Source organism: Melozone crissalis, unplaced genomic scaffold, assembly GCF_028551555.1.
Source record: "Melozone crissalis strain CALT ecotype California unplaced genomic scaffold, PUWL_Pcris_2 ptg000013l_1, whole genome shotgun sequence".
Lineage (NCBI taxonomy): Eukaryota > Metazoa > Chordata > Aves > Passeriformes > Passerellidae > Melozone > Melozone crissalis.
In genome coordinates, this window is record NW_026535791.1 from 14153186 (window position 1) to 14225274 (window position 72089).

Genomic DNA, 72089 nt, shown 5'->3' on the forward strand with positions numbered 1-72089 from the left:
CTCCTGGTAAGAAATGTCAAAAAGCAGCTGAAACCCTGAGCCCCCAAAGAAAGGAAATCAGGCTTTGAAATACTGCCTGAGTGCGGTGTGCCATGAGGATCAACACACAGAGTGTTAGTCCCGGTGCACCTGCACACAAATCACACCGGGAAGGCTCCCTCAGCTATTCCTGCCAGCAGAGGGACGCTTCCACACCAAGACGTTTCACTCGAGGTAGTCGCTTTGCTGGGAAAGCCTTGGAGAGCAGGCTCTGGGAATTTTCCCCCCATAGTAAAGCAGAAAGCAGCAGGGTTATATCCCAGGCTAGGAGCTTTCAGCCTTGGTCTCTGCTGGCTGCCCAAGGTCAGGCCCTGCTCGCCCCTCGGGAGCTGGCTGTGTCACAGCCAGGAACGCGTGGTGTCAGCTGGGTTTTGTGCTGACAATATTGCTCTTGGTTTCAGGCAGCGTCCTCCAGCATGAAAAAGCATTCCAGGAAGGAGGTGGCTGTATCCTCAGGGATGAAAACTGATCTCGTTGTGAAAAACATTAGTTGTTGTCTGGAAAACAGAGCCCCCATAAAGACATTATGCAATTAAGGCCATTGCTCCTTAAAATTATTATTTTCCACTAAAAGATGTTATTATTGGTGGAGAAGTGGCTGCAGGAGCAGTCCACTTGACAATTGTGTCTGAGAGCATGGGGCAAAAGCACCTGTTTATTGACTATATAAATCAAATTAATTTAGTTACATTTACAAACACGGGAAGAAAAGCAATAAGGTCTGTCATGTGGCTGTGCCCCAAAACAGGCAACTCTGTCAGCATTGAAACTACTCTCCCCAGGGAAACCAGAAATGTGATGTGGCTGCAAGTATTCATTTGGTTGTTGTCATTTCCAGTGCTACATATTTTAAATTTACTTCAAGCTCTGTTGAAAGCCTATAATGGTGAGGAATTACCTGTCCAGAGGGACTCTGGGTGACATGCCCACCAGCACAAGGGGAGTTGTGCTGTCTTGCTCCATGGAAATAGTGAATTAAGGGTTTATAACCAAGGTTAATAACTTCAGATATATCTCCTTCTACCACACAAGGAAGGTGAATTATTTATAGGCAGAAGTCCTGCCCCCCCTAGTTGTCACCTTCTGCCCCTCTCCACTCCTTTACCAACATCCTTCGCCCTGTCCATGACTCCAGCCACACCTAAAACATGGCACAGCATTGCTCTTCCACCTGGGATGCAAATAAGAGGTAAAAAGAGGTCATATTTGGAAAATCCTCCCCAGCATTTCTTACTGTGGTATTTGCCACGTTATCCAAGGCCACATGGGCTGTGTGATGCAGAACCTGGACACCTCAGCCTGTGTCTGACTTGTGAGATGCTAATCCAGGGTCACAGGGAGACCCGATCCCTGCAGAATGTAGCCCAGAGGGAGCTGGGGGGCTTTCACTGCCCTGGGCATCTGGCAATTGCAATCATTGCTCTGCTTCATCTCCACTTCATTCAGCATAATCACAAGCGTATATTGAGCTGAAGGACAGCCCCAGAATTTGTTTCAGGGAGGACTGAAACAGAGGGGAGCCACCTCATTTTTTTCCTCCTGAGATTATCCTGAGCGTGAAATAAATAGTCTAAGAGTGAAGATACCTGCCATCAGATACCTGCCTACAAATGCCACTGGCATCATGGGACCACCACATGTGAACACAGGAAGAGGATCTGGCCCTCCTTCTTCTTTAACATCTATTTTTGTGCCCAGTTTCTGGGCAGATGGGTCCCGGTGCTATCTCTGACTTCGATAGCTCAACCTAAGCTATGTGTAGGCTGGAAAAATGCCACCAGCTGCCAGGATGCCTTTGGTACTTGTGCAGATGTGAAAGGACAATTCCAAGCAAGCTGTTCCTGGGTGTAGCTCATGCAGGACGGGCGCCTCTGGTGACACGCTGGGACACGGTAATCATCTTAACAGCACTTGGCACTGGACGCTGCCTCTCATCTTCATCGCTCCAGTCTCTGTGCCATTAGCTAATTGAGCTTTGCAGCAGTGCCTCAGAAACACTGGCTTTGGCAGGCACATTTTTCAAATGACTAAATACAGATTTGGAAAGGCTACGTGTGCATCTTGGCAAGTGGTCATCTGTGGGATCTGCGAGCCTTTAGCTGACAGGAGCTGGTGACACCCTCAGATAGTGAAGGTGGCCCCTGGTCTCACCAGGACTACAAGGGAAGATACTGCTGTAATCTGTCCCAGAAACTCTTATGAAAAGTGACTCAAAATTTAGAAAGGGGGTCAGAAATTCAGTCACTTGTCCAACCATTCCCAACTTGAATAATTTATCATTCTTGTGACCCAGAAGAGCAAGGACTTCATTTTGTGTTGTTGAGTCATTTGGATAAAAGCCCTCCACCTCTTCCTCCATGCCCTGCTCTTTGGTGGGGGAATCAGATTATACAGGAGCAGCAGTACCTGGTTTATCAGGGCTCCTCTGCAGTCCCAAAAGTCTTCTCACCATTTGACTTGAGCGCAGCGAGTCTGTCTCCTTCCTGCTACCTATCCGTTTTTTTGCACGTCCCCATGCGTGTGCCTCTGTGTCTGTTCTAAAGCAGCTGGACTGAAAAAAGCCCACTGGGACTCTGGCAGGCTCCTAGGGAGGCCCCCAGCATCCTGATTGCACACCAGCACTGGAGCTGAGAGCACCCTGAGGAGATTAAAGGGCGGCAGCACAGCTGCCACCAGCCTGCATTGCTGATTGCCACTTCCCCTGGTTCGGCACTGCTCTGGGAGCAAAGAGAGGGCAGAGACAGCCTCTCAGGCAGGCCTCCCAGTCACAGGAAAGCTTCTCATCCCTTAAAACCTCCTCAGAGTCAGAGGCTGTCTCTGAAGAAGCCATTGCTCGCGCTGTCAGCAGGAAAAGGAGTCTCCTCCGTGCGTCATTTCTGGCTCCAGGAGCTTCTTCACTCCATTGCCAGGCAGACACGGTCCCTCCAGCCAGCCGCTGTGGCCTGGGGCAGCAGAAGGCTCCGGTGGGCACTGTTAGGCTGGCAATTGAAAGCAATAGGTCTTTATGGTAATTTGGGCACCAGGCAACCACTATGAATAGGAAATGATGGCAGTTACTTTACCGAGTAACAGCATGAAAATGTGACGTGCCTTTATTGAGCTGCTGGCTTGCTGGTGAGAGTTAAAGGAGATGCTCTCTCGGGTATAACATTTGCAGAGAAGTGGCATGAGATACTGCCATAAACTCCTCCTTTAATAAGCAAGCAGGGGAAGGCAGAGAATACCTAATGCAGCTGTGTGAAAGGACAAAATTAAGACGGTAGAAGCAGCAACATTTTTCCCTCAGCAGCAGATGTACCCCAAGGAGAAATGAAGAATTTCCCTCTTGACCCAAGAACTAGAAAACTCATGTAGTGCTAATATTAATGTAGGAAGGATGGCTTTGAAAGGAATAAAAGAAAAACACATCTTGCCACATCAGTGCCCTCCAATACCAGGGAGAAATTTAAGTCTCTGCTGAAGGGAAGATTAGCAGGGAAGAGACCAGTTCAGCAACTGTGCAGTGACAATGCTCTGCAGGTGGACAGGGGGTACAGAAACGACTTTTGCTCTGTTACAGATGGGGGAGACCTGGCCCACGTGTGTAAAAAAATGGCAATGTGCATCCCCAGTTATTCCAATGATGGTGTTGGATTGCAGCCTTGCAAGGCAGCTCTGAGGGCAATGACCATGCACGGTTGAAGGTGAGCTGCCCAGAGGGAGCAGAAAGGCAGCACTCAGGAAACACTGGGGAAAATGTCAGAATTGCAAAATTGGTTACAGTTCAGCAAATTCTGTTTTCTCACAAGTTTTGAAAGATCGTCTGTGGCATTTATCACTGATCTCTTAATTGGCGTGTTATTTAACTAATTTTGATAGTTCTTGCCCAATGAAAGCTGTTCTTCTGAGAAAATAAAAACTGTTGAGACATTTAGCTTAAAGCATGTGTTCAGTTCCAGTGCAGCTATTGCCTGTATCAATGAATGTAGTCAAAATGGATTTCTGAAAACTTATTTGGCAAAATAATTCACCCCAGATAAAGAATTTTGGTAGAGCAAACAACTTCTGACAACACTTTGCTTTTGAAAAAAGACAGATGATTATTAAACAAGAGAAAAAAATCTGCTTATATTCTCACTTCCCATCACTGTAGTTGCCCCATAAGATGAGAGGAGGGAGTACCTCCCTGCATTTTTGGGGGAGGTCTGTGATTCTCCTCCATGCCCTCAGGCAGCTCTGGCTTCCTTGTAGCTGCACTGGTGTTAAACCTGCCCTGCAAGCAAAGTGGAGGTGTGGAATGGAGACCCCGAGGAGTGGACAGCTCATGCTTGTAACCAGAGCACCATGATGTCTCTTTGCTTCTGTACTCATTGGGGGTGAGAAGCAGATCAGGTTCGAGAAGAGAGAAGAAGGGGGAGGAAGAGGAGGAGGAGGTAGAGAAAATATACAGAGAAGCTGCAAGAGTGACCTGACCTTGGGCAAGAAAGGTGCTTTGCAAAGGAAACACTACCTCTCTATTGGGTTTGGTGGAGGAGGTTTTGGGCAAAAACTGGGTCTTCACATGCAGAAAGTCTGTGATGGCAGAGACTGCCCCAGCTCAGTGAGGGAAAGCACAATGACTTTCTGGAGTCAGAAGATCATGTAGAAAAATAATTCAGACTGAAAATTTGATTTAAAAATGCCAGTGGTGAAGATACATAATCTTTGGAAGAACTTAGCAAGAGATGCCACTGGTCTCCTTCACAGGAATCTTCAAAGCCAGACATTTTGGAAAGAATGGGCTCCAATCAAAGCACAAAGCAGTCAGTGTGAAGTGGCACATGCTTTACAGGGGCCAGGCTGGAGGGCTGCAACTCTTGTTCCAGTTGTAAAAGTTGCTGCTGCTTCTAAAAGGCTCTGATTCCTTATGTATGTGCCTTTCAATGCCCCAGGATGACAGCTGTAGGGGCTTAGGGAATGCTAGAAGAATGGACAGCAGGTGGTGATCCTTGTCCACAAGTCAACTCAACATGCCATCTCCTGTAGTCACTGCAGGGGACAGGGTGCTGGAGGAGTCATTGCACTGACCTAGTGAGACTTTTCGTATGTTCTTGCCTAAAAGACAACAAAGGAAAATTATAACAGTGCAAAAGCCTCTCCTCAAAACCTGCTGTGTGAGACAGGAGAGCAATGAAGCTTTGTACATTGCTTGGATCCAAAGGATGCAGAAAACTGCCTGATGTCCCGGCCAGGTGACAGGTCAGATTGGCCTGGTTCCTTTCTCAGGGAAATACAAAGTGTGGAGCAAGAGGATGTCCTGCATCAGCCAGCCTTGCCGGAAATCCTACCAGCACTCAGAAACATGGGCAGGCTGCTGAGGAGCCTGAATGGACGCTCCTGATACCCCCAAGCAGCATTTGCTCTCCTGTTTTTGGGACAAAGACTAGTGCTGGGAATGTGGCAGGTTAGGTTTCCCCTATGGCTGTTGAAGAGAGAGGGCAGCATGCAGGAAGGTGACTCCCAAAAGTGCCCTGTCAGAAAAACAAACAAATCTGGTTGAAACCCAAAATCTTCTGTTGGGTTTGTATGGAGCAGCCCATCTCCCAGGTTATCATCCTGCCAAGTCACACAGTGCCTGGACACCTGAGGTTTCCTTGGAGGATTCTGCTCTCACCTTGGCAGCTCAGACTGAAAAACTGGACAGCTATTACTGCTGTGATTGGTTTTGGTTCCTGGCTGATCCTATTACCCTGCAAACCGGAGGCAGCTGCAGCAGCAGCTCAGTGCTTAGAGCATTATAATCCCGTGCATGTTACAGTGATGCCACTTGAACTGCTAATTTGGCAAAATCTAGATCCTAATGGAGGTTTAGCTCATGGACTTCTGCCACCTCCCACTTGTCTGCTACAGAATTAACTGTCTTCGAAATAACAGCTGCAGTCACCAGTAATTTGCAGCCAGCAGTGAAATGGGGTTCACCAAGAACCCCTTGCAGGTGAACACATTTCCCTCTCTCTGGCTGCATCCATACAGCTAAATAATGGCATTAAGCACTGTCACACTGCTCCATGGTGTGAGGCCAGGTGGGGCAGCAGACCTTGGACTCCTAAGCCTGGGTGAGGCCACCATGAGCTCAAGTTAATGGAGTTATGCTGGTCCGGAGCCTCTGTATGTGAAAGCAGAAGAAAGAGCTGGATCCACACCCACATGCCAGATGATGCTGCTGATTTTTGTTTGCAAGAGAAGTTGCTTGCACAGCCAGCTGCTGTGTCTTAGTGGATGCTGGGCCCCTCATCAAACAGGTGCTAAAAGTGTTAAAATACAGTAGGCAGGTGCTGTGTGACAATCTTTGGACAAAATATGGGCAGTAAAATATTTTCCAGATGTGCCATCACGAATGTAAGCTCATGCACTGAACACAAGTTACCTTCAGATGCACTGAATGCTTATTTTCATCCTTCCCCACAAATATGGGTGGCAGACAGATGCTCCTCAGAAAGCCACGTGTAGCAAGTATGATGGACACAGATGCACACAAGGATTTGGGCACTGCAAAGGTCCCTCACCCATCCTTGGACGTGGTCTTTTTTTGGAGAACAACAATCCTTTTTGTATACCAGCCCAGAGGCACTAACACATTTTCAGGTTGAAGATGATTCTATGGGCCGGTGGGATTAGGGATACTTCTTCTTGGAGGGCAGCTGGGTCTCAAGGGGGGCGGATCACGGAATTCCCAGAGCTCTGAGATCAGCAGGACTGCAGGGATGGGGGGATCCATCTCTGTTGCCCATGGATATGGCGGTGCTCCCCAAGTCTTAGCATTTAGTCAGTAGTCAAACAGAAATTATCTCCACTGGAATAAGCAGTGTAAATAGCAAGGACCTTTAGCTCATTTATGGCTTTGATGGCAGAATACTTGCACTGGTAACTTGCAGACTGAAATTTCCTGGTATCAAGATTTGTGCAGCTACTCACTACAAATCAGGAAAAAACAAATAATAACTTACTGGAGGCTCACTCACAGTTACTTTGGGAACAGAGAGAGAAAGAATACGTTTTTAGGCAAATCGATTCACTCACTTGTCCTCAAGTCTGTCTGAAAATATTCTCAAAGTGTCACTCAGCACTGCAAAAATTATCTCTTGTTCTCATTTACAACCAAATGCTAGGAACTGAGAGATACATATTCCTCCCATCCTTAGCGGTTTTTGGGGGTTGTGTAGTCAGCTGTTCCAGCATTCACAATTTGCACTTATTTATCCACTGATGTCTTTTTCTTTTTCTTTTTTTTTTTTTTTTCATGCACAGCCTCTGCAGTCTGGCAGAGGCAGGATTGCAGTATTGATTTAGGAAGAGGCAGTTGTGACAATACAGTCCCAGGCTAATCCCCATGCTGTATGGGGGTTCCTCTGTCCGCAGCAGCAGCCTCACCCCCAGCATGGGGCTCACTTTTAAAAAGAAGGAGAAAAAATGAAAGAAAAGAAAAGCTACTTTTCTCTGTTCTGCTTTGAAGGGAAAAAGGATTACCAAGGCTAAATAAGCCATCTGAGTACTTAGCTAGTAAGCCTAAATAGTACCCTGATAGGAAGTTCTGGCAGAGAGCTAATTAAATTAACTCTCTTTGATTTATTAACAAGCAGAGCAACACATCACACAGGATTGTCCCATGAAATTAATGTGCTTTCTGATTCCCTCAGCTGCTTCAACTCAGTCACCTCCCAGAAAACCCAGTTACAGGGACTCAAGTTCAATGAGACTCAATGGCTCAAGAAGGATCCCTGCCCACCAGCAGAGATACGCACTGGCAATAATACCTAAAAGCATGTTTATTTTCGTTGCACTTCCCTAATTCCTTTTTAATGCCTAGGACTATCTAATGGCTAATTCGTAATTTCCTGCTCACTGATATGCAGATGAACGACAAGGAAAAGCCTTCTGCATGTTTAATTATTCTGTTGATTTAAAAGCCACTTTTCCCTCAGTGCAAGTTTCTCTGTGTGTGCGATGCTCTCATGCATCACATATTTCATTATTTTTAGAAGCGTGCTCTGTGCCTTTTTATGCTCCCATAGTTCCAGCATCCAGTAATTACCATGTTTTGTGTCCAACAGACCTGATCCACCAGCAAGTGTAAATCAGGGAAACACTGCTGTCTCTAAATGGAGTTATTCCAAGTTACTCCAGACCTGAGACCTGACCTCTCCTCTTTTCAATGATGTAGAAAATGTTATTTGTGTGCTGGGACTCTTGTGAAGTAGCAGGATATAAAATTTAGAAAACTTCAGAGCAGTGAAAATCCAAATTGAAGCCTGCGAATGCACAGACAGTAAGAATCTATTTATGTAGCAAGCTCTACTTCTGCTTAACCCCTGCAAGGAGCTGTAACTCTCTTTGCATATTTGATTTTTCTCCCTCAGTAAAACATAGTCTGCTTAACCTATTTTTGCTACTTTGCAACAGTTTCACTGGAGGGGTTCTTCCCTGCGCCTTACATTTAGCTTTGCTATCTGAGCCCTTCTTTGTTAAATTAAAGCAATTAATAAATGGAGATGTTAAGCAATCAATTTTGCCTGCATATCTCCACAGCCTTACGTATGACTGGCTGTAATCGCAAGATAAATGCAATGTGCTGATGTATGGTAATGTTCAATAATACATTCTCCACCAGGCTCAATTCATCAGGGAGTTTCTGGAGGGGAGGCATTTGTTATTGGCTGTCTCCGGACCTCAAGGATAACATTCCTGTCCTTTCCATTGGCCGCCCCGCTGCTGCAAGCCTCTTCCCGTCTTATTTTGATGATGAATATGAAGGCATGCTAAGCTGTGCCGGAGAGCAGCTCTCGCCGACTACACTCCCACCCCGGGCTCAAGGGCTCCAGAGCTCCCCGGCTGCTTCCCCTGCCCACTGCCAGCAGCAGCAGCAGCAGCAGCCGCAGAGCAGGAGCAGAAGCAGCAACGCCAAAAGTTGTGATGCTTTTCTTCACCCAGTGCTTTGGGGCTGTGTTAGATCTCATTCACCTGCGGTTTCAGCACTACAAGGCAAAGAGGGTTTTCTCAGCTGCCGGGCAACTTGTCTGCGTCGTCAATCCAACACACACCCTCAAGGTGAGTTAAAAATTTATTTTCTCTTCTAACATCTCCTCGTCGTCCCCACCGCCGTCGCCCGTGATTCTCCACAGGGAATGAAATTGTGCTCTGGCAGCAAGGGGAGAGTGCTGTTAACACATTGCAGCCGTGGCAGGGAGGATGTTTGCATTGTCTGCATGCATGATTCCCTTAGGAGCAAAGGAGAAGGAACCCACTGCTCCGAGCGACCGTGGGAAGCCGCGGCTCCCCCTCCCCAAAGTTTCCTCCTGCATTTCGCCCACACCATGAGCGTGCATGTTGCAAGCGTTTAGTAAAAATGATTGGAAAAGTTAGTTGGATGAATTAACATCCCTTTGTAGTGGAAGGAGGCTGTGTGGTCTCGCAGGCTGACACCCGAGCACAGAGGGATGCTGCCAGGCTGTGGGGAGCAGGAAGAGGGGGATGGCAGGAGAGGGATCTCCTCTGCTGCCGCTTGCAGAGGAAAACCGGCTGTTTCTGTCTCCTGGGGGGAGCTGGAGACATTCCTCTGGCGCTGAAACTGTCCTTAAGCTGTTTGCAAGGTGAATCTATTTTAGGAAGGAGGATACATTTGCTTTAACGCAAAACTATTTATAGTACCCATAAAAGCATTTCTTTTACTTGCACGGTTCTGAATTTTCACTGACAAAAGTGTCAACAGCTCCATCTATACCGGAGCCTTCATGTTTGTAGTAGAGAAGGAGCAGCAGGGGGAGAAAGCAATCAGGAGGCTTTAATTACTTTATCACACTGGTGAATGACTAACTTTAATGAAGTGGCTTCTATTTTGTGAGAAGTCCTTCCTGACCTGACTCTTGAGGTTGCTCCGCTATCCTGGTGCAAGCTTAGAAATTAATTTAATTCAGGACAACTTATTTTTGGCACTGCAAGGGTCCCTGTGAGGTACTTGGAGGGGTTGTAGGAAGAATGTTTCCAGAGTTCCTGGTCACTGGGACGTCCACTGATGGGGTAAATCCCTCTTCAGAGTAGCATCACCTCACAAAAAAAAAAAAAAAAAAAAAAGGGCATGTTTCCCACAGTCATCTTTCCCGTCTCAGGCTGTGCTGAGGCAGAAGGAGATTGTTTCTAGCAGGGTGCCGGCTCCGGGAGGGTTTTCCCGCAAGGCTGCGCTCTGAGCGCTGCCGGCTGGGGCAGGCACTGCCCGGGGCTGAACCGCCGGGTGCGGGCTCGGCTCTGCCGGCACCGCGCTCCTCGCAAGATAAGCTAAAAACACACAGCCTGTCATTATCTGAAAGCGTCTGGTTGTCTGAATGGGTCAAAGAAATAGCTGCGTTCCTAAGTGCACGGGGAGATCTTGTCAGTGAATTCTTTTGTGCTCAACCCTTTTATGTGACTGTCTCCTGCTACCTTCATCTATCATTTTAATTTTTTTTTTTTTTAAAGTGAGCAGGAAAAAAAAGGCTCTCAACACACAACAGGTCCCAACACAATTTCAGTGCCAGTGGAACTGTCTGATAAGGTCCCATAAGCACACAGAGGGGTGACTATTGCTTCACTGCTACCCAAGACTAGACCCAAGTTTATCATTTCAGGTCCTGCTGAATTGCAGGTTTGCTATGGTAGGAGCTGCAGCTGTGTTAAACATATATGGCACTTCATTTTACTAAAATCCCCCATGCCCAAGCTCCTCACTGCTCAGACTGAAAGCCCCACGGAAAGATGAACAGTCTCAGTCCTGCTGTGGCAGCCTTTGAGTGCGGGCATTGGAAGCAAATTCTCTTGGAAACAAACAGGACACTCTAGGAAAAGGTCTGGTGTGTCAGTGAAGCCCCAATAAGAATTGTCATAACTGGGGTGGGAATTGCTCCCCTGATAGGGCTGCATTGGGAACCCAAAGGCACAGGAGCCTGCTGAGACACCACTCAGATGAACAAGCTGACGAGAAACCCTCTGCTGTGAAAAACCCCTCTGACTGCAGAGTGAAACGTGCTGTGCAAGTGCTCCAGGTTACCCAGGCCACAACCACCCACATAAATACGGTGGGCTTTAGCCCTGATGTGCTCCCCAGGCATTCAGCTTCCCTCCAGCTGTGTAAGGAATGCATCACCCCTTTGTAGCAGCATCCAGAGGAGATGCGGGGATCAGGTCCCTCTGTGCCCAGCGTGACACAAACAGCTGCTCACCCACAGCAGCCTGAGGGCCAACTGGAGCCTGCTGCTGGCTCCAGGCAAGCAAGGCACCTTGCCCAAAGCCTGGTGTCAGACTGAAGCCAGGTGAACCTGCTTCTCAGGGTGCCCATTTCTCCCCCAGGGATACACAGGGAGCTGTTGTTCCTCTTAAAAGGCATCTAAGGGACCATGAAATGTGAAAGGGCCAAAGTTATTTTTCTGTGGTGATTTACAGTATTATGACTACTTTGATGTTTCTCAGTCTATTATTTCTAGCTGGGTCTTTTCAACTGTAACATTTTGTTGACAGCCCCCAAATCTATCTTAGCAATTGACAAGTGGAGTGAAAACTGTATTAAGGTTCGCGGTCGATGAATACAAACCTGCTAGGAAACAAGGGCTGGGAGCAATGTCATTTCTCTCCTTTTTCTTCAAGACTTAAATGTTTGTGCTTACTCCAAAATCATAAGCCCTTTGCAAAGGGATTACTTTATTCTGTATCTCCACAGTGCTGGTGCACGGGGACTCCTGGCTGATTGGTGCAAATGATGAATGACAGGCATCACACTCTGGTGTGATTATGCACATTGACATCCTTCACACAGGCCAGGTCTTCAATCAGTGCCACTACACATAACTTCATTAAAGTCAATTGCTGCAGGACCTCCATTTTCACTCCTTCCACCCAAGGGAGTGCTCAGGGATGTAGTGGGACTCAGCCCACACAGGAGGATCTGTAGCTGGTGATCACATATGTGTGTCAGAGATGTGGCATCACAGAAAGCACTCAGTGAGCAGCAGAGGAGCCCTGGTGCCCTGCAGGGAAGGATGCACCAGCTTCTGCTTTCACAGACCCACAGCCATGCCAAAGGGGCACTCCTGTAAAGTTCTTCCAGAATGCTGTCATCATCATCACAGCCTGGACCTCTGACAATAACCAGAACCTGTCACTTGCCTCTTCTTTTCGGAGAGATCCAGAGGTTGGTAGAGAAGCACACACTTAGAGAGAAACCCATGTATTTCTTCCCACTGAAAGTCTCATTAATTGGGAAGGCTTAAGAACATTTCTGTGTTTCCTAAAGGGCAAGATGGTAAAAGTGTCAGTACAGACACTTCTATTGATCTGCTGCTATTTTTCCTGCACTCAACAGGCAGACATGAGTGACTCTAAGAAAGAAAGACAATTTTGCAACTGTTTCCCTCTGTTTTGTTGGTTTGGCAGGAGTATGAGTCGGAGGGGGTGTTTATTTTGGAACCTTTGTCCTTCTTGCCACTTTCTGCTCTTTGTCCTCCTACAAAGCTTTCGCAGACATAGCGGCATCTCACAGCACAGTGCTATGCTGGGATCAAAATTCACTTGCCAAGCAGAGAAAACCACTTACTTACCACACTTATATAGGTCACCTTCCTCCTCAATCATATTATATCCATTACTTTGTAACCTGCCTTCTTTCAAGCATGTGGTCAACCTGACATCTTCCCTTGGAGAGGCAGAGCTGGGCAACAGAGCTCTCTAGCCAAGTGGCTGCTCCCTCCAAAGCCATACCAAATGAAGGAGCAACACTGATGCAGGGAAAGTTTAAAGGTCCTCCTTTAAATGTGCGTCTTTGATCTGCTGGGAAGATTGCATGGAAGAAATGGGCAGGGTTTTCTGATCCTGCAGAGGTGAGGCCCAGTGAATTCTTGTCCATTTGCCCCCTGTCAATAACAATTCTCCCCAGAACTGCAGACTGGAAAGAAGGTGAAGTTGGGGGGGTATCCTCACTCCTTAGCATCAGTCCCTGTCCCAATAGCCAGGCAGGGGACAGCAGTGCAATCACATTCCAGACAGGTGCTGGTGCTTCATTACATGCTGCATATGGCTGAGTAAAACAGATCTTCTTTGTTCAAGGAGTTACTAGCTTTTTACACACAATTTTCAACTCTTTGGGGAGGTGAAAACTGTTTTTTTAAATTAAAAAGTGTATTTGCATTATTCTTGTAAAAAACACCAATCTCCACCTCTCTAGCACTTCAAGGAACTTGTTGAATTACAAAAGAAAAAATTATTCAAAAAATGTCATAAAATAGTTCAATCTTAATATTTTAAAAGGGCTGTAACATGGTTTATGGGTCTGGGCTGTCTTTCACTAGTTTTTAAAGCAACAAGCAAATCTGCTCTGACTTAGGGAAGGGATTTGAATCCTGTTATAACAGTTTGGCTCTGCACCCAGTGGCCAGCCAAATAGCGTTGTAATCCACTTTATCCCCAGGAGGATTAAAGTGCTAGGGTGCATTACACCCCCATGAGATCTGTTTACTGGTGCAAGGGAGGAGAGCAACTATGAAACCTGCTGCTAACAACGCCCAGATGCCACTGTCTCAGCCCAGACAACCTCAAATCTCCCATGCAGGGCTGTGATTTGGGGACAATGTGGCATTTGGCCCCAGTGTCCAACAGAATTTTGACAGCTGCAGTGAGAGGATCTGCAAAGTGCTCTGCTGCCTGCAAACCTGGGCTGGTGGCATGGTGCCTGTTTCCCACCCCAGCTGTGGGCTAGGGCTGTGTGAGCACTGGGCACCTCAGGTTTGAAATCCTTCTGTAGGGATGTGGATAGCAGCAGGCAGGGCTTTGTCAGGAATTTTGTTTGAAGGAATTCCACCTGACCTGGTGGCCCCAGGAGGCTCGGTCTGTCCTGAGATGTGACTTTAAGGGTGCCCTGCAGACAGGAGGCACAGCAAGCCCAGGCAGCTCTCCCTGGGGGCTCTCCATTCTCTGCTGCCTCCTGGCCCCAGAGCCCCTCTCTCCAGCAGCCATGAACCTTTATACTGCAGATCCATCCACCTGCAGCGCCGTGGGTACGGCAAAGGGCAGCACGGGATTCGCTGCGAGCGCGCTGCAAAGCGGGACAGCTCTGCAGAGTAACAACCACGGTGTCTCTGGGGACAGGGAGGGAAAGAGCCCCCACCTCAGAAGTTTCTGTGCTCATAGGCTCCTTCTGTGCTCAGGCTTCCCTCTCCTCACCTCCCAGCCCAAGCAGAAAGTCAATTACCATTGCTAACCGGCCCTGCGTGTTCTGCTACAGCTCTGGAGGGGGATTGAGTGGGCAAGCACTGAGTCCTTTCCTACCCACATTTGATTTTGAGAGTGAATTTGAGGCAGTAGCACAAGGGTAATGGTTTTAAACTGAAGGAGGATCAATTTGGATTAGATATAATGAAGAAGTTTTTTATGATAAGGATGGTGAAACACTGGCAGCTTTCCCAGAGTGGTGGTTTATGCCCTGTACCTGGAAACATTCAAGGTCAGGCTGGACAGGGCTCTGAGCAGCCTGATCTCATTGGAGATGTCCCAACTCATTGCAGAACTAGAACTGAACTAGATGGCCTTTAAAGGTCCCTTCCAACTCAAAATATTCCAGTATTCTCTGATTCTATATTAAACCTGACCTGGTTGCAGGACATTTGAAGTCAAATGTTATGAATGGAAGACAGTGCTGTTATTTTAATATTAGAGAAATGTCTCTCCCCTTGACAGGGTGTTTGACAGCAGGGTGAGGAGTAGCCATCAGACACAGCCACATATTACTTTGTAATCCACCCACTCTGATATGGCTCAGGAATATCAGGAATTTCTCAGTGCAGCCCTTTGGGTTAGACACAATAGCCCAGGTAACTCTCTTAGGAGAAATACTGTCCCAAAGGAATTGCTGTGACTAACACAGAGGGTGCAGAGGAAAAAGGAGTGCTTTAATACAAGGCTTGATTACACGAAATCAGTGGCAAGGTCTCAGTCTGCTTCCCAGCAGATCAAAGACACACTGAATATGGTCCTGCAAGTCTCTGCAGGTGCTAAAATGTCCTCAGTCAGGTTCCCAGACATCATGAATTTTGCCTCAAAGTCAGAATTTACAGACTATAATTTTTGTTTAACCATTAAGATTCTCACCTTGTAGCAAAGAACTCCCAGCATATGTAGCTGGGTGACATTTAAAACCTTCATTTTTTTCTCAGTAAGAACCAGAGGTTCTTAAGTAATACAAGAAATTGAGTTTAAAGGTGGCACATTGGATCCCAAGAGCTCTGGTAAAATGAGGGAGAGGAGCTGCTGTGTCTGTGCCCTGCTTTCCTGGGACTTTGGTGCTTCCTATGCTGTTTAAAAGCCCATAATTCTTGTTCTGCCTGGCTCGGAGCAAAAGGGACTTGGTGTCTCTTTTGGCACCCCCAAAATCTTCCCCCTACAACAGGAAATTGGCATTCCTCCACTGAGTGCTCAAGAGAGAAAAACTGAATCCTGCAATAATTTCACAGGGTGGCAGTGGGGGAAGGGCAGTCTTTGTGCAGCTTTACTGGGAGCTGAGTGGGGGAGTGAGGAGCACAGGAGGGCACAGCCATGCTCTCCTGGCTGCATGGGGCTGGGGTGTCAAAGCCTGCTGCTCCCCTGGCATGGAGACCATGGGAGCAATGACCCTGATGGGCTGCCCTTGGCACCTCTTGTGGCATTGGCACTGGCACACATGGCATGGCACAGGATGGCACAGAGCCATGGTTCTCTTTGGACCCCCTAGAGATGGGTGTCAGGCAGCACAGGAGCCATCAAAAAGGAGGGAATTCCTTTGGAGAGCTCCACAAGGTTTGGGCAATACACTGGGCCTGACTTGGCTGTGAGTTTTGCAGCAGAACTGAGCAGAGCTGAGTCACTTCAACTTCTCATGGAGCTAGGGGAAGCTGCTTGTGTCTAGCTGAACGCAACAGCAACTTCCCAGCCCACCTCTGTATGCATGTGGTGTGTTTGGATATAAAAGCCTTGGATGTTCAGTCATTAAACACCTTATCAGACTGCATTCTTTTTCTTTCTTTCCATATCTTGCCTCTTTTTGTCAAGTATCTTTTATTCTCTGCTCTTGTTCTTTTTCATGCTTCCCATTCCCTGCTGTACCAAAGCCTTCTAGCAAAAGATTCTCCTCAGATTCTCTGTCATTCAAAAACCTAATTTGGGGCTTTTTTTGCTCCTGCTGAAAGGAAAGCATCACTAACTTCACTGCAACTTTGGATGTCTTACTTTCCTCCAAGCTGTTTCAGAAGAAATCACAATCATTCAACTCTTGATGTCACCAATTTCGCTACTGACAGCTGAAGTTTCACTTTAACATGATCACAGGCAAGACCAGGAGAGCTGCAAAAAGCAATGAGACATTGTGTCACCAGCTGTGGATGCAGCTGGCAAGGAAGCCAAGGGCTTTGCATGCCTGCAAAACTTAATTGCCATCCTGAGCTGGCCTGGAGCTTGAGCAAGCAGGTCCAAGGGAAGGAGCCACAGCCCTTGCTGTCTACCCAGCACAGTGAGACATGGAAATTATCCCACCAGCTCCCCAAAGAGAATATCTGCCCTCTGCTTTGGTGTGGCAAAGCAAATCCCCTTCCAGCAGGGATTTCAGCTGGCGGTTTTGTGTGCACGCCGCCAAAGTAGACACTCGTCCCTTCTGCTTCCACGCTGCAAGGACGAGCAGCTGGGCAGGGAAGTGGCTCAGCTGTTTTTCAGAACCTCACACAAAGCTCTTACCCCTTGGGATTATTTATGGCTGTGCTGAATGGAAAAATTTCTCTTGTGCATGGAGACTTCCTGAAAATTGCTCTGGGTGACCTGCTGCTAATAACCACCTGCAATGTTTCTGCTCAGCTCTCCCACAGCATTCTCCAAAGAGGGAAGAGGGGAAGAGCATCTTGGCACTGCCAATAAATTTCCTGACACGTATGCAGTGTTCAATCTGAAGTACTTTTATTTATTTAGAGGCATTTCTGAGCATCTTATATAACATTAATGGATTTATCTTTAGCTCTCCCCTTTCGTCTCAGCAATACTATGAAAGCATCACTGGAGGAGAAGAGCAGAGACTTCTGAGTATTTTGTGTGTTTATTTTGGTGTTCTTTTTTTAAAAGACAGAAATGTTTGAAACAACTTTGGGAAGAAATTAACCACCTATTTCCATACCAGATGCAGCACTTTCAGTTCTAATCTTCTCTTCCAGAGCAATTTCATTCTGAACTGCTCCAAACTGAAACCCTTTTCCACTTCCAGATTAGCCTCCTCAGTAAAAAATAAATCATTCAAACAGCCTTAGTAATTTACACATGGAAATATTAGGGTTCAGAGTAGCTGATGAAGTGCCCATCAGCTCCTCGTAAATGCATAGCTGAGAAGAGACACGAGTCCTTGTGAATATTTTAAACACAAGATCACACACTCTTTCACATCAAATGCCAGCTGAAATGTAAAGAGAAACAGAGAAATGGAGCATAAATAAGACAGAAAATATTAAATCGGTAACATCTCCTTGTGCAGAGCACAAATGCTATAGATGAGCAAGGAGGCAGATGCTACGGAGCAGAAAACCACATCAGCAGAGGATGAAAATGTTCTTCCACTCCTGGAAACCACCATGTGGAAAATAGGCAAAGCAATAAGCCTAAAAATGGAGTAAATAACCACCACACAGGGATTACACAGGGCAGCTGGGGTGAGGGGGTGGTTACAGTCACCTTCAGGCTTTGTGAAAATGAGAGGCTGAAATGGGAACAGCAGGATGGTGGCAGGCGGGGTGATTGTGGCAGTACCCCAGCCTCGGCAGGAGTGCTCAGGGGCTCAGTGTCAAGCACATGCATAGATGGAAAAATATGGATGTTTTGCAGGATCAGACACTCAGACACGCTTGTTCTGAAAATTATCAAACGCAATCCAGCAAAGTACCATATGAAAAACCTGCTGGAGTTCAGCAGACTTACCCACCTCTTTTCAAGGGTTCAGGGCGTACTGAATGCACCCTGCTCCTCAGCAGGGATGTCTGAGTGCTGCAGGGCAATGTCTGCTCAGCTGAGGACACCTGGCTGCACACAGGGAGGTGCTCTCTATGCTGGTTGGACTCCCTGTATGGAAAGGCACACCACAGGCCAGGGGAGTCCAGACTTTGCTTGTAAAAGGAGGGCAGTACTGTGAGTTCCCTGCTTTTTCTGCCTGAGAGCTGAGGTTCTCTCTGTGGTGCAACATCCTTAGGAGTCCAGGATCAGACACATTCTTGGTTCTCAAAGAAAGACTGCTTTTCTTGCCACCAACAATCAAGGAAGCTCAAAGAGTAGCTTGGCATGGATATGTCATTTTTGTCTAGCTGAAGTTAAATTAAATGGACCCCTCTGGTACCCTACAGTTCCTTTAACTCATGCAAAAGGAAAACCAAGCAGGATAGTTGTTTCCTTAAGACAAATCCAAAAGTTTGGGCACAGTAACACCAAATATTATGTTCGCTGTTTAACATAGGTTCAGGTAAGATAACTTTCTTTCCACTCCAGAAAAGAAAGCTTTTAGGGAGATTTCAGATACAGCAAAAAAAGGTCTGGCAACATAACTGCTGGAGCTTTCAATTTATTTCTACTACAAGAAACCCATCACCAGGAAAAAAGTAGGGGATTACTTCTTGAACTAGTTGATGACAGAGAATTTCAGGCAGAGTGAGTGAATAAAACACGGATTTTAGTACCTTTTCCAAGTAAGGCAGAGGGACAAAAGACACCTACATGGTAAATAAGCTGAACATGAGCCAGCAGTGTACCCTCGGGGCACAGACCAGTCTCATCCTGAGCTGTGTAAGCAGGACTGTAAACCAGCTGCAGAGCAATTTCTGAGATCCATTCCCAACTGCCCAGAACTCCTTTCCTATCCAAAGTGTTCTGACCCTGGAATACTCTATAAAAACAGAACTTGGTGTTAACAATGCTAACAAAGTTAGTAAAATATGAGCTAGAGTTAATACAGGATAAAAACTAAATTGGGAGTTTTTTCAAAGAGCTCTGATTTAAAGCATGATTGAGTACAACATTAAATAATTTAGAAGTTTTCTTCAAGAAAGTATCCATTAATCTGAATAAAAAGACTTGAACTTGAGGCAGGTGCAGCAGTGTAAGGGTTGAGAGCAATCTTTGAACTTTTGCCTCAACAGTGACCAAACCAAGTCACATCAGAAAACTGTATCTGAAAAGAACAAAGAAGGCAGACAGAAAGTCTTGTGGGTTGCACTTGGGAATCCAAGGTGAGCACAGGAGACTGACACCAGTGAAAAAGCATGGAGCTACAAGTATCTGTAACTCATCCAAAATGCGAATCCTCATGGTGGTCCAAAGCCCAGAGACATCACCAGCTAATTAAATCAGTCTGGACTGGAAAGGAGGTCACTGTGGCAGATGAGAGATGGCAAAAGACAGTAAGACATACTCCAAAATATGCTTTGGGACAAGCACCCTCATTTGCAATCACAAGCAATGCTAAATAAATTCTGACAATGAGAAGACAGATTGTTCAATATCTACCAGAAAAGACTTTGTACCATGGCAGAAGTGTAAACATGCTCCTAAAGAGTGCTGAGTGGAGAAAATAATATGGAGCAAGTCACACGGAGAAAATAATCCACTTCGACAAATCTTCCTCTCACTCTCCTTGTGGGATGGCTTCCAGCAGAAAGAAAATTCCTGGACTTATTCAATTAACTGCTTCATGATTACTTTCCCCCTACGGTAGAATCCCTGATGCTTCAGACCTGCTTTTGGATGTGCAAGCTGTGTTAATTTGCTGTGCAAAGAGGCACAAAGCAGAGAGGTTACTTAGGTAGTGCAATTTCTGTTCCCTGCCTGGATTCTGGATCTGCTCACAGGCTCAAAGGAGTCTGTTTCTGTTTGTCTTTGATCACCAAAAGCCAGAGGTGCTGCACAGATTTTGATGAGATAGCATCACTAGAGGTGAGGAAATGCTGATTTTCCCAGTCTTTTTAGGCCAGCTCATGTTTTGCAGTATGCAAGTCTGTGGGTGACCTGTGTTTTGTTGGGAGGCTTTATTGGAGGGAAATATTGCCATTCCCCATGACTTTGTTGGTTCCTTAAAGGTGTCGTAGCGCTGCTGCAGCGGCAGCAGAGGGGGAAACAAAGCTAGGTCCTCAGGCCAGCTCCAACCCATTTCACAGGCTTTTGTGGGATTATTAAAATAGTTTGCATTTATATGTAGACTAGACAGACAGCTGAAATGCTGCCTTGGCAGTGGCTGTGTTGGTCCTGGAATCAGGAATGTCCTAGCCCAGCATAGCAAGGTTCACCATAAGGTATCTGACGGGAGCCCAAGACACAGGTCCTTCAAAAATGTTTTGTTTCAGGTTTGTTGGCTTGGGAGATATGTTCACATCTTATTTTCTCTCCTCACACTCCTAGGAAATAGTTGTGTCATCAGGGTGTTGTCTGGCTCATTCAGTTTCCTCTCTGTCATCATTCTGGCAAACACTTTTTGTGGAAGTCTTTACCCCTGTTGAGCCAAGCAGTGTCCCATATAAATATTTCCCTCAACACATTAACTCAAGAAGGCTAAACTTCTCACTATTTGTGCTTCAGGGAGTGGCTGAAAATAGAAGTTTTTCATAGCCACATGCCAACCTCAGCAGAGTGCAAACTCAAAGAAGGCAGCAATGCAGCAGGAGCACATTCTTTACAAATAGGTACGTGTCTGCCTGCAGATAATTCATAGCTGTGCCCAGGTCAAGATTTAAACTGTGTCAGGAAAACAGATGCAAATGCTTGCAGTAATTCACCATTCAGTAATTCACCCCATACCACCAAACTGGAACCCTTTGTCCAATTACTGTTCCTGCCTGGAATCTCAAGGGTCTAAATCACATGGGAAATGATGCAGCTTTAAAAGAAAATTAAACTTATACTGAGTTTCTTTTGCCATAGAAAATGTTTTGAAAAAGAAACTTTCGAAAAAGAAACTTTCGAAAAAGAAACTTTTGAAAAAGAAACTCAAAAATATTAAGGTCGTGAATGGTTGCACAAACACAACCACTGGATTGTAAATAACTGATTATAAAGATTGCATTTTGTTTCAGGCTATTGGTAAAAGATGAAGCCACTATCAGAAAACAGATCTGAAAGCAGCTTAATCTCCAGAAGCTTCACAAGGCAACTGGAGATAATTTATACTTGCAGCTAAACATGAGCTTACTGGTATCTCTTCATAATTCTTAAGCTTTTAATGATTTTTTTAATAATAAACTAGTGATTAGAAAAGAACATCCCAGTTCACAGATAATTCCAGGCTGTGTCTGGATATTTTGTTTATTTGCTGCTTTAACTAAAGCAACTTCAGTTTGCCAGCGGCCAATGAACAGCTGGTAGCAAGAGAACTCAGTCTGATGGAGCAGATGTTGGCAAAGGGAAAACCTTTTCATTGCTCACTCAGAGGGAAAATCTGCCAAAAGCAGCCTTTCAGCAGTTTTTGTAATAGTAACTTTTGCTTCTTGGCTTTTAGAAGAAATTTGCAGATCAAGTAGCTTTTTAGGGGTTTGGGTTTTTTTGTGGAAAAGGACCTTGAGGCTCTCTACAGGCAAGTGACCCAGTGGGTTGCAGCCTCTTTCAGTTCTGGATGACCCAAAATTACAGCTCAGGAAGACCTATGCCACCTGGTACTTGCAAAAAGCTGAGTGTTAAAAGTTGAACAAAAATCTACCCTCTGTAGCCAAGAAGTCCTACAATTTAGGTCTGGGTTTTGTGGGTAATTTGTTTCCCTGGTGAGGATCAACCCTACTTCTTGGTGGGCATCACCAAGATTTCCCCAAGGCCCATCCATTTGTTCCTGAGTTCATGGGCAAAATCAGGTTACAGGAAACAGTGATAGAGTTTGCTGTGCTTTCCTCTGCACCCAGAACTGCCTTTCCCCTCCATGCACAAACAGAGCCTTTGGGCACACCAACAGCCCTGGCAGGCTGTCTGTCTCCTGCCCCTCTAGGTCTTGGAGCTGGGGTGCAGGAATAGATGGAGCAGAGGCTGGATATGAGCCAGGCTGAGCCCAGGGGATAAATAGATGCATCAGGTGGGTGCTGTGTCTGAACTAATAAGCCCTGCAGGAGACAGAATCTGTTCAATGGCATCCTGACAAGGCCTTGTGGTCTATCTGCCTCCAAACCTGACAAGCCATGCCATGGGCACTCCATCATGTTGCTGGAGCTGCAGGAGCCATCATCTAGCTGGGATGCTCTGCAGGAATCTGCATCTTTGGTTTGTGTCTCTATAAATTAATGAGGGACAATATTCCCTGACATCAGTTAAGTGGTTTGGAGTGGAGGCCAAAATAGTTAAATCACCTGTGTAGGTCATCTTTCATTGTGTGTGCAATGGGCCCATCTGCAAAACTGACGTTGTTGCCATAAATACTGTGAAGTTGCCAATCTTTTTGGTGTCAGTAAGGCCAAAGGATGTGCTCCACTGATCTCATCACTGTAAACAGGTAAGAAACAAAATGAGGATGCTGAAGCCTAACTGCAGCCATCAAAGTTGATAATTTTTATTTTTTTTACTTTAATCCCTTAATGATTATTACAATGTAAGTAGAAAATATAAAGCATTTTGGGAGCATTAAGTAATACTAGGAGGGCTCATTAATCCACGGTTAATATGTAGCCACCACTGAGAAGGGAAGGCGCAATCATGCCGCCTCAGCATTGCCATCGCCGCCTGGCTTCAGGAGGGAGGCAGAGGATGGAGGATGCCCCCTCAGCCTGGCACTGAGGGAGGAGGCACAGCTGGACAGAAAACGAGGGTCTGAGATAGACACCACAAGGCACACACACCTCCCTAACCTCCCTTGTTGTCATGCATTGGGGTTTGGGGCAGATCTGTGTCAAAACCTGACTCTTTCTCCTAACGAAACCAGCAAAGGTGGCACCTTTTACTTTCAGCTTCCAACCTTCTTCTTTCAGCTTCCAGCCACCTAGATCACAGCTGAAGGTTGTGCTTTGGAAAAGCATGTTTCAGTGCAGCAGCCTCTGTGTTTTTCCCTGGCAAAGGCAAGACCCTGGGGAGCTCAGTCATCTAGGCTTCACCGCACCAATGACTTGATAAAAAAATAAATGTGTGGAAGTATTCACCACCCTTATTTTCACCAATAAACCAAAAACATCTTCGTCATGTTGGGTTTTTGTGGTGGTTCCCTGTGCTCAACAGTGATAAAACTGTGTCTCCTTCAGTCTTAAGTATCATGAGTTGCCAGACCTGAAGAAGAAGTCTGTATCTGCAGTGCAGCCACCCAGTCTCTGAGCTTTAATTATGGGAAAGGGAGTTAATTCTCATACAATATATCCAAATATCAAATGGGAAAAAAAATCCTACTTGTCAGATCAGTGATCTTCAGGAAGTTCTTAACGGACAGAAATTTCAAATTTCAGTCTGCCATGCCTACACTAACCCAGGAGATGTGCCCAGGGAACCAATGAATGCCATACCTTTATGTGATGCTCCTGATTTTCCAGAACTTTATCTAAGCATAACCTATTGGTGTTATTTAATTACCATAAAGCAGCTACGTTATAGCATCCAAAATATATCTATTTGCCTTAATTTTGCAGTATGGCAGTTAACTACCACAAATGATTTAAAACATATTTACAGAGGGAAATGTCAGAGATGCATTATTTTTTCATGCCCAGTAAATGCACTCACAATAACCAATTTGGTATTTAATTAACTTGCTTATGAGCTCGCCTTTGAGAAATATTATTTGAGAGAACATTTGGCTATGATGCTTAGGCAGGCTCTCAGAGGGAGAATACACCAGCTGCAGGTCAGCAACAATTTTTTGCTTTATTATGTCAGGGTGTTTTGCTGTTTGTATGGGCTTAATGTAGTTCTGGCCTTCACATCATTTCAAAGTTAAACTATTAGACATGCAGAAAATCAATATGTAACAGAAGATGTTCATTAAGAGAGCCTTAAATCAACTCTTCTGTAGACAGAGCAGGTACCCAAAGCTTTCATAAAGCTGCTGGCCCGTCGTGATCAGAGGAGAGGAGATGGTTACCATGAACAGCACATTTCTGTGTTTCGGAACCGGGGTTAAGTAATGCATACACACTAACAAACATTAATTAGGAAGGGAATTTGCACCCATCATGACCTAGCAACAGTGTCCTTCTAGTGTTCCTTCTGCTGTAACTCCCCAGATGAGATGGAAATTGCACAAGATAAATGGCTCTTCCATTTCTGCTCCTATTTGAAATTTCACTGACATAACACAGGGTGAAGCTCTCGTGAGGGTACAGAAATTTTCTTGCAGACTTAAATTCACATCCTTTAAAGCTAGAAGAGGATCTTATGGCAACCTAACCAGGCTAGCTGCACAAATCCAAAACCAAGATCCTTTCTCAGGAGCTCAAGGCCATAATTTCAGTTCCCAGATGTCTTTTAGAAAGTCTTGAACACAATGACTTTAGTCAACAGAGATCACATGTCTATGGGCAAAATATGATATTTTTAGAAATTGTACTGTCAGCAGAAAAAAAAAGGCTACATTTGATTACCTTGGAAGGCTTTGGCAAAGCTGGGAAGGCATTGTTCACTGTGTTCTTCTTCCTGAATGTTACCAAAATAGCATCAAGGTTTGTATCAATTTGGTATGTCTTTGCAGTAGGTTAACATTCCCTTGGTGTTTACTGCATCAGCCTGCTCCCTCCACAGCCCCTTTTCCCTGTGCTCTTCTCCCTGCCAGCTTCTGCAGGTGCAGATACAGCTCATCTTGACTGCTGCATCAGCACTTTCTGCCCTCTGAGGCTTTCTGAAAGTCACCCCAGCTTGCAAACCTCCTGACTGATGCTTCAGCACTCTGTAAAACCAGCGATGTCTGCACACACCACCTACCCCAGAGCAGAGCCCCAGCTCTCTTCACTCCTTTCCCAGGTAGCTGCAGCTTTCTGCCCCTGCCCCATTTTGCTGGATTGCTCATTTACTTTTCCCCCAGTCACCTCCTGACCCATCCAGCTGGCTTCCCCATCCAGGAGAGGGCAGAGAGCACTCTCCCTGCAGAGCATCTGCTCCTGCAGGCTCCTGAAGCAGCCCTGGTCACCCCATATCATGGGGATCAGCTGTGGGCTTTCTGCTCCCTTTGCCCTGGCCTTACCAGCCTGGCAGAATTAAAGTGCCTTAATTCTACTTCTCTGCTAATTAAGTACTGAAGCCCCTGTTTCAGGAGAGTGGTACTGGATATTCTTGTACCTTTTTTCTTTTTTTTACCTGCAGTATAGAGTCTGTGGCTCATTGATCTGGAAAATATTGTGCTTGTCTTTGGCAAATAGCTCGGCTTCCATAAAATGTCCCTCAAGTAGAAACTCCCAGACACCTTATAAATATTGTCACCTGCATTTTAGAGGAGAAAAAACCAAGACCTTTCTGAGGTTAAGGCAAGATCTGTGACACAGAAAAGAGAAAACTCCAGCCTCTTTTCAGTAAGATGTTCTCAGTAATTTTGTGGAATGAGAGATGAAATCTCCTCTGAAGTCACAGAAAGTCTCACGGGCTCAGCACTTAGAGGTTCACACCTCCCATTAGCTGAAAGAAGGGATTTTTTTTTGAAGCTGATCAAAATACATTTGATGTTGAAGTTACAGAAAGCCATTAATTATTCTGGTTTTGGAGATAATCAATCCAGGCACCTGTTCATACAACAAACAGCAATACAGTGCTAAAAAAAGAAGAAAAGTAAATGTAAACTGATAGCATTTATAGTGAGCAAAAGGTGTCCTTTGAAGGACAAACACTATTCTTTATCTCACCCCAAAGTCCATGGGCTTTGTGAGAACATCCCAGCTCTTGTCAGGGCTGTTTTGCTAGCACAAACATTCTAGAAAATAAATTAAGAATGTTACTTTCAAGTCTGTGCTGCATCATCTCAAGATTGTACTAAACTTGTTATACAAAATAGAGAAAAAATGAAGACACTGTTGAGTGCCTGAGGGCAAAAGGGCAAATTTCATGCAAGATGCCTCTGTTTGTCCTCAAGGACAGTGCTTGGGCAGTGCCTGTGGGATGCTGCCTTCCTGATGTGCCTCTGCTGCTGGTCATGCAGGGAGACCTCCAGAAAATGCCTTCTGCTGATTATTTAAGAGGAAGAGAGAAGTTTTGATTGAATTAGGTCTGTAGTAGAATTTACTTAGGATTAAACTGCAGCAAAGTTTAATGTTCCTTTTGAACAACTGGGAGAATGTTGTGCCCATTTCCTAGAGGTTTTATCCACTTTTGAATCAGAACTGGAGAATGAGCAGTCTGAGTGGGAGATGGTTTCAATGCCAAAATGTAGGGACTGGGTTTTGTTCTCTCCCCTATGGATGGGCAGGTAACAATCCCAAGGCATGAGAGGAGCATGGCAGCAGCTCTGGAGCTCAGCCTGGCTCTTTGGCCCTTTTGCAAACTGAGCTCCCTGGAGAGCAGCAGGGTAATTGTCCTGGAAGCAGACAAATCTGCATTTTTTTCATCACCCGAATTCACAGAAATGTTGATGATACTGCAAGGCTTGTACTTTTCTCCTTTTTCTTGCTCTTACTATAGCCAAGTGGTGTGCTGTTAATGGGCATGCATCAAACTGCTTGAGACAGCATGTTCAGCACTGAGAGCAGGAAATAATCATTTCAGGGCCACTGCTAAGAAAACCTGTCGAAGTGTCTGGAGGCAGAGTGAATATCTAGTACTTGGGGATTAATTATCTGGAATTTAATGAGGCCAAAAGCTAGGTAGCAATTAAATGTCTGTAGATGGAGAGAGTAGTTTCATAAAAGACTTCAGTGGTGAGGCAGGCTTAAAAAGATTTTGCTCTCCCATCTCAGGCTGTTACCAGCATCACTGGCTTTAGGGATGTGCTGTGAACCAGATTGCTGAAGGGATCTGCATTGCAAACTCTTTTAGGGGATTATATGTGAGGTGTGACATTTCAAAATTACACTTAGGTTTCTGCCAAATTGGAGGAAAGAAGGAGATGTGTGTGTGTGTGCAGCACATATGCCCTTCTACACATCAACATAAATGTGTTGCAGAAGTGATGTTTGCACAGTATCAACATCTAAGACTGGTGGATTATGTATAAATAAAAGAGGAGTGGGAAGTAACCTGTTTCCTGCAGTTAAATACAAATGACTTCTTCAGCTGGTTAGGGTTAGCTCTTGCCACAGCAATTTCACCTTGGGGAGATGTAGCTAGGGTGGTGCAAAAAGAGCCAGGGTGTGAGCTGATTGTTCAGGTGTGTGGATGATCAGGAGTTTTATTTTCATAAGTACACATATGCATAAAAGGACAGTGGTTTTTATCAGTAAATTATACTTTGATAAGTCAACAGGAAGTCCTATTTTCTTTCTAAGTTGTGTTAAGGGTGTAGCCAGGTTGAGGGTCAGTCTCTCAGGTTACAAGAAACAGAACAAGAAGAAATGGCTTCAGGTTGTGTAAGAGTAGGTTTAGATTGGATAGCAGGAAGAATTTCTGCCCTCAAAAGATAGCCAAAGATTGGAACAGGCTGCCCAGGAAAGTGGTTGGGTCACCATCTCTGCAGGTATTTAAAACAGATGTAGATATGGTGTTTTGGGATGTGCTTTCATGGTGGTCTTGGCAGTGCTGGGTTAATGGCTGGACTTGATCTTAAAAGTCTTTTCCAATTTGAACAATCCTGTGATTCTAAGAAATATGTGAACAGTTCCCATCTACTCTTTTTAAGAAAAACATGTTGGACAGTAAAACTCCTGACCACTGCATGACCCACCATACAGGTATCCATGTGACATTAGCCAAAATCCAGTCCTGTTCTCTGCTTCAGCCAGTCCAGTTCTTCTGCAGAGTGCATGTTTCCCTCTGAGTACAATAACAATATCACTTCAGTTGTTGCTGTTGTAGCAAGAAGATCAGACACGCTCCCTGGCATCTCCCTACAACATATTAATTCTGATTATGTAAAATATTACAGCAATTATTGCATCAAGCAAGAGGCAGACAACAGGATTAAAACACTATGGCATGACATGTATAATATGAAATTATAGACACATTACTTGACTAGGTATTATATTAGTTTGCATATGGGACCTAGGAAAAGACTTGCAGCATCAAAGATCATTTTATTTTTAATTCAAGAATCAGAATATAGCCACTCTGGGCTTGAGCAGAGCCTTTTCTTGCCACTTATAAAAAGACTGATGGTTTTCTTACAGCCGTGAACCAGCTCTCCATCACATATTTTGTTTTTTAAAGCTGTAATGAGATCAGACATAGCTCAGCTTTCCTTAACTCTCCGCGGGCTTGTATCAACGCAGATGTTCATTAAGAAGAGATAATGGTTTAAAAGCTCTAATTTTGTTACCCTCTCTGCCATCTAAACTGATCCTAATGTGATTAGGAAAGTCCTTTCTTACTTAGGCAGGGTCAATTTGTCTCTGAGGAGGTAGGGAAAGGAGACATTGAGGGTGCCAGTGCTGGCTCCGTGCTCAGAAATGTTATCGCGGCGACGAGCAGACTTGTTAATGCTGTGTCCTTCATCACATCCTCAGGCAGGGGAGGGCAGCCCACTTTAGTCTTTCCTTATTTGTCTGCATTTATCTGGAAGCAATGGGCTGCCACATTGCCACAAGTGCACTTTACACAAAAAGAGGCTCCCAAACCTGGTCACTGAGGCTGCACCCATCACATCTGATTTATCTCAGCTTCACCTCAGTGGAGGACCACAAGAAACCCAGTGAACTGAGAGCAAGCTGCAGCAGTGATGGCACAACAGGTTTGGTTGCCAGAGCTCCTAAACATTTTGTGTCACATGGAACCAGACAAGAAGTTAAAGCAGTAATAAGGAAGTTTAGCCTAATTTCAGAGAACACCAGGGTGCTCCCACACCCTGTGTGAAATAATAATAGCAACTGAAAAAGTTCTAAAGCTATGTTGGTGCAGTGTTGGGCAATGGGCCAAGATTTGGCTGCAAGTACAGGGACTGTCATGGGCAGCAAGTTGCAGGCTGGAGGGTCATTGTGGGCTATGGGGTCATGCGAGTTTCAGAGCCACAGAGTGGGGAGGGAGCAGCAGGGGTGAAGGGCAGAGCTGTAGGATGAAGCCCATCAGAGGAGATACACATGCCATAAGCAATGCTGAAAGTGCCTGTGGTCAGGCCACATCTGCTCTGTTTTGGGACAGCCTCACACCAGGGATGTGTATGGCAAGGTTACAGAGCTGATCACTTCTCTCCTGCTGCATTCACCTACAGCAGGCCTGGATGGAGAGAAACACCACTAAGCTTTCCTGTATGCACTCTCATCTGGCATGTAAATTATCACTTCCCTCCTCTGTAGTTCCACATCAGATGTCACAAACAAACTAATTTCAAAAGATGGTGTTACTCTATTCCTACTGCAGTTGCTCTACCTCGGGCTTCTTTTGCCCTTTGTGGTAAGTTAACTCTGTCCAGCAACTAAGTACCTACAACCTGCTTGCTCACTCCTCACCAGCAGGATGAGGGAAAGAAACAGAGTGAGAAAAACTCAGATCTTAAGAGAAAGACAATCTAATAAGAGAAAAAAGAGAGAAAACAAAGAACATGTGATGCAAATACAGTCACTTGCCACCTCCCACCAGCAGACCAGTGTCCAGCCAGTCTCCAAGCAAAAACTACTTTGAAAAGAATACCCTCTGCCCAATTTATTGATCAATATGACATTCCAGAATATGCATTTGATCAGCTGGGCCATCTGTCCTGGCTGTGTTCCTTCCAAAGTTTTCTACCAACCCCAATAAACTTGTTGGGGAGAACGAGAGTGATAAACACAAACCTTGATGAGGTGCAAGAATTTCTCAGCAATAACTAAAATGTTTGTGCTTGACCAACACTGATTTGTGTTCAAATCACAGATTTGTTGATCACAAGTCTGAAGTCCAGAGCCTCTGTGAAGAAAGTTAATTCTATCCAAGTTGGACCCACTACTCCTTATTTGATTTCACTCCACACCCTCAGTGATTCCTCCCTTCTTGCACACTGTTCTTTTCTGATGCCAAATATAAAGAAATGCTTGACTAAATGGAGAATCCCATTTTACCCAGCGGAGGGAAACAGGCATGCCTAGAGCAGATGCAAAAGCAGATCACAAGGTGAGCCCATGCTGTTCCCTCTGACTGTTGAGAGATCCTGTATTGACTAGGTAATAGCAGATATCTGTGAAGCTCAGATGTTAGGAAGGTGACTCAAACTTCTTGCCTTTGAACCCTTTCAGTGATCTCAAAACTCTGAGACACAGAACAAAAATCTTTAACCAGATTTCTCTTTTTGACATCATAGACACTAGTCCAGCAGACTGTCACTTTCCACTTACCCAAATGGTTCATATCTCCAAAAAGTATTTGCTGTGGCTCTTACTAAAATCTGAATTGTTGCCCTTCAGAAGAGCCCACACCATGATATACTACATACATAATTTTCCACTTGTGTACAGGGGAAATACAACTTTGGCTGGGTTTTTTACCCATATGCCTTTGTGGTAAACTTCAACACCGACAAATAACAGTGAAAGTATTTCATGCTCTTTAGCTGGAGAGATGGCAACAACTCAGAGGAAGAACAAGAACAAAGAAGGTGGATTTCCTTCTATTGGTCATGCTGTCTTTGTGTACTGGGGAGAGGAAACAGCAACCCTCCTTTTCTAGGTCACTTTGTTGAGGCACCTTTTGCTATGCACAAAGAGATTCTGTAAGCAGGATATCCACAACTTTGAAGTATAACACAGTCATTTATTGGTTGAAACAGACAAAGGATCTCTGGGATGTAATGTGTTGCCAGACTAAGCACTAGGATGCTCAGTGCCTCCATCAAACACCTGAAGAGTCCTTGCTGGGCAAGTAGTCAGCCACCAGGCCAGGAGGTTTTGTACTTGTGACATGTTCTTAGTGTTGCTGAGTTTCCAGTCTCCAAATCTCTTTGTTGCCATTGAGGATTTTATCTATTATTTTATTTATTTATTATTCCCAAGCTGGTATTTTTCTTCTTGAATCCTGTAGTCACTACTGTGTACCTGTCCCTACAGATCAGAGTAACTCTCTGTAATCAATACACTGAGATATCCCAGGTTTTCAGTGGTCCCCCAGTAAATAGGGGGTGGATAAGTTCCCATGAGGGATGCTGGCTTAGCCAATGTGGGAGGAAATTGCGCTATTTCCTCTACCTGCTCCTGAACATGACCTGCTGGGGATTCAGGGCAGGATCCAGCTCATAAAATACAATTAGATGCTATTTGGTCTCTGACTCCAAAAGACTCACCTGATCACTTGGATTTATTAAGAATCCCTGTACACCAAAGCTGCCACTGAAAATGTGTAAATGTGCCCAGTGTGCCTCTTTGCCCTGGGCTGATGTCCTCAGACCACCTTGCTCAGCTCTACATCTCCCACTTGTACTCCTGGGTGCAAAACCAGATAGTCCCATGCTCCCCAATGGACTAGATCTTGTATTTAATTTGTGAGTGTTCCCAACACACACGGACAGTCTAGGGGACAGAAGAAGACACAGCTCCCTAGGAGCAGCTTTCAGACTATGTTTCATCCGTTGTTTACAGAGCAACTCAACATGTAGAAGCCTTTTCCAGAAGGTAGGGAGCTGCAATCTGCTGCTTCCCACAGGAGTGCCCTAGTGGTGGAACAGATTGAAGCAGGGATCACCTTCCACTCTTTCTGTTGAAGCAAGGTCATCATGCTGGCAAAAACACAAGCATCTTGGAATAGGAAAAATATGATTCAATATGTCTCTTATGGAAACAGTGAACCACAACCTGTTTTTTCTCTCTCCTGTAAAACACAATCCACAGAAACTAGGGCTCAATCCTAAATTTATCTTCCTTCACGTCAGTGTACAAACTGTGAAAGCCTCTGCTATCCCCATGCCTTCCTGCTCCAGGCAGCTCAGCTCTGTGGAATGGCTGCAGTGGAGCTGCCCTGGCTTTGTTCCACTAAGAATTTGGGTTTACAGCAATTCACCCCTTCTGTACAGTGCTTTTTCAAGGAACCTGTTATGCTCAAAGCTAGAAAAAAACTAATAGCAGAAATAATGAGGGTGGCACAACATAAAGCAGCCAAGTGAGAAATGTCCCACTCCAGTGCAAACGAGGCTCATTCTGGCCACTCAGCACCTGCTCTTCTCCCTGGAGCCGCAGCTCCGCTACCAGCAACGTCCACAGGACCTTGAGGTGCTTCCACTCAATTGTGACCTGCCCACAGCTGAGTGTGTTCAGCTGAATGTGACCCCTCACCAGGTGTCTGTAGCTGTGTGCAGGGGATTCAGATATATAACGAGAAGCCAAGTTTACTTGAGATACCCTTGCTCCAGAGTGCCAGCATCAGGGAACAAATGACATGAAAGGAAATAATGCACTCCTATGACTACAGTGTACACTTAAAATTAATTCCCTGTAGCTGAAACTGATGGTTCACATAAATCTCACTCTGCTTTTAAGCTAGGACATAACCTCTGCTTAATTGATATTCTTGCCTTAACACGAAGAAATCAATTTGGCACATTTAAGGAGACTTTAGGTTTTTTGCATAGAAAGTCTTTCCCTGGTAAATGAGTTTGTCTTTTTATAAGCTCACTTTGTGAAACAGAAGATAAACCTTTAATAGTTACATGCATAGATGTAGCTTTTCTTGGTAGGTTTGGAAAGCAAAACACTTTCTGGATGCACCCTTTCTATCAAATGCCTGTGCATGCGTAAACTTGCACAGTTAGTTCCCATTCGTTCCCTCACTGGCTCACTACCTTAAGGCAAGATGTCCCTTTGTAATTGTTTATCACACAATCAAGTCCTACAGAGATACCTGCTGAAATGGGAGTGTGACACTTCCATTCCTGCTTTATTGTTCTTTAACCATTGCCCACCCAGTAACATCCTCAGATTCAGGTGAAAGTGAAAAAATTAGTTGGGAAAGCTCATTTTAACATCAAGCCTGCAGTGTGGGAATATCAGCATTAAAAAATACAACATGTGAGAAAGCTCAGCCCCATTTCTGACTGACTGGATTTGGGATGTTGGCAATGCATGCTCACAAGCACGCCCTCCCTTAAAGCTCTGAATCAAGCAAGTGGAAGAGCAAGGAGTGTGTGCTAGATTTTGAAATGAGCTTGTACAGCAGGTTTGGAGCATGGTTATCATGCCTTGTTACACACACTGCCTCATGTCCTACAATTTATGTGCTAAGTATTTCTAATACAGCAACCACATTGATTTCAAGGGCAGTTTGCAAAATGGTGTGACTCTGCAGCTGACAGGGAAGGTAAAACCTGAATGCCCTCTCCTAGACAGAGAAGGGCTGCAGTATGGCTGAGGAGTTGAAATGAGTCCAAAAGCCGCTGACAAAATGTGCACTTGAAGAAGAGAGGCTCTTTACAAAGTGCCTTATGAAAACAAACACGTACCTGACATGTGTCTGCATCTTGACATAAGATGCCAAAAGAAAAAGCCTTTCACAGGAAAGTGCTTATTATTTTCACTTTCAAATGACCAAGTGCTTAGGAAAGGTGTCAAAAGAAGTCCCTGAAGGCTGTCAGTCTCTGTGCAGCCATTAACCTTCAAGGGCTTGGGAATCAGGACACAATGTCCCCTGATGTGGATTTTTACCTGTTGCCTGCACATGCTGAGCCACCTCTGGGTGCGGGAAATTCAGATGTGGCTCTACTACCAAACCACAGAAGGCCAAGGCCACAAGACCAACTTGCAATTATCCATGCAGTGTGATGGGCAGCATTCCCCCCAGATTGGCCTACACCAGCAAGCATTCTCCTTAATTGCCTTGGAGAGACCAGGAACTGTTTCCACCAGACACAAAGCAGAGGCCACTCTGTGTGATCTGCAAATTAAACCACATGGACAAAAGATGTTCCACTTCATCTCAGGGCCAGGAAATGACCCCGGATTTGTTTTATTCATCTGTGTAAAGGTAGCCTCTGCTGATAAATTAGAGATGAGCCAGTGTGGGGCCAGATAGATGGATCAGGAAGAGAAAGACTCAAAGGACTTGAAGGTTACCAGGGAGTTCAGAGGCAGGAGCAAAGTGGGATTCATCTCACCTTAGTGTAAGAACTGAAAACCTGATATTTGCATCTGAGTGCAGCTTAGTCACTCTCAACTCCCTTTACAGGCAGTGGAGAGAAATAGCCAAGTGAAACAGAATCTGGGCAATGCCACACCAAACTGGCAAGTCATTTTAGCTGTAGCTCTGCCACCCTATGGCTACAGATGATTTACCTCAATCCTGATGCTATTTTATGCATTCTTTTCTAAATTTTCCACCTGCATACCTGTGTATGTTCTGTAGCAAGGAACTCCAGCAAAAGGGCATTTGCAAGTCAGTTTAGGTTAACACTGCTGTCACCGATTTTCATTTTCATATGTGACTGGTAAGAAAGAGTTGTAGATAACCTTGTTCCCTGCTTTAATGCAAAGAATTTTTCTTAACACTCTTTTTAACCTCAGTTTCTCATCCTGAAACATTCACTCTCCACTCATCTTCTACCAGGGTGACCGTAACATCCACCACTTGGAGTGGTGACTATGCCTCGCCTTTTCTGCTTTCTCTTGTACTGCCCTTTCTACTTCACTGCCTGAGTTACATGACTTGAAAAACAGTAGCCAGCCATCACCGTCACCTGGTCTTGGCACCTTTCTAAGTACAAAGGAAATTAAATATTGAGCAGTAATAAGTGAAAATGATACAAGGATCAGTATGGCAGATCATAAGAATACTGGGGGGCCGTGAATTACAAGTGTTTTTTCCTTAAACCATTCTAATCTCACAAGACCATCTATGTACTCTGTACCCAAGGGCACTACCAGGCCCACAGCATTTAACACAGCACCAAGTCTTCTCCATAGTCTATTAACTTGGATAATCTCTGGCTGGTTCAAGCCACAGCTGTTGCAGACCCTGTACAACTCTGCTGCTGATGATTGCCATTCTGGTAAAAGGAAGAAAGCAGCATGGGCCTGCTCCTCCATTTACTTAATGTATCCTCACTAGCATTGCCCTCTAATATATCTGTTACCAATCAATACTTAATACAATTTTAGCAAATGGTGCTGGAGCAAGCCCAAAAGCTAAAGCAGATCTTCATGTAAAACAGGCAGCAGAAATAAATGGGAAGAAAGCTCATGTGGAAAGCAAAGTAGGGATGGTACTTTCTGCGTCTGCAGATTTACCCTGTGACAGAGCGTGGACAGAGCTCTGGGAGTGAAAGACAATGGGACAGTTTTCCATCTTAGGACCGGAACAAAAAAGAATAAGAAGTCAACTGAAGACTAACTATTAGTTAAGTGGCAGGCAATTATTAGAATCTTCTTTCCTTCAGTCCATGAGACAAGGCCAGGGCACTGTGTCATGCAATTGGGAAAGGTTGGAGGGTCAGGGTAGGTTGCAAGGAGGAGAGCAATGTGGCTGGATCAGGGAAGGCTGACCCAGGGTGCAGCTGGAGCACAGGCTCAGACCAGGATGGGTATTGTGTGCTGAGCCACTTGCGATGGCCCCACAATCTGTCTGGGGGCAGGAGAGGCTGAGAAGAAGCCAAGCCTGTGTGTCTTGAGTTTGAAACTCTGCGGAATTTTGCCTAGTTAGGTTATCCATGACATTCTTCAATATTTCCCCTAAAACTTGGAAGCTATTGGTTTCCCTGCACTGAGGATGCTTTTGAAGGAGACTGGCTTTGTTACTTGGCAGCAGAGACTGCTTTTCAATCAGCACCAGACTAAGAACACAGGAATCTGTCACGGTGGCTGCTGTTGGGAGCAAACTGTCCTGGGCACTTACCTCCTTTTGATTCAAAACCTCTTTGGTGGGTAGTTTAGCTGCAGGCAATAACAGAGGGAAAAGAGCCAAGAAAGTACATGGCTAACTGCTCCTTTTTCTCTATGAACTCCAGCATGCGGCAGCTGGATTGCACTTCCGGGTAGCCATGGGAGGAAGCCTGTGTGAGTGGAAAGTCCTACTACCCTCAAAAAATTTGGGCCCACAGCTCAAGGTCCTGATGTCACTGAGCTTTTCCTGCATATAATTCTAGAAAGAGCCTCTGGTAAAAATGCAGTGTTCATCTCATCATCAATTCAATTTTTGCCATAGCCCTGCTAGGGTCTTAATTTCTTGTGTTAAAACAACAAATGAGATGACCCAACTGCAATCTCTAATAGGTGTCATGGGTCAGTAATCATTCATTTGTTATAGTGCCTCTCACCCGAAGGACAGAGATGAAAATTTGTCCTCCTAATGGCAAGAGCTGTAAATTAGTTTTATTTCACTGCTAAATCTAGCTGCCTGAAAATTAGGATGACCAGTCCTTAGCTGGGAAGAAAATGTGTCAGCTCAAGGGATTTTCTGCATTAGGCAAATAGGCAGCTCATAATCATCCATTAAACAGTCACAGCAGCTGTGTCCTGACACCCTTGCTGCCCAGAGTCTGAGTGACTGCTGATACACTGAACATGGGGAAACTTTGCAAGCCTGGTGCCCACTTCTGGGCCAGTGACCCCAGTTCCACTTCTAGCTTAGCAAGAGAAGTTAACATCTCCTCCAGGTGCTCATGGTAATTTCGTCTTTCAGGAAGATAGACACATGTTCAAGACAGGGATGATGAATTTCTCTGTGAGGGTACATCTTATCTCTGTTATTAAGGGAGCTTCAGATGAGTAGGTCAGATTTGAACCTGTTGATCTTTTAGACATATACATTTAGATGAGACAAATCAGGCTCAAAATTTAGCCATTTGTTTGTCACAGGTGTTTCCTCAGCTGAATATTGTTATCTTTATCCTTGGAGTATTTGCAAAACCTGTGGGTCTAAAAGATGTTATTCTGAATTAGCATGGACTCACTGTGGAGTTGGAATTTAAAGGGTAAGCCATCTCTGCATACTTATAGGGTGCAAAAGAGGGAAATGAAGGGATTTAAAAACAGATGGAAGCTCTGTTGACAGGGGCATGAAGGTGCCTAACAGCCTTCACCAAGCAAGCAGCTGCTGGTGGTGCTGTAGAAAGACTTGAGTGGCTCCTCCTGGGAGTGTGGCTGTCCCTCTAGCAGTCACTTCACACATTATTCATGCTTTTGGCAAGACAGACTGCACAAGACACCACACAGCCATTGCTGCTTGTTAAGCCTGATCCCAGAGGGCTGCCCAGAGCTCTCCCAGCCCAGTCTGGAACCAGCAGGGGATACACTGCTCACCCGGACTGATGCAGCTCCTGCAGCAAAGCCACGCTGTTCACTGCAGGGTCACATCCCAGCAGGCTGCAGGGATGGCAGCAGACATCTCAGTGGCCTGAGGCCACCCTCAGAGGGCAGACAGGCTCTTGTTTACACTGTAAGAGGTGGGAAGCAGGTGTTCCCTCTGTCCCATCCCTGAGAATCCCTGCTTCTTCTGTACAGCCCTTTGGGAAGAAGGAGAGAAGTTTATCCTGGGAAAGAAAGGCAGAAATACTTTCAATGTGATTAAATGAGTGGTCTGTCATCTTGTTCAATAATGTGTCACACAGAAAGCTCTCTATAGAAAGCTGAAAATAAATTTTAAAAATCTACCCCACTGTCAAATCCTCAAAATCCATAAGTGTATCAGAATAGTTGTAAAATTATTCACTTTTATGATGTGTAAGTTATAGAATATTGTACAGCCAGACAAGTTTGTAAGAACAGGTATTAAGCTGCCAGCCTGGGGAGTACCTGGCTGAAGTTAAAACATAAAACCTTGCCACAAGACAAGTGAGGGTGTGACAGCAGATATTAAAGAGTGAGAATGGCTTTGAATAAGAAATGTGGTCTTCTGCCTCCTTTTCCTCGTGCTCCACTTGCACCTATTTCCTATAGGAAATTTCCTATTTCCACTGAAAAAGGAAATTTTAGAATGGAGAACCAGACAGACCAGAGCTGATAGAAAGAGCCTGTAGTGCTGCAGCCAGAGCTGCATAGTCTATGCTAATGGATTTCTGACTTCAAAAATAACTAGACTCTAGGGACTGCAGCTCTGCTGGGTAATGGGTCTCTAACATCTGATTGTGCCTGTTTTCCCCATGAACAACCTCATCATTCCCTTGTGAAATCCAAGCAGTTAGCCTCACCTCTAGGCCTGGTAAAATCATGGAGCAGATCCTCCTGGAAGATGTCAAAACATGTGGAAGATAGGGATGTGATTAGAGACTGCCTACATGGCTTCACTAAAGACAAGTCATGCCTGACTCTTTTGGCAGCTTTCTTCAATGGAGGGGCTGCATCAGCAGACAAGGGAAGAGCTACAATTGCCATCGACTTCAGCTTCTCTAAGGGTTTTGATACAATCCCCTACAATATCCTTACCTCTAGGCTGGAGAGAGGTATGGGTTTGATGAATGAAGAATTGACTGTATGGCAGCATCCAAAGAGTAACAGCCAATGGCTCAATATCCAAGTGGAAACCAGTAATGACTGGTGTGTCCCACAGGGGTCCCATACTGGAACCAATACTCTTTAATGTCTTCACCAGTGACACAGGCAGTGGGATCAGTGCACCCTCAGCAGGTTTGCAGATGACATCGAGCTGAGTGCTGCAGCTGATTCATTTGAGGGAAGGGATGTTATCCAAAGGGACCTTGACAGGCATGAGGAGCAGGGCCCTGTGAATCTCATGAAGTTCAAGTGCAAAGCCCTGCAGCTGGGTCAGGTCAATGCCAGGTATCAGTCCAGGCTGAGTGATGGATGGGTTTGGAGCAGTCCTGTGGAAAAGGACTCAGGGGTACCTGTCTACATAAAATCACATGACTCCATAATATGCACTTGCAGCCTGGAAAGCCAACCATATCCTGGTCTGTATAAATACAAACATGACCAGCAGGTCAGAAGGGGGAATTCTGCCTGTCTCCTCCACTCTTGTGAGACCCTACCCAGAATACTGCATCCAGCTCTAGGGATTCCCAGCACAAGAAGGATGTGAACCTGTTGGAGCAGATCCAAAGGGTCATGAAGGTGATCAGAGGCTGGAGCAATTCTCCTATAAAGACAGGCTGAAAGAGGTGGGGTTGGACAAGAGAATGCTCCAAGGACATCAGATTGCAGCTTTTCAGTTTATAAAGGGGACTAATAAAAAAGATGGAGAGACATTTTTTACCAGGGCCTGTGGTAACAGGACAAGAAGTAACAGTTTCAAACTGAAGGAAGGCAAGATTAGAATAGACATAATGAATAAAATCTTTACTGTGAGGATAGTGAGATGGGGGAACAGGTTGCCCAGAGAAGCTGTGGATGCCCCATCCCTGGAATTATTGACAGCCGGTTCGGATGGGAGTTTGGGAAACCTGGTCTAGTGATACATGTCACTGTCCATGGCAGGGCACTGGGACTAGGTGATCTGGAAAGGTTCCTTCTACCCCAAACCTTCTGTGGCTCAGTGGTGCTACACTCCCTCTTGCTGTTGGCACACGAGGTCAGAAGGGAGGTGCCAGCAGGTGGAGATGCCAGGGGATTCTCCCCCAAAACAGCAGAGCTGCAGGAGGCACAGCACAGAGACTGGCTGACTCAGCCTCTCCTGGATAGGATAGACAGTAGCCTTCTGTAAGCAGGAATGTTAACTTAAAAGATTGCTGTGGATTTTGGTTTTCATCTTTTTGTTAGTTTTTTTAACAAAACCTTTTAAATTTTCAGTCTATTAATAGCAATGGAACATTGTCTTCTCAGGCTAAGCTGAACCTCCCTTTCTGTCTTTCTTTCTACCTGCATCCTCCCCACATGAAGAAAACTTCTAGAAGAACAATTCTTTGAGAATTTGAGGGGGAGGATGAAGAAGAAACAGGCTATGATTTGCACAAAATTAAAAGAATATTTGAGACACAAGACAAATGTTCCCAGAGAAATGCCCCTTTCCTTACTGCAAAGAATATGCCAATGAAGCATTTGCATACATTACACCAACTAAATTAATTTACCCAGACTTGCCGTTTGCTTTTCATGCCCAAAGCTAAAAGCTCACATGGATTTTCTCCGTTGTTTTGTGCGTTTTTTTCCCCTTTCTTAAGTCTGACTACACAAACTCAAGACACACTTTCATCTGACAGTGGAATGAGGATGAATTTTGGGTTGCCTTGTAACAGGGAGACTTTTCTTTCAGTGCCAGACTTACACTGCAAGGTACCCAGAGCAAGGGCAAGCTGAAAGTCACTTGTGGAGATGTGCAGGGGAACGGAGAGATACTCTGAGCTAGAAACAATTTATTTTCCCCTCTTCTATAACCTGAGCATGACCACCACCACACCAGGCCATTGTGGGTGGGTTTGGGGTGCCCAATGCTTGCGGGTACCAGCAATGCCTCAGCAAGATGGAGACAGACATGACTTTAAGACACTCTTCATTTCCTCAGAAACAGCTCTCAGGAGAAAGTCTTAACTAAAAATGTCAAGTGTTTTATGGCTCATACCTTGCTCAGTGGCTGCTACAGAGGTGTAGGCACAGGCAGAGCCTATGAGACAGGACAGGGAGGCAGGGTTGGCTGCACTGAGAGCCCTGGGTTCCCTCCTCACTACACCTTCCTGGCCCCAGCCTACTGTCTGCACTCCACTGTGACCGGTCTGGCACAGGCTTAGCTGCACATTGCCCTGTGACAGTTGTCAGAGCAATGTGACATAGACCACAGAGCAAATCCTTGGCCAGGAGGGGTGAATAGATGGGGTTGGAGACACTGGCCCCACCAAGAAAGGCTGTGGGCTTGTTCAACAACCACCACCCCATCCCTTCCCTCCTTCCAGCAGACCAGTAATGTTTGTGCCATCCTTTGGCACTCCTGGGGTGCATCTCTGAAAGAGCAGTTAATGGATTTACATGTCATATAATTGTGATAGCTGGAGATTGTCTGATGGAAGGGGAGAAATTCAATTGTCTCAGGGTGGATTTGGTCTAATTATCTCAGATGACACCAGCAAATCTGCTTCTCTTGGAGACACGCTGTTACTGTAGTAACTTGTAATGAATATCAGATGATGAGTAATTTAGAGGCAGTCTGAACTGCTAAGTTTATGAGCACAGTGGGCAATCATTTCTTCTTTCTTTCTTTTTTTTTTTAAATTCTTTTCCATATTAATTTCTTTTTCAGTGTGAATGTAAACCACAAAATCAACAGGTCAGATATTAAGGCTCTTGTGAACTCTGCCTTCCCTATCAGTCAGAGCAGATGCAGCTTGGAAGTGCTTTATCACTTTGCTTTTAATTAAAGCCTATAATGGTTTTGCATTTTGTGAACAGGCTTTATCCAAAATACAAAGTGGATAAAGGATGAAGCAAATCTTCTGATAACTCTGCATTTTTGATTATCTCTATTGTACATATGCAGGCTGATTGTTCCCTTACCCAGAGCCAGGATCAGCAGTGTCTCATGAGCAAGATGCTGATAAACAATGGATGCACCCTGCCCTTGTGGAGAAAGAGATGACAGGGTGTGCCTTGGCTTCTGATACTTGCCTTGTGTGGCCAAAGGGATGGCAATAGGAGGCATCATCCTTGCTTAAATCAAGGCATAAAATCTTCTAGTCCAAAGAGAATCTGGTAAATGTCTGCACACCCCAGAGCATCAGCAGTTGCAATGCAGCATCAGATGCACTTTGCTACGGTTTGCTGCCACTGCACTGCACCCAGCCATAAAATGCAGCAGAGGGAATACAAGTTGCAAATCAGGTCCCAAGGGCATGTCCCACCCTCCAGCCTAGCTTTTTATTTTGAGTAGCAAATAACTGCCAGATGTTCCACAGGAGCTGCCCACGCACACGGTTTTGCTTGCATCTAATCAGTCTATTTTATTTCTCAAAGAGAGCATGGAAAGTGATCCCAGGTGAGATCCATCAAACACAGCAGCTAAACCAGCATCGTTTTCCTGGCTGTCCATGACCCTGCTGCAGCTTTGGCTGAGGGTCAGCAGGGTGGTGCACCTCCCCTCAGTTTGAAGCACAGGAAGTTTTGGTGCCCATCTGGGCTTGGAAGGGCTCATCAAACTTATGTTTGAAGTAGGAGAGCTGGAGAGCATGACCCTGCTCCATCCTACCCCTGTCCACATGGGTGTCTGTCAGAAAGCATCTATGGGCTGAAATGTTTTAGTGTGGATTCCGTTTATATTTCATTATAATTACATTGTTTTCAATATATTGAAGAAGGTTGAGTTTGTTGAAGATTTTTGCTTGCACTTCAAGAGTGCGTGACAGTTAATGCTGGAAAAAAAGATTTTTGAAAAGAAAGCAAGGAGATTTAATTTGAGAATAACAGATTTCTTTTCACCTGGGATACATTTAAAATAATGAATCATAGATTTGCCAGATCTACCACAAAACCAATTGTTTTTTTTCCAAAATACTTCTGTATATATTTGAATTCTTCTCATATTTGGGGTTGTCTGATAGAGAGAAGTGTGTGGTACACCGTGGACATGTACTAAAGCTGCATTTTCTCTGCATAGTCAGAGGTGTGTAATTAGCATGAGGACAGCCATTAACACATCCCGTATGCGGTGTCACCAAGTCATGCCTGATTATGTTGCAAAGTGAGATTAGTAAAATGAGCTTGAAGTTGTCCTCTCACTGCCGTTTGATAGCAGGGAAAACAAATCCTTCCACTGCCAAAGCTGCAACCAATATTCAGTACTTAAGAAATTCAACTGATGCATTCATAATGAACAGGATTTTGTGTAATTAAAATTTTAAATAAATCCCCAACATGATCTCTGGCTCGGATTTCCTAATTTCAGATATGAAAGTACAGCTTTTGACAAAATAGGTTGAGGGGGTTGGGGGTTTTTTTCTTCTCTTTTCTTTCATCTGAAAGACTTAAAAATCTCATCAGCATATTTAAAAAGAGCAGAAGATAAAATAAATGAAGACCAGGATTAAAAGACTCACTACTTTCTTCATGTCACCTTTATAGTTCTTTTGAGCTTCTGTCCCTGTGAGGTGGGTGTAAGTAACGTGGAGGTGGATGTTAGTGGGTGGCAAAGCTTTTATGAGGCAGAAAGAAACTGAGGATTAGAAAATTACTGGAGGCAGTTTCCATGCAGATGAGAAGAAGCAGTCAATCCCTGAGAAGCCAAGAAATAGGAGGAAGACAGTAAGAAAACTGAATAAGTGGCACATTTCACAGGCAAAGAAAATGCCAATTTGTTTCAGCAGAAACCCTAAAAGTTGCCGTGGTTGCTGAAAGTTGCTGAAGACCCTGGAAGCTGCTCTCTCAAAGCAATCTCACAGCTGCAGGCCCAGGTCCCTCTTTGTCCGCAGAAATCTTTAGGTGAATGTCAAAAATCCCCTGAGTTTTCCCTGCTCATTTCCAGCTGCTTACACACCTGCAGAGTGACTGCATCTCCTGCTGTTCCTTGTCGCAGGCAGGTTGGTGGGGTTGTAACAGGGAGTGTGAGCACAGCCCCTCTCAAGCCCTGGCTCCCCCACAAAGGTTGCAGCTGCCATGAACATGTACAGCTCCTACCAGCTCTCCTGTAATCCAGCCAAGAAAGCTGTGGATGAACAGGAAAGGGTTTGGGTACATGGAAGGAGTAGCTCCCTCTTGGGAGGAGGATTAGTTTGCAATGTCTCAGAGTGTGCTAAGGTTGGGCTGGGGTAGAGAGGGAGCACTGTCTTCTGCTTTGGGCTGGGTGGCATGTGTGGTGGCTTTGTTTTCACCCTTGCAGTTTTCTGTGTGGCCCTGCTGAGAAGTCCTACCATGGTGGCCTTCAGACCACACCACTGACTGCCCCAAGCAAAGAGCCCAGAGAATGGGTGAATTGATGAGTGTTTGCAAAGTGTGTGTGACCACTGGAGAAAATGCAGTCGCACGGGTGTGAAGGGTCTAGAAAAAGATGATTATTTGCAACACGTGCTTTCCTGTCAGAAACACTTATTTATTGGGCAGGGAACCAGTCCCTGTCCTCCTTCCTTGGGAGGTTCTTGGCACGCATTGGCACTGTTCACAGGGATGTGAAAGGCTGATTTTTGCACATTATGTGCATTACAGCAAGTAAAAGTATGAATGAGATATGCAGATTTCCAGCATAACACTGAGGAATGTTGGAAAGTGCTGAAAGGTGACACTTAACCTTTACTCTGAAGACCTGAAGTGTTTATTCTTCTACAACGTGGTGATGTTACTCCCCTCCTTATTGTCTAGGTCAGCAGTGTCCAGGCCCTCTCCCATGGGACAGGAGCACTGCTTTCAACTCTCCCTCACCCTGTGGGATTTATCTTGAGCCAATTAACCATTTTTAAGTCAGAACTTCAATGGCAAGACATTTAGCTGCTCAGGGCAGCAGCTGCACTTGCTCTCTCTGCTGAAGCTGTACCAATGTGCAGCAGAGAAGCAAGGCTTGAGAGATGGTGGTCTATCCAGTGCCTGCACCAACAAGGGCCATGAACTCAGCCAGCAGAGGTGCAGCGTGGGTTGCTGCCTCTGTTTCCACTATTTTCACCATAGCTGATCTAAAGACTTCACTAGCTCAAGCACAAAAGGTCCCTCAGAGCATGAGGAGCAATAGCACCTTTCTCCTGGGTGGGTGCCTCAGCTTTGCAGCTGCAGACTCAGAGATGTGTTTGTGTATTCTTTACCTCTTGGAGGTCTTTAACTCTTGCATCTACCCTTCATCCTTCCCCTGAGTTTTCTATCAAGTCTTTGGAGTTGTAATGATGGTAGGGAGCCACAGATTTACACCCTCATGTGAGCAGACATCCATTTCTCTCTCCATGGGCTGTGTTGTCTCCAGCACAGCAGGAGAAGCATATTGTGGTAAACATCTTTCCTTACTAAAATTGAATTGTCCTTCTATTTCTTGTCTAGAAACCAGTTAAACCTCTGTGAGTCTGTGCTGAGGATGGGTTTGGTCCTGTCTGCATGTAGAGAGGGTGTCCAGAGGGATGTTCTTTCAGCACCACTTAGAATCAAGTGAATTGCACTCCAGGACTCCTCATGGGCTGTGAAAAGAGCTGACAGTCTTCAGAGTTAGGGACTTACCCCTCAAATATCAAAGGCAGAGCAAATGTGTCACATCTAAAGTAATTTGTTGCATTTTTAGCAGAAACCCTGTGTCGTAGTCCAAATCTAGTCATGGTTTGGTTGGGGGATTTTTTCCATAAGAAAAGCACCATGTGCTTATAATTTGGCCTTTGCCAAGTTACTTGGTCTTGAAAAGAACTGCTCTGTAATAAGCTGCATCATTAAAAAGAAATTTTTCTGTGAGCAGCAGAGCCTGGTTTCCTGCGGTTTGGTGCCTCATGGTGGGATTATGTTGCATCTAATGAGGAGCACTCTGGCTGAAGCCTTTTCTCCTGTTCATAAAGACACTGTCTCATGTGAGTTCTCTTGTGTCTATAATCCATTTGGGATCAAACTGCCATTGTTTAGGCTCTCTCCTATCTGTCAATGTAATTCTGCCCACGTGGCCAGCTGTTCCTCCCTGGAGACATGAAAGGGTCATGCTGCTCTACCCTGATGCCTCTTCTTTCAGAAACGGTTGAAAATTAAAGCATTTGAGAATTCCATCCCACAGTTCAATTTGACTGAAATTGGCCAACAGGCTAAAAGATAATTGAGAATAATACTGGACTGACACAACAATATAATAAATCTAATTTTATTAGGTAATTGGGCAATAAATGGTAGAAAGTAAATACTGGAGCAGATTAAACATGGAAAAACTGTTCATAAATATTTATTCAAGCATTTAAATGCACTCAAGGTGACCATTTTTTCCCTGTTTTACATTTCAATTCACAGCCATATGAATGATCAGCAAGAGCACAAACACCCTGACAGTTACACTCACACCTCAAAAGTAAATGGAAAATATTTTTCTCTGATACTTTTTTTTAAAAAGTGACAGGGAATTATTAAACATTTCTTTCTAAATACTAAAAATTTAAAATTTTGAAACAGGAATGTAACAAACAATTCAGAAGCCAGATTTTTAAAATGGTTCTTACCAAGCCAAAGAATAAAAATAGATCACGTGGTTTGTATTGAGTTTCAAGAATTTTCAATAGACCTGAAATGAACAAAGTTAGACTAGAAATCCTTTGTTAAAATGGTTCATAGAAATATTTCAGAAATGAGGGTTGTGAAAAGGAATTCATAATTATGCGCACACACAAAAATTCACAAGTTTAGGAAAGAAGAAAGATATATTGTATAAGTTGCTCATTGTAATTTATTTTTCCAATTCCTGAGCCATAGACACATGTTTGTCATAATAAGATTTTTGAAGACCTTTGTATTTTCTTACCTTGGATGCAGTTTAGATGGATGAGCTACCATTGTTCACCATGTTTCTGAAATTAGAAGAATGCATTTCTAAATTCAATTTCATCCTCAGTGGAAATGGTTTCTCTCACTCTGGTAATCTTTGGAGAAGAATTATACATAGTCTATAAAGCTTCAAATTTCAAAACTTAATTTTAAATGTTAGTCAAGAGGTTAATTTAAGATTCATCTTCCAAAAAGAGAGTTAAATAAAACTGATAGAAGGCTGGAACTTGTCAAGTGGTTGAGAGGTTTATCAGCATGTGAGTATGAGTTCATTAGTTTTAATTAGTATAATCACTAATTTTGCATTAACAGTTTGGCGAGAGAAAGTAATTGCACACACCCACTGTATTAGATTGGGAGATTAGAATTCATTTTATGAGGCAATTAGCATTTCAGGAATTTTTTTTTAAAAGGCTTTTATGATCTGCCATTGCAGTAGCCTCCTTCACCAAAGAGTTTAAATTAACCATAACTTTCATCCTAATGGGATGCAAAAATTAATGTAGAATTAAGTGTGAACCAGTAATCCCACTGCGATAAGCAGGCAGCTAAAGCCACAAACCTTGATTAGTTTATAATGACCTGTTTTATTTCCCAGACAATGATAGTCATTTATCTGTCCTCAATTCATTATCTTCTTGAAAAGTTTATATTCTTGAATTTTATACAGCAAAACAAATAAAATACAAGGAAGGGAAAAGTAGAACAGTACTACTGAAGTAATAATTGTCAAAAGAAAAAACTACCTGTTTCAATAGTAAGGCTTAATTTGTCAATTATTCTTCATATCAAATGCCAGAAGAAGAAGAAGAAACCACTTCCTTTGACATCCAGTGCCTTGGGAAGAGCCATGAATTTCACAGCAACAGCAATTACAACCCTGCTCCATCCATCACAACCTTTGGCAGCTACTGACACAATGAGAACAGATGGAATTGTCATCCTGGCTGGCAAGGAAGCCCTGGTCATCTGAGATTTAGGACAATTTACCCAAGAGATTGCCTTCCAAAACATCCTGTAAAGAAATGTGCAAGTTCTGGTGGGCAAAACTACTTACAGCAAGGCTGTAATGAGAGCTTTCATGGTATCCATAACAAGTCAAGACAACACACCCCTTGCAGCAAATCTACCATCCATTTTATTGGGATTATGCTTGCCCCTGGATAAAACAAATCTCTGCTCAAAAATCCCAAATCTGCTATGAGTTGGACGGGGCATAGAGGAGAACAACTGTTAAATGTTAGGACTATAATGTAGTTCATGCAATTTTGGGTACATATATAAAAATAAGGGGATGTGGGACACTATTTAGGGAATTACATTAATCTTCCTAGAACAAATGCTAAAGCAAAATGTATGTATATATGTACGCACTGCTGTAAGGGACATTAATGGGTGTGAGAGATGTACCTTTATAAAAGGAGTTCAGAGAGAAAAAAATGTTTAAACAGCTAAAATTTAGGCACAGCAAGAGATACTGGATCTCAGTCTCTCTGGCATCAGCTGGTGTCACCTTTAGAAGCTGAACTACTCCAGCTAATATCTGAATCCTGCACTCTAAGGGCTGCCTCACTCTATAGGCTGCAGAGGCAGCTCCAGGTAACCAGGTTTCTGTCTTGGATGGGTGAAGTAAATACTTAAAATTGGGTTAGATGAATCATGACCAGCATGCCTGTGCCTTAGGGCTTGTCTGGCACACAGTTGTTGTAGAGAGACATTGCTCTTCCCGAATAGCATCACATGTGAATACACTTTTGGCTGAGTAAGACTTATTTCCCTTCAACAACATCCTCTTGAGAGAGTCAGAATAGGTTGCTTTTTAGTCCTCACATGGAATTCTTCTGCAAGAGCTGCTGCCTTTTTAGTGAGCTGCCCTACCTTAATCCAAATTTACTTTAGTATAAAAATGCCCTAAATCTGCCATCCAATCACCTTTGAGAGCAATTTAAGATTTATGGTACTAAGAGCATCAATTAGGCACAAATACATTGACCAAAAAAACAGTGACCAAAAAAATACAATAAAAACTGACATTTATTTCACAAATTATGGGCATAATAAAGCCTATTGTTTCAGGGAAAATGCCTGTATTTGCCCGTATGTTTCATTAAAGAATAATAATGCCATACATATTTCATTCCCTTGTTCTGAGCAGCAAAACTCTTAACTATATAAAATGCCCCATGCTGTCCTTGCTTTGTTGGGTTGGTTTTTCTTTTTAATCAGATTTTTCCCCCTGAATTAATGAAATTGCTCTTTAAGCACATACATCATTTTCATTTGAAGTCACTTATCATGGCTCAAACAGTTTGTCTGTTCTCCTGGAGAACAAGGCAACTGCCATCTCCTTGTGCTGTGCAGATCCAGGTCAGGACTGTCTCTGATTCCTGGTGTGCTGAGTTCTCTGCACCCCCAATGGTGCTGCCTTAGGTGGAGTATGGGTGGCTGACGTCTGTGAGGTCTGCACCTAGCACATCTGCACTGCTTTCTGGCCCGCTTGCTCTCACATTTAATTTCTCTCTTCCCGCAGTATGCATCGACCCGCTGTGCAGCTGTGCAGGCGTCCACGGAGCAAGGCATCCTTCCTCCCTGCCATCACCACGAAGCAGTGCACGACCCTCAGCTGGTCCCCTGCACGTGCCCGCTCTTCTCCTGCCCGTGGGAAGGGCATCTGGAGGTGGTGGTGTCCCACCTGAGGCAGACCCACCGCATCAACATCCTTCAGGGCGCGGAGATTGTCTTCCTGGCCACGGACATGCACCTGCCCGCGCCCACAGACTGGATCATCATGCACTCTTGCCTTGGCCACCAGTTTCTGCTGGTCCTCAGGAAGCAGGAGAAGCACGAGGGCCACCCCCAGTTCTTTGCCACGATGATGCTGATCGGCACGCCCACCCAGGCCAACAACTTCACCTACAGGCTGGAGCTCAACAGGAACCAGAGGCGCCTCAAGTGGGAGGCGACGCCCAGGTCGATCCTGGAGTGCGTTGACTCTGTCATTTCGGATGGGGATTGCCTTGTGCTGAACACTTCCCTGGCTCAACTCTTTTCTGACAACGGAAGCCTAGCGATAGGAATCGCCATAACCACCAGCAAAGTTCACAGCTCCGAAGCTGAAATGTGATGGGGAGGAGGAAGAGGAGGAGGAACCACAGCAACAACTATGGTGCTCTAGCTGCCTTCTGAGAGCCAGAACTCGCGGACTTTTTATGGGGGGGGTCTCGGGTCTTTTATGGTATTTAGTACTTGTCCACAGTGGGCATTATGTAAACATCCCGTGGTTACAGTCCCTGTGTCATGTATTTACCGTTTTGCTAATACAATTTTATGAGAAATTTTAAAGAGGCTAATCAATTTATTGTCGCCCTCCAGCACCACTGGAAACAAACTTGTTAGTGAAAAGTGCACCCAGGGAGACTGGCAGAAACCTTTGGTCTGACCATGTTATGCAAATATGTTTCCTTCATTGCCTGCCTAAGGGACCAAAGGCACCTGTGCCTGATGAAAGGTCAAGTATTCCACTAGGGGACAAGAGCACCCAGGTTTCCATATCAGCTATAGTGATTTAACTCCTGTATTTTGGGCACAGCCAAGCCCTGGGGGAGCTGGCAGTTTCAGAGCTCCCTTCAGCTTCTGAGGAAAAAACTTTCTCACCCAAACAGTGAAAACTTAGAAGAAAAAGTCACCTCCTCTGCCAAGCAGAGGGCTTGGAAGCCTCATTTTGCATTAAACTGGGAATGGCAGCTAGTGGTTGGGCACTGTGAGCATGGTTAAATCTCACTCTTGTATCCTAAACATCAGGGAGAGATTGCTATATGGTCTGGCCATAGGATGGATATAACCATACCCAGCCATTGGGGCATTCATCTTTTTAGCTGCTGTTTCCTTAAGCATTCAAAAAGAGATTTTCTGAAAATAAAGCATAGAAGGGTCTTAAGCTGGGCACTGATCTTGCTACTGAATTCTGTGCCAGTTGGACCCTCAGTTTGTGCTGCTAAATATTGATGCACAGCAATATAGATAGGACAGCTATTTGCAAATTGGCTTTGAGATTTGACAGGCACTCCTTTGAAAAAAAAACCTCAACTTTTTTTGCCTGGCATACATTTTGTGGGGTGGTGGTGAGGAGCGTCTGTCACTTTCTTCTCCTGAGGGTGTTTCACGAACAGTGATGGTCACAAAAAGACTCAGGCTACTCTAAGAGCTTCTCCCTTGGGTGGTTCCTTGGGGGAGAGTTGGAGGCGGGTGGTGGCCATCTCCTGTCACTCATTCCCATCGGCAGTCAGGCCTGTTTCCTCCACAGCCAACAGCAGCAGTGAAATCCCACTGCAGTAGGTGACGTGTGGAAGGAGGGGGCTCGGCAGATAGTGTGACACATGAGAAGCATGGGAAAGTGTCTTTTCCTGTTTTCCCTTCTGCCTGTGTGTGGCTGTGGTCTGGCTGCTCCTGAATGCTTTTTCAAGAAACATCTGGTGGGTTGGGCCAGTTAGTAGCTAGAGACTGAGACTCATAGTTTGAGCCCCTTGGAAAACCAAGGAAGGGGGGGGAAACAGTCTAAGAACAGCCCTTCAGTGTTTCAAAATGCATCTCACTCTAGCTCTGGGTAGGCAAAAACACTGATGCTGATCTCTCCCACCCGTTGCTCTCCTGAGAATTACTATAAATGATGCATGAAGTAAAATGAATTGTAGTTTTCCTGAGATGAATGCCATGCAGGTAAATGACTTCTGAGGCATAGATGCACCTCACCTCCTTACCTGGATTTTCACAGCAGGTCAGAGAAGGGTGATGGTCTCTTCAACAGGCTGCTCATGAACACACAAGCAGAAGTCTGAGGAAGTCTCAGTCCCTGTAAGAAGGCACTGGAGCACAGCTTCCCAGCTCTCCCATCTCTGAATTTAGGGGGCCAAGGGTGGCACACTGATTTGCAGAGCCTCACTGGAACAGGCAGGCTTCAGAGCAGCTGGCTTTTTCCCTGCGGTGTTAAATATTCAGGACCAGCAAATGCTGCCCTTTCCCTAAATGATAGCAATAAATAAATCATTGGTGTTTTTGTGGACTGAAACTGGCTTCTCCAGCTCCTCTAACAATTGTTCTGCTGCTGAATTAAAACAAAGCAAAGGCAATAAAGCCTCAATAAAACCAGTTCCTCTAGTTTAAATTTCCTGAGCTCTTTGTACTGTGGGGTAGAGACCAAATCTAATGATGCTTTTGTTGCCTGACCACAAGTTCTAGGGTGAGAGATATTATTTAGTTATTCATTTTTTCAGTCTATTTACTTCTTGTTAGTTGGCACATTTTTTTCTTGAAATATCGACTGAAGTGTAGATATTTTGGGGCATAGTCCTTGCCAAAGGACCAGTGTATTTCTGGCAGGATGAGAGTCGCAGCATCAGCTCTCTGGAATGGGTATCTCCATCTCTGGCCAGCACCCTAGTTTTGAAGGAGGGATAGCAGAAATGTGACCTTCTCAACATAACCTTCCACACACCCCATGTGTTCTTCTCCCAGAGCTTTCTAGTGACCACACCAACAGTTCAGCTTTTCCATTTTGTTTTCAGTCTTCTCCCCTCATCTGATAGCTGCCTTTCTCAGCACAATTTCAAGCCCTCAACTGTGGTTTCACCCTGTGACTTGCAGAGCCCATGGCACTTCTTGCCTTCTCACATTTGTACCTGTTGGATGCCATTGTTTAAATTGTTCTCACTGCTTTCCATAACCAACCAAGTAACATCCTTTATCAGTTTTCTCCACATCTGCAAAGACCCAGCTCTGGCAGGGATTTCAGAAATTCAGAAACGTTGGAGTACTGATGAAAATCTGTCCAGTGTGACTCCCAGTAAAGAAAAGGAAGACGTATTTTGGGGAGAAATGAGATATGGTTGCCTAAATCCAGCTTTCATAAGTGTCTCAACATGAAGTGCAAATGTTTTAAGGTATATTTAAGGTATATTTAAGGACTTTCTACCATAGAAGATATTCTAATTCTGTCATAATTCAAAGCCTATGAGCAACCTTATACTGCCGTAAAGCAAAGGTGAAGCAAATATTCTACATGGTAGGACATAAATCCTAAAATACTGGCAAGTAGGATCAACAATGAAATTCAATTTGCAAGCATTCTTTTAGTGCTCATGGTATAACACTTTACAGTTCTGCTTATGGTTGAAAGGCAGCTGAATCTTGACTTCCTAAATTTGATCTGAAATCAGGGCTTCTAAAACTAATTTTGTACTCGAATATTTTACATCTTTACAATGTATTAAATCTGAATTCCTGCCTTCCTGTGAAGAACGCAGCCTTACATCTCTTTGAAGTAAGGAAGTAGTACATGTGGTGCAGGAGAAAATGAGGTCTTTCAAAATTGCTATGCAGCTGTTGCAAAATTCTGTTTTCCCAACTACCTGGGAGTGGTGTTCCATCTTTGTTTTGGTGAGGTTTCAGTTGTCTTTTGGTTTTCTACATAGACAAAATATTGGCTTTGGGTTTGTGGTTTTATTTTTAGGATTTTTATATATCTCTGTTCACAGATGGATTTTCTTGTGCTTAGTTTAGTAAATTGCAACAATAATTGCATCAGGCTGAGACAGATGGATTGCTACCAGACCCACTAGAAAACCTACTTTGGTTCATCTGCACTATCCATCAGACACCATGTGAATGTAAATGTCAGATCTGCAGTAAAGCAGCATTAGTGCTTTCAGCTCAATCCCATTATGAATTAAGCTCACATCATATACCCATGACTCCTTATAAATCAGCTGAAGCATCCTGAGTCTCATCATCTTGAAGATGACAAAGGATCTTGCTGTGCCAGTGCTGGCTGTAGGGCTTGTTGAGAAGTAGGGCAGTAGTCCTCTTCCCACTGGACTTGGTATCTCACCCTCTGTTTCATACCATCCTTATGAATACAGGCCAGTAAACTACTGAAGGAACAAGAGGTGGTAAATTCTGGACAAGTTAGGGTTATAGCTGGATAAATAAATAAATTGCTGGATGCAACTGCATGGCTCTCTCTTTTGTGCATCAGAGGAGCTAAATCCAATTGACAGTACTGTAGTACAGGTGATTTATCTGTTTTTCTAGCCCAACACACACCTGACAAATACTTTAATTGGAGAAGAATCTGTCAGAACAGACTCAGATGGGCTTCTTCTGCAATTGAATCAGAATCAGCTTCTCAAATGGAAGAGCTGCAGATTTTGAACTGTTCAGACACAAGCATAAGTCTTCAAAATTTTTTTTTTGAGTTCAATAAACTCTGCCTGCTCACACCATCAGAGCGAAGGGCGGAAAACAAAGATTGCCATGTGTCACCACCAGAACTCTTCACACACAAATATGATTCACCTTCTGCAGAGATGAGCCTGCAGAAACAGAGAGGGTTTCACAGTAGGGTAGAACAGGGCAGATCTGCAGTCTCCAGAGGCGTGCCCAGAGAGCAGAGGGCAGAGCTCATCCTCCAGACAGAAACTACTCAGCAGGAACCCTCAGAGTGCGGTCACAGCGGGGCTGCCAGGAAAGCAAACAGCAGGAGTTAAGGCTCTGTGTAGAGAGGTTTCTCTTCTATCAGAACCTTCCACCTGACTACAGGGTCTCCACTCTCCTGGGAACCTTGTCCCTGGAGCAGTGCAGGTGATCAGGTCAGCTGGGTCTGCATGTGAGGGGTTCTGCACAAGGATGCTGTATCATGAGTGCAAACACCCAGCCCCAGTCCTGCCCGGCTCCTTTGGGATTGGAATCACTACCTGCAGCTGGTAGTGATTCCTACAGGTCCTGACACCTGACAGTTCTGCTGTCTTTCACCTGCATAGCTCCTACCAGGGCAGTAAAATACTTGCTGAAAACCACACAAAAAATCTTTGGCAGAGCACCACATGAAATGTCTAGCTCATACCCCTGGCTAGGACTACAGTCATTCTTTCTCTCTCCACACAGGCAATAGACTCATGAATAGTTTTCTTATCTCTCTTTGGGCTCTGCCACTCCAGAAAATACATGTGAAAGATTAGGAGGCAGTGATAATCTTCAAGAGAATAATGAGGACTAACTTTCATTGCAAAGATGGCTCTTCTCACAGTACTTTCACAAAAGGATGCCAAGCTCCAAGAAAGAAACTAACAAACTCTAGTGGAAGGCAAATAGGAAACACAAATTGCAAAGCCTGCTGTCCTTCAACCAGAATGAGCTTTATGTCTTCCAGGTAGGAAAAATCCTCCTGAGACATTGCCTATCTGAATACATCACTTAATCTTGTGGAAAGCTCCAGGACAGAGAGGTTCTTCCTGTTAGAGATTGCATCAAGTAACCTTATTGAAGATAAATGGCTTTGAACTTTCATAGCAACAGTGATGAAGTGCTTCAACATTCATGCAGCACATACTGAAAAATCAGAGCTTTTAGACAAAGAAATAAACTTATTCAAATGCAAACGTGAGATTTAGGGCAGAGTTTCCAGGTGATCGTAAAAGCACTTTTCTTATTGCTGAGACTGGATGTCTGCATAGCAAGAGATAGCTCGCTGCCAGCCAGGTCTTATTGGCTTGAATTCAGGAAAAACTCAGATATTCTTTGTTTCTCTGCTAAGTGAGACCACTTAAAGAAGTAAAGCAAACACTGTAATGCATGAAACAAGTTGGAAAGGATCTTTGTTTTTAGATCAGACTGCCTGGCGAGCAGACTGTGGGGAAGGGACTACATCTCCCACCTGTGCAAGGTGAATCCAGACTAGCAAGCAGAGTCTAGGTAGAAATTCTCTTCATGGTGCAATCTCTGCTTCAGCCACTGAAGATAACAGCTGCCAAGCAGCTGTCTTGAAGACTTCAATGACTCTGAGATTGTTCTCTAAATTCCTGCTAAGATCGACTTTTAGGCTGAGATGGCATCAGGGCATGAGACAGGAAGGCTCCACAGAAGTTCTGCAGGGCTCCTCAGAGAGAGTGCATGGAAGGGATGCAGCCAAGCCCTACGTCTCTGCCTGCGCCTTTCACAGCAGGACCTCTGGGTACACCCACAGGGATCCATCTGGGTCTTTCCTAACAAACTGTGGCAAATAGCTGGGCCACAAAACTGGATGCTACCATTCCAGAGTGGTTCAGTTTAACAGCAGCCAAAAGCAATGTGAGTTCCTCTCTTAGCTTTGAGAATTAAAACAGCATCTGGCACATCAGAAACATTTGGCCCATTCTTATCACCATCAGATATTTCCTGTTTCAGGATACAGGTTCCTCTTGGCTTGTGACAGTGACAGTAGAACACAAAACATGGCTGGGTGCTGCTGCAACTTCCACAGTACAGTTCTGATCCAGAGAGAGATCTCTGGGAGCTACAGTAACACAAATGAATAATTGTACAATGTACTAACATGAAATAATAACACAGTGAGGGCTGATAGATCTTTAAAAGTAGCAGCTGATATTGAAAGGGGTCATAACCTAAAGTGAGCTTCAGGAGAGGCCTGTGGTTTTGCCTAATTGAGATGTGCAGGGAGATATCCAGAAGAGTGACAGTCTCAGGATAGCTCTGATTACTCAAAGAAATGCTGAACAAAACAAAAATCAGTGCAAGAGTCCTGAGTGAAACAGAAATATATTGTTGTTACTTCTGGGCAGCAGGTTTTTGTAGAATGTGTCCTTGGAAAAAGAATTCCAGTAGGCAGAGAGGGTTGGACTTCGGCATGTCACAGCTGCTGCACCATCACTTCTAGAGTTTTTGCTAAGAAATACTTAATCAGGACTGCAAAAAAAAGGAGAGTATAAATATCCACTGGATGGTGTGACCAGTGTGAGAGCTGCCAAGGAGATTTATCCAGCTTCCTCTGGGTAAGCCTCCACACAGCTCCTCTGCTGGATTGGCAGAAGACAGGGACAGCCCCAGGTATGAGGAGGACTGGCTGGATTCCTGGCAGACTGTAAATTATTGCTGCAATTGCACAGTGACTGTGTGTGATAAACTCCCACGCTGAAAACCAGTGAAGATTAAGCCTGGGCCCTCCAGCAGTGTGTGTCTGCACTGGCTGATGCTGACAGCCAGGCTGTGGATGATGGCAAACTCATTGGCCTTACAGCCTATATGCAGGACTGGCACGTGTTGGTGGTTGTGTACACACTGAAAAGTCATGTTGAAAAAGGATTTCTGCATGAGGTATGTCCTTAGTATATGAGGGCAAGCATGTACTCATACTGTCTGTGATGGATCACACCTCACCATGCCTCCTGATTGCTCTTCTCTCTGCTGGAAACGTGGATGAACCAGAGCTGAATCATGAGCCATGGAGATCTCCAGACACTGAGGCCTGCAATGAACACCACAAGGAAGTTCATCCTGGAGGGCCCATGGCTGTGCACAGAAACACCGAAGAGCACTGACTCAAATATGGAGAAATCTTTGTATGTGTGCCATAACATCACATTTCCACATATCAGAGGATTTATTTCTGCAAAACACACTCATCCTCACTCAATTGCAACCTAAGTGAAAGCCCTGCTGTGACTAATGAAGTTTCCATGTGCAGTGGTGGTTGCACTTCCCATTCAGCCTGGAAGGCTGGCAGGTGAGATGGGCTCTCAGTTCCACAGTAACATGACTTTCCTCTATAGGCACAGTGTAGCTCTTCTCTAGACTTAGTGATACTCCCCTAGTGCAGACTTGCTGCAGAAACCCCTCTGCACCATCTGGCCAAGAGATCAGAATGATCCATCCCAGCCCCAGAGCTGTAAAGCTGTTATTTCACCCTGCATTTGCTGTGGGGTTATTTTTTGATCTGACCACAGCAAAAGCATCAGAACCCACCCTGTCATAATAGTCCCACTGTTTGGCCAGGTTAAGGCACTTGCTCAGCCATGGTGGGTCAACTGCCCATCCTGGAGCTGAACTAACCCTGCACATGTCACCCATCTACAAGGCTGATATGCTGTCTAACGAAACAAACCCCATTCTCCTCTCCTGTTTGCACTGAGTAGACACAACAGCCAGTTCTAGAGATGGGTCTGAACCATCACAGTTTAGGTAGAAGCTAATATGCAGGTGAAAATTGACAGTGTGACTAATGATAGCAAACTTTAATTTGGGTGCAAGGACTAGTGGACTTCATGAGCAGCTCAAAACAAGAGTGGGAAATGCTGATACTGATTATGGTAAATGGGGATTATGGTAATGCATTCAAATGCAAAGGTGACAGGAAAAAGACACTCCTAGGTCAAGAGGTTTTTCTGGAGCAACCTTTAGTTTTGATGTTAATGCCCTGGCAGAAGGCTGACACAGCTTGACTTTTAGACCAGTCAGGTTGGGCAGCAGCCAAGAACAGCTTTTATTCATTACATGTAAACTGAGCAAATTGCTCAGGGAAGGGAGTCAATAAACATGGAGTCTCATGGCACAGTTTTCCCAGAGTGACCTTTCAAAGCATAATTGCATGTTGAAAGGCTCAATGGGAGTTGTCTCTGATCAGAGAAGCATTAATCAAACTAGGCTGGGGATTTACCTGTACTCAAGTGGGGTGTGTCAGAAAAGGGCTGTGTAGTTAGACACTGCTTTTGGCTAGGTCCCATGTGAGGCTGTGATCAGGAGAGCTTCAGAAATCTTTGGCCTAAGGCTCTCTGGGAAAAGGAAGAAATAATAGTGGTGATTCTGGGAAGGATCTTCATTATCACTAAAATCCCTATGGCTTACAGCTCTCCTCTCATCCAGTGGTGATAACCACACTCAGATCACTTCATCTAGGAGAGATTTTGGTTGTGTTCATGGAAGTGCATGACCGATCCTCAGTCCCTTGGACCAAGCCTTCAGGCTGCTGCTCCAGCTCAGTGTCATGAGCTATGGGGTCACCATTCAAAAGAAGAGCTATTCCCTCAGTGACCCACCTCCAAGCTTCTTCCCTGGAAAGCAGCCTTGCCCCCAGTCCAAACACCCCACAAAACTATCCTTGTTCTTCCACAGGTAACAATCTCATCCCCTTACAATTCTTGAAGGCCTTCTCTTTAATTCCTTTAAAATGGACATTTTCCAGCTGAAAAAGTGAACCCGAGCCACCTTTGTATTATGTCAACATAACTGCACAAGTACTCATATCCCCAGAGGGGTAGGCAATCCTGGGCTTCTCCTCAGCCTTGTCTCAGATGCCACATGCCATAATACAGTGTCACTTCCCAGGACAGACACACTGAACCCTAAGGCAAGCTAGCTCAAGGCATCACAAATCACACAGCAGTCAGAAAACCAGCCAGAGGCCGAGCGGCATCCTTCCAGCTCCAGTGAGTTAATAGAGGCATCAAGGGATGCTCTAAGGAGTGCTCAGAGCTGGGCTGGCAAGGTGAGCACCCCTGGAGCTCAGCAGAGGACTATGGAGGAGAGGGTTTCCTGGAGGATGACTACTGCATTATTGATGACAGTTCAGGTCACTTAGTCCAAATGCTTAGATTATCCTCTGAGACGCTGGGGTGTGTCCATCTGTGAGCACCAATGACAGAATTGCAAACGCCCATTTCCTCTTTTAAAATTCAAGCAGTTCCCTTGTGCTACTATGTCAAGAAAATGAATCCTTTGGGAAATTGAAACTGTTCTTTTTTTGGATAGACAGTGCAAGGCCGATCCTTACAGAACCATAGAATTGTTTAGGTTGGAAAATACCTCTAAGATCATCGAGCCCTGCCATTAACAAAGCATTGCTAAGGCCATCTCTAAACCTCAGTGCTACATCTCAAATCTTTTAAATACCTCCAGGAATGGGGACTCAATCCCTTCCAAAATGGGCAGCTTATTCCCCAATGCTTTACCACCCTTTCCATGAAGAAATTCTTCCTGATGTCCAACTTGAATTTCCCCTGGTGCAGCTTGAGGCTTTGTGCTCTCATCCTGTCGCTGGTTGCCTGGAAGAAGAGATCAACCCCACCTGGCTCCACCCTCCTTTCAGGCAGCTGTAGGAGTGGTAAGGTCCTGCCTGAGCCTCCTTTTGTCCAGGCTAAACTCCCCCAGCTGCCTCAGCTGCTCCTCAATGGACTTGTGCTCCAGACCATTCCCCAGCTCTGTTGCCCTTCTCTGGACATGCTCCAGCAGGTGAGAGTCCTTCTTATAGTGAGGGGCCCAGAACTCAACCCAAGATTCAAGGTGTGGCCTTAGCAGTGCCCTTAAGAGCAGGGGAACAATCACTGTCCTGATCCTGCTGGGCACTATTGCTGATACAGGCCAGGATGCCATTGGTCAAGCACAGACTTGAAGAAAAGCACAAATAACCTGCCTGAACTCAGGTAAGATATACCAGATTGGAATTTAAGTAAAGAAAATAGCATAGGAATAGTTTATTTACTGCACAAATCCTAAGCAGTGTTTTTCTCCCTCCACACATATTTTGACACATTTTTGTATTTGCTGTCATTCATACACCACTGTCTCCCCAAATATTTGATTTTGTCTCAACATGTTACATTTCATGAAGTGCTCTAATTGAACATGCAATGAATGGTACCTCAGAGAGAATTTCCTAATCTGAACCAATATAATCTTCTAGAAATCCTTATGATGATGTATAACGTGAAAGAGCAGCAATAAACATTTCACAATGTGTGCCATGCAAATCCTATTTGACATTCTCAGCTTGTATCACCTGCTTGCATTGGAGGGCTACTTTCATGAGGAGGGTGGTGAATCATGAGACAGTCGAAATGAAATACTAGGGAGAAAAGAAAAATTGCCAAAATGCACTGCCTGCTAAAGCTTGTCTTACAATTTGTTTGCTATATTTAATCTTCTCACTCCCAATTGCTTTGAAGATAAAAGTGTCACCATCACCAAAGGCAAAACAGAGGTCCCTGTACTTCTGCTTGGGCTGTCCCTCATGAGCTGGATTTAGGACCACCTGCAATTTGCGGCAGGAGCTTGAGAACCCACATAGGAATCAGAGTTTTGGACCTGTGTCTAGCCCAAAGCTGGTTGGGTGAGGAAGCAAAGAAAGGGACTCTTGGCATTTTCTAATCTTTCTGTCATTTCATTAAGTGGAAACAACATGAATCCGCTCCTCATTTCTTGCAGGCTTTGGGCATCGATTTTTGTCTGTGTGGGTTTTTTTCTTCTGGACAATTAACAGGGAATATACTTTAATATTACCACATAAGTTATCAAAGACCTTCACAGATTAATTACTTAATTTCAGGTTGGTTATTTGCAAGATCAGATTTGGGCAGGATCTCTAACCTTATTGCCTGTCAATTCCTGTTAACGTCATTTTTTTCTTTGCCTTCTTATTGCCAAAACCTGTTTCAGGCTCTCATGAAGCTTGATAGGAATTGCCTTGAAAATTCAGCTGAGTGATCAAAACTGACCAGACATGCAAGATGAATATTCATGGTTTATTGAAGCAACCTCCACCTCAGAGCAGGATACCTTCAGCTGACCTGTTGTCTCTCATACAAATTACTGCCTCATTACCATTCCTTCCTCTGGAACTCAGCTGCAAGGGACAGCGAGCTCATGTTAAATAATTCAGAAAAAGAGTGGAAGAGAGCTGGTCCAGAGTGAGGCACCTGAAATTTCTTGCTGTGTTTGCAAATGGAAGTGGACTTCAAGGGATTACAAGAACCAGCTTCTCCCATTGGAAATGGAGCATGGGTGTAACCCCCTTTGATTTTAGACAAGTGGAAGATAAGTGCCTGCATTTGCTCAGGTGACCTATAGTTTCTCTTGTGCAGGGTGGAGGTAGGGCACTTGGAGGATGTGATACATTTCAGGTATTTAGACATCGAGTTCGGGAGGCAAGGAATAAAATTCTTATATTGTTCACATCAACCTCTACTCTTCTGGGGCTCAAATCTCCAGGAAAACCAGCCTGAAACCTACCCCAGACACCACAGGCTAGGAGCAAAGGGTACTTTGTGCTTGCACTCCTCCCAGATGTTAAAATTTCTGAGGAAGGTTATTTATTTACCAGCTGGCAATAACAAAACATTGCCAAAGGAGCACCCTGGGCTGTGGGTTAGCACTGGGATTCAGTTCAGCAGCAAACAGAGAATTGATTTTCACTGTCCTCATTTCTCTGGCTTGCCAGAGCAATCCTAGCCTTTCTTTCACAAAGGTTCAAACAGGAGAGCTCCACCACTTTCAAGAGTAACAACTTTTTTCACAACAGACACATAAAAAATTGCGGATGATGGAGGAAGGAGATGTGAGAGGTGATTTTCCTCCATTTACCCGTGAACAAACACACTGGTGGTTGCAGAGCAGACACTGATTTGCAGAGAAGTGAATTGTGCCTTAAAACCCCAGGAAGGAAGGGGCAGAGTGCCTTTTGTGAACCAAAATGGTGTTTGGGGAAGGCATTGTGGTAACTCCTTTAATACAGCCAGATTTCATGTGCAGCAAGAAGAGGCACTAAAAATAGAGCAAGATGCTAATGAGGGCCTGGCACACACCATCTGCACAATGAGATGATGATTCTTTTTGAAAATGCAATAATTTAAGGGGTTGTTTCATTTTGTTTCTTTCTGCTGCTGCAAAATGTTCAGAAACATGAGGCTGTTTGGGTCTTCATTTTTTTCTCCTTAATCTTAGGAAAATGAAATTGTAATGGACAAAGAAGAAAACAACTCAAAGCAAGAGTTGCTTTATTTTTCCTGAGGCTGCTCACATGTGATCAGCAAACAAAGTGGGTCAGAGCAGGCTTTCATAACACTTCAGGTGGATTTCCACGCAGCCCAAGATGGGGGTTCAGGATAATTTTTTACAAAGAGGGACTTCGACTCTTTTCCCAATTTGTTGCCTCTGTTGCAGGCACCACTGGGAGCTCCCTGTCTTCAGCTTGGTCATCTCAACATCCAAAGCCCACAAGGCAGCTCAGGTCAGCCTGGGACACTTCCTTTTGGGGCACACCACCAATTCCTTGGCTGCCCCTTTGGCTCTTACACAGACTTTCCTTGGGGATGGACACCCCACCGCCCTGGGAGGAAGCCAAGCCACAGGGAAGGACTTGCTGATGTATGTTAGGAGCACAGGCACAGCAGAACCCAAATCCAGGATGGGATGGAGCTGCTGGTGGTGAAGCTGAGCCATCCCCAACTCTGGTGCACCCAGGCAAAATTGCCCAAAGGTTTGAGCATGATAAGGACAGTGAACAATGCAGGCCTGTGTAAACTACACCTCTGAAGGAAACCAGGCTGAAAATCACAGCAGGAAGATAAGTGCTCAGGAAACATCTTTTTTTTTTTTTCTTCCCATCAAAGAGAGCCAAGGAGCTGCCTATTAGCAGTCTATGTTGGCGGACTATAAATGCATGGAGCAGATCAGGAACTATTTTCTGTGCTTTCTGGCACAGGCACACTCATCTCACACACTCACTCATCTTCCTTATTTGTAGGAATAATTGCTACTCTGGGAGGGAGCAAAACAGGTATTGTCTCTTAATGCTCCCATTAAACAGAGCACACAGATGGTAATTAATACATCATAGCATGGCTAAATTGTAAGGAGAAATTGCTGCAACAAGAAGTCACCCCAAGAACAGCAGGATTCAGATTAGTGTTCATTTCAAGATCAACTGCTTCTTCATTCCTTGAAGAGCTAGGGACCAGCTATTCCACATTATGGAAGATTTATTTGTCTGCTTTCATGAGTTTTGTGTCACAATGGAGCTTTGTTATCTTTAATAGATTCATGTACTCCTTCCCTAGTGCTTTGTCAAATAATAATACTTACAAGGCAATAAAAGGGAAAAGAAAGCACAAAGTAAAGAACCACCCCCTGTACCATAAGTCCCAGGTAGTGAATATGTGTGTGTATTTGTGTGTTTATTTTTGTGTGTGTAGGAGAGGGGTTGTTTATTGCACCATCCAGTGCAGAATTAAATAATATATTTACCATCTACATGCAAATGTATCCTTCATTTAGGTAATAAACTGCACCCTTGTATAATTCACCCAAACAAAGGAGCTGTGAGGACACCGCCACTAATCTTCAAAAATCAACTGCGCCTTTTCAAAAGGGATTTTTGTCTTTCTGTGAATTGATCAAACTTGACAAGTAATTTCAACCTAATGTTCACGGCTACCCTCCTCTCTCCTCACCATCTGTAGGTGAGAAATCCTATTTTCTGGAAGTGACAGGGTAATGCAGGAGGCTGCAGACATCTATGAAAAAAAAAAAAAGAAAAAGGAATTGCTTTTCCGAGAGGTACAGGCACACCAAGGGTGGATTCAGAAAGGATATGAGTGGTTTCTAACAAATAATAAATTCTTTATGCCTGCAACTGCCCAGATGGAGTCACGTATTTTAAGCCACTAAGTTTAATGAGAGCATCTGAGAGATTGAAACGTCTCTGTATTTAAAATACTATTGTAGAAATGCTTTACTGGAATAGTCTTGCTCTTGTTAACAAATAAAGACTCTCAGAAGAAATTAATTCTGAGAACTTATTGCATCAATGAAAACTGAATTATAGAAAGAGACTAAATGCAAACTCAATTTGCTTTCAAATTTGTTTATAAAAATACCAGCTTTGACTGAAAGCTGATCAGTCCCACATCAAGCAGTAGAGGTGAAGTAGAAAAAAGGTCAGTTATCATGCCAGCAGGATCACTGACATGACTGAGATTAATCCAAAACAATTACAGGAGAATCTTGTGCAAATTTTGGTGTTTTCTCACAGGAAGTACAATTCCAGATTTGGGGCAATTTGGGCCATTTAAAGACACTTCAGGGAATACAGCACAGCCCCCATGCATCAGTGGATGGAGATTCTTGTATCCCTAGACCAAGAGTATCCAACCTCAAGCTTAAGCACATCTGTAATTATTTTCTATTTACTATGCTCATGCTTTCTCCCTTTCTGGATCAGTGCTGCTCCTGAGAAATTGTTCAGGACTATTTTCCCTAGCAAGTAAGAGGTTTTCATGTGGTATATCAGATGTCCTCACACCCAGCCCAAAGTGAAAATGTCTTTTATTGTCCATGCCTCAATCTAGATAACTGGAGCCATGAGTTTCCTCAGCTGCTGGGTCCTGCTGCACGTGCCTTGCCTCCAAGAACCTAAAGGCAGGCTCGTCTCACACAGAGGCATCTCCTGCATCCTCCTTTCTTCAACCTTCTTCTGGGGCTGACCCATGGCTTTTAGAGACAGTTACAATACAGCTGGAATTGATTGGTCCTTTAATTAAAACACCATCCCCATTGGCTAATCAAGAAGCCACCTTTTGGTAAACAAATCTCCATAACACATTCCACATGTTCACAGCAACAGGTGCAGCAAGTTAAGAATTGTTTGTCATTCTTTTCTCTGATCTTCTCACAGCCTTTCCCCAGAAAGGAAAGTTTTCCATTGCTCTCTGCAGCGAGAGAGCTCCTGCCACAGGGATGCCTAGTGGCATCTTTGGGACAGCCCTGCCATGCATAAGCTGAAGTGCTCTTGAGCAGGAGGAAGTGAAGCGGTGGCCAGCAGAGGGGAGATAAGGCTCAAGGCCAGCTGAAGGTCGGGTTAAAGCACCTGGCTGGGCAAGGCACAGGGGGTGGCTGGAGGGTGGCAATACTCTTTGGTGTCACGATAACTTTTGAAGTTCTGAAATCTGCTTTAATTTCCCCATTAGAGGAAATCCCATAGCTTCTGATGGTTTTCACAGAAGAGGATTATGTCAAGGGAGATTGAAAAGGTCCCTTGGAAGATTGAAAAGGTCAGGCTTTTCAGGTCTTTCTGTATTTCTGCCTCTTTGTTTCCCTCCCTCAAGGATTTAACCAGATGGTCCACCTCAAACTTCACTAAAACAGAATGGGAAAACAGAGTCAAAATCAATACATGATCACAAAATGTCTTCTTCAGGAAAAAAGTAATTGAACCTAGTAAAGAATACATTTTTTGATTAAAAAGAAAGAAATCTCTGCTTCTAGCCTAAATGTATTTTCCCAGCCATCCCAGCTGAAAGAAAAATTAAACTTCTCTCTGTTGTCAGGTAGCTGGACACTATGGTAGCTCCTCAACCAAATACAATTATCATCCTCTCAAGGGCTGGTCATTGCTGGGCAATGCAGGTCATTGGGTTTTCTGATTGCACAATGAAGAGCTGATCCCTTAGATTTGCCCTGCGAGGGTGCTGGCAGCAGTGAAGTCGGTAGGGCAGGGGCAGGCTGGCCATGCAAAGACAGAGATAAGATTGGAACTCAGCAGAATGGATTTCTGAGGCAGTAAAAGGCAGGTATGTTTGTTTCTACTTCAATAAAGGGGATGAGATTTCATTTTCATTTTATGTAAATAAATAGCCGTTTGCCAAAATACATTGGCCTATACTGACAACATTATTATTGCACATAAAACAGATCAAAGCATTTATAATAATTCAGTCCTGAAGAATACTAATATTTTTTCCTTCTAAACCCTTGGTCTTCCTGAGGTTGTGGGTTTAAACCCATTGTGAAGTCAGAGAGACAGACTCTCCTCTCCTCTCCTCTCCTCTCCTCTCCTCTCCTCTCCTCTCCTCTCCATCAATCATCCATCAATTCAGGCAGGACTGGACCTGCTGTTCTCACCACCAGCAGAAAAGGTTTATTAAGTTTTCCAGATCGTTTGGGTCACGGAAGGGAGGAGGGCAAGAGCTCAATGCCAACAAAACCTTCATTTTTCTCTGAAAGGAGAGGCAGCAGGCTAAGTTACTGCCAATTTTCACAAAGCCATAAAAGTCCAGCAGTATCACTAAGATAGGATTCAGTCCACGGCTCCTCATTATTCAAAGGGATGGGAGGATATGGAGACGCCAGAGTAATCTGGGGCAGACAATGAAAGTTGTCAAGTCTCCTCTGATTAAAGCTGCAAATCCTAGCACCCTAACCCTAATCCTCTCCTGTGGAAAGGGGAGATTAGTTTGGGTCCCGAGAAAAGATAACTCTATCTTTTCCTGAAGTTACATGTTAAAATTCAATCTTCTCTCAGGAGACGGCAGGCATGGATATTGCTTTTTCGCTCCCCCTAATTAGAAAACCATAAGAAAGCAAACACTGCTGCTTGCACAGCGACTGGTATAGCAGAGCTCTCTGTTCTCTGATTGCTTCATTAGCAACCCAAGACTACCAACACCACCAGGGAGGGCAATCATAAGGATCTTTTTCCAGTCCTTGGGGGTTACATGGTATTTTGTAAGACACTGAATCAATCCATAAACTTTTGTTTCCATGTACACAGGAGTGAATTATCAGCAAGTCCACATGCTGTCAGGGAGAATGCCAGCATGCCAGGGCACTTCAGCCCCTCTGCTCCTTGGTTCTCTAGTCATTAGGAGCAATTTTTCAGTGGGATTATATTCTGCATCATCTGCATAACCAGGGGTGATCCTGGCGTCTCTGAGGCTCCCAATTCAGCCAAATCCTAACACCCCTAAAAGCTGCCTTTAATTTCAGCAGGACAGGCTGTGGAGGCAGCTTTCTCAGCAGCCCTCTGAAGGGTGCAGTTATGTGTTGTGTAACAAGGAGCTCACAGCCCATGGCAGAGCCTGAAATGGCCAGTGTCCTGTGGGGACAGGGACAGCCCCACAGCACAGCTGGCAGCCAGTGGGGTGAGCATCCAGAAGAGGCTCAGTGCTGGTATGTGGTGATACACTCCCCTCTCTGGTGTCCTCCTCCATCCTTAGTAAGAGCCCTGTGCATCCTCTGCTGGCCGACACCTTGACAGGTGTGCAAGGCAAATAACAGGGAAGGACCATGCGGAGCAGAGGAGCTTTTGCCAGCTCCCACTGGTGTAAACACCTCCTCCCCATAGCATGGCACATCCTTGACCAATTTCCTTCTCTCCATTTTTCAAGCCTCTGTGCCCACCAGTGCCTCCACATGAGGCTGCTAGGTTTCAGCAGCAAAAAGTCAGTTTTGGAATATAAGGTGGAGCAGAGAAACCCACCTGGAGAAGTGTAGCCACCACAGGGCAGCGGACTGTCACTGTAGGGGTCAGCAAGGCCTGCTGAGGAGCCCCAGAATGAGTCTTTGCCTGTGAACAAACCCTTCCCAAAGCCTGGGGAAGATGACAGAGTAGCAGCCTGCATTGATGTGGCACTTTTTTTGTTAGCCCAGCTGTGACTGTGCTCAAATAGTGACAATAATAAGCCTCTGCATCTTGGATTCCAAACCAAACACAGATGAAACCTTTGTGATCAACTGGAAACCCTGCTGATGTCTTTAAACCTGTCCATGGGAGGACTACAAAGCATTAGCAGTAATATTTATTTTTCACAGTGTAACTGTGTTTTGAGAAGGGGAGGGCAATGCTCATTAGCAGCACAAATGTACCAACCTGTATTTTCAAGCTAATAATGTGGTGGATAGAGTTAATGGAAATATAATGGAATGAGATGCTTTTAAAAGTATGGGATTTAGCACAGTCAGGGAAAAAATCATAGGCATTAAGGAAATTTAATGAGAAAATCAGCTTGCAGTAATTTTACAGGCAATGATTATTTCCTTGGTTTGACTACCCTGAATAGCTTTGTCTTTGGTATGATGCACTTGCAAGGTCTGCACATGAGGGCAGTGAATGATGCATTACAGGCCACAGCTATGACTGATCTGGAAAAGAAACAGGGTTTGATGTACAGAAGATTGTGTGCCTGGATGAAAGGCTAAAGCCTGACCACCCCCTTTCCACCAAAGAGCAAGGGAAGGGTCTTGGACCTGCGTTGTCCATTGGCTGCTAGTGACACATCATATCACAATTCAGTTTTTTCAATATTTGGAATCACCTACCCTCCTCCTTTGGAGCTGGAGCCAAGGCTCTTGGCATAGGTAGTGCCTTCCAACAGCATTGTGCTCCTAGTTAGGCACCCGGTATAAACCCAGTAATACACAGGATTTTATCACTACACTTACACACATACTCGTGCCCACCTTACAGAGGTTTTCTCTTTGCTAGGAAGTGACCAGAGCTTTCACCCCTGCAATGGGGCTGATGGACATCACAGCTGTCCATCAGTGAAGCTGATCTGGAGGGACTGAGTGGTGCTATTTGGGCTGAAAGGGCCAGGGATTTGTTTCACCTACCTTGGGGTGCCAACAGAGCAGTGCTCTCTCTCGGCTCACTTAAACTGTCTGTAGGGAGAACTGGGTGCATTTAGCATCTGTCCCACCTGACTGTTTTTGGAGCTCTGGGCTAGGAGAGGCCTTGCATATTGAAGGTGCCTGTTTGCCTTCACTGGAGATACCACTGACCATATCTGAATTTGAAACCTCCACAGGAAACTTCCTGTTTGAATGCACACAGACTTGGTCAGTCCTCCCAAGAGTCTCCTGTAGTGAAGCTGGAGTAAAGACCTACATCTGTCTTCTCTGCTGATGGCACCAGTAATGCCCAGGGGCACAAAGAAACAGCAAGAGAGATGGCATTTCATGGACAGATCCTGATGGTTTCTATCCCACAGTTCCAAGGGAGGTTGCTTGGGCCTGCTTTATAACACCCTATAGGTACAGAGGATCAGGCTGGAAAATGCCTCCCTTGTCCCACAGAGCCAGCATCACCACAGTCCTCTGCTTGGAACACATCTTGCTAACCTCGCATGACTGAAAATGTATGGGGGCAGCATGGTTAAATCTGTGTGCATCTTAAGGGACATAGCCTCAAAGAGACACTTCATGATGTTCCTGGAGTCTGACATCTAGAATATCCCCTCACCCTTCTACAGCTCTGTGCTAGTTATAGAGAGAAAACTTCTTTCATAAGGCAGTATTGGCTCTGGTCCCTCATAAAGAGCTGGATCGTGGTAGTTAGCCAGGGAAGAAACTCCCGGTAACAGAGACTTAAACTGCTGGTGCCAGACACTACAGGTCCAAAATTCGTAAGTTTTTGGGAAAAGAAGGAAAAAATCTCCTTCCTTTCTTGACAAAATTAAGGTCCATTTGACTTCACTCAGTACTCTGGCACTGAGCTCAAAACTTCTTGCTGAGATGTAGCATGCACTTTAGAACATCCAATCGCTTTCCAAGGTCACCAGCGAGAAAATAAGACTGAAGGCATCCAGGAGGATTGTCACTTATGGTGCCCTCTTTCTGAGTACTGGTCATGCTTTGCATAAAAAGAAAACTTCAGCCCTGTCAGACTGAAATGATTTGTTAATTTATGCTCAGGGCTCTGCCTCCACATTCACTGCTCACTCAGACGAACAGTGTGTGAGCCTCTACTGTGGGAGCTGTGTGCTTTGACAGGCTAAAGTCCAGGAAATGTTATTACCTGAGCTTTTCTTCTTTTTTTCTTTTTTCTATTTTTTATGGTTTCTTTCTTTGTTTATTTGTTTTGCTCTGGATTTAAAAGGATTAAAGTGAAAACTCAGAGCCAAGCCTTCATGCCTGAATTTCAGTGGCTGTAATATAGCAAGGTAACTCTGACCATTTCAAAACTGTATGAAACCCATGAAATCAAGTGGACACCTGTAACACAGAAGTCACTGGAGGGACCATCCATGATTTTATTTTTCCCAGTGGATTTATTCTCTCATTTCTTTTGGGTTTTTTTTTTTTTCTGTCCAACATACCATAAAACTTAAAATTAAAGATCTACTCTAAAGAGAAAGAAGCACAAAAAATGTTATAATTTATCTAAGGTGCTAAAGAAGAAGTGAAAAATTCAGCAAAGATGGTTTTTTGTCATCTGCCTTTAAAACTAGAGTAGATTGCTCTGAAACACGTATAGTTCTGCAAAGAGCCCTTAGTGCCATTTGGAGTATTAATTCAAGCTTGGCTGCTTGCAACTTAATTTCTCCAACAGTTTCTACCTAAAAGTAAATTTAATATGAGGAAATGACAATGCAAACTTGGATCACACAGAAACAGTTTCCAGCATCAGCAGAAGTATCAGTCCCAGAAGCACCAGGGAACTGTGGAGTTGTGCAGAGCCCTTGTCTCTCCATGCACACAGAGCCAAAAGGGATGGAGCAAACTGTGTCACTGTCTCATGACCATTTTCTTCCTAGCTGTCCTGCAAGTATTGTATTAGTGAAATGTCATCCCACAGAGTTTCAGCTTAGTCCTTGTCACAGACAGCATAAAACCAGTCACCTTTCTTTTAAATTTTTCACTTTGATTTCACTCACTGAATTTTCTGTGGACTGAACTTGTTTGCTTCAAATCCTGTATCAGCAGAGTACACAAACATGCATTTATTATTCAATGGGATATTAGTAAAATATCTTGTAAACACTTTCAGGATGGGGAACTGTGTCTGTGCTAAAGCAATCTCTTCCTATAGAGAAGGGAAGCTAATGATAGTGTGTGAACAGCAGCAAACCTCTTCAATTTTTTGCTGTTGTCAGCTTTTTTTTTTTATGCAGAAAGCTGGACTTTGCAGCAGCAAATGTTTTAGCATGAGGAATCAGAGAACTTTCATTAAGATTTAGAGTTTAAAATGCAGATGTTTACATCTAAAGCAATTGCTGTGACTTCCTGTATATCCAAGGAAATAAGCACTTGGGGGGTTCTGCCACAGACCCCCATGTAGGCAGTGGTGGCAGCAAACCCCCTTGCATGCTGGAGACCAGAGTCATGATGGGTCCCCACAGCCTTCCTCAAGGGTAACCCAATCTTTTCCATAAAACTTGAGAAGCATGTGTCTCCAGCTTTGAGCTCAGGTCATTGATTTCTTTCCTCAGTGAAAGAATGAAGCCTGTTTGCAGATAGTGGCAGCATTTCTGCCTTCATAATCCATTGGAAAGAGGCAGGTACTGCTACTGACCTGTTCAGTTCTTGGGATTTATTTGTGCTTTCAGCCCACTGGGAAGCTTCAGAGTGCTGTGTAAGTATTATTGGGGCTGGGTGTTCAAAACTATCTGTAGCCAGTCTTACTGGTGCATGCTTGAGCACACAACTCTACTTTGAAACATCAAACCCCCCAACTTGTACAGGCATTATTTATTTATTTATTTATTTATTTATTTATTTATTCCTGGACACCTTTAAAGGATATGGAAATTAATTATATTGAATTCCATACCTTTATTTTTCTCGGTGCACGCACACATGTGCATACACATATGTATATAGGGCTTATATATATCTTATATATTTATGTGTAATAAGTTGGAATTATGTTAGAAATGGATGATCCAGAAAAATAATTAGCAAAGCATGGGCTGTGCCTCCTCACCTTCATTTTACCTCTGATACATATATTTGCACAAGTGCCTTGTTTCCACTCTTGCTGCTTGCACTAGTGCCAACATAACCTGGTAAAATAGATGTCGGATGGTGAAGCTTTGGTGCTGAGGAAGCAAGAGAGTTCAAATGATTGGGAAAACTCCAACCATAGTATTTCCTGGGGTATTTACATGGCACACATATTGGTTAGCTTATCAACAGCTGGGTCAGAGGCCAGGCAGAAAGGAAAGCTGTGGCTGCAGATGAACAATCCCCCAGCATAAAGGTCATCCCAAGTGATGCTCAAGCTCTGAGAGGCTGCAGTGCTGCAGCCCAAGCCCCAGGACTCATTTCCCAAGGCTCAGTGCAGCAGGCAGCTAAGTCCCTTTCTGCAGACCAAGAATTTGTCTAGGAGCCTGGCTGTCTTCCAGGGCATGTCAAGCCCTAAGGTAAAACAATAGGTCTTCAGACTGTTTTGCATGTGTTCAAATCCCTTTCCTGGAGACTGCTACTGGGGATAACTTTTATTAAAGCACTGTAAAAAAAAAAAAGTTACCAGGCAGCTGCCTTTTGGTCTGTGCCTTCACCCCATCTCTCCCAGAGCAAGTGGGTGCTGGCTGTCCCTCCGTCATAGCCATCGGGCTGGAAGCAAATCCCGGGGAGTGCCCACAGGGAGTTCCCTCTCTGTCCCTCTCC

At 44.5% G+C, this 72089-nt stretch overlaps 1 protein-coding gene across 1 annotated transcript; it reads left to right on the plus strand.

Moving 5' to 3' along the window:
- The first annotated feature begins 8599 nt into the window (after positions 1-8599).
- SIAH3 (siah E3 ubiquitin protein ligase family member 3) lies at positions 8600-49708 on the plus strand. Its single transcript, XM_054271910.1, has 2 exons — positions 8600-9102; positions 48856-49708. Exons 1-2 carry the CDS (start codon positions 8968-8970, stop codon positions 49447-49449), a joined length of 729 nt encoding a protein of 242 aa, XP_054127885.1. The 5' UTR covers positions 8600-8967; the 3' UTR covers positions 49450-49708.
- The last annotated feature ends 22381 nt before the right edge of the window (positions 49709-72089 follow it).

What these genes read in the sequence shown, in the direction of transcription:
- SIAH3 (XM_054271910.1), top strand. Translation starts at nt 8,968, where the DNA reads ATGCTTTTCTTCACCCAGTGCTTTGGGGCTGTGTTAGATCTCATTCAC. An exon ending in ATCCAACACACACCCTCAAG is followed by an intron (nt 9,103 to 48,855) that starts GTGAGTTAAAAA and finishes CTCTTCCCGCAG; the next exon opens with TATGCATCGACCCGCTGTGC.